Here is a 72,089-nt window from a genome sequence, read left to right as displayed (position 1 = left end):
TAAAGTTTTCAAATAATTGCTGTCATGATGATGACATCAGATGACAAACTCAAGTCATTTCAAGTCATTTTAGATTTCATGAGCTATGAGCTTGTATATCTGCTATTCTTGAATAGCCCAAAGTATAAAAATAATGGTTATAGCTAAAATCTAAAATGACACAGATGCGTTCCCGGATTTAATGGATTAAATAAGTACAGTTTTACAATTTGATAAATACCGTTTACAGTTGATGTAGGCATTGATCTAGCAGACAGACGCTCTTGTCCAGAGAGTCACACTTACAAAGTTCAAGATCAAGAGTTAAATGGCATGAACTTTAGTCAACAAAGTAGAGGATAAAGTTAAAACAAGTGCTATAGAGTAACTATAGGATAGGTCAACATTAAAGGAATGTATCGTTGTGACGTCATAATTTATCAAAATATATTTTTTACATTAAAAACAAAAAGGAAAACTGGCAGAAAAAGACTCACTCACTGCATGTAATATTAAGGAAAATCCTTAGACAGAGACTTAAGAAAATATAATAATATTTCTGCCAGCTTTCCTTTATGTTTTTGAGACCACCAATTAAAACATATAAGAAATTATATAAAGCAAATGTAATTGATAGATATAAAACATCAATGTAATGAACAAGTAAAAACATGAAAGAGTGTATCCATTTATGTGTTTGTGCATATTTTCATATGCACATATACATATACATAATTATGGATGTGTATTTGAATGCATATATCATGTGTAAGAAGATATATTGAGATATGTATATTGATACAAATGTAACCTAGTATTTTGAAAGTAAATAGATAATTGAATTATTAAGTAAATACAAATAGTAATTAATTCAAAATAGCGATAGTAACAACGATACTAGTGATAGAAGATATTGTTATAATTAAATTTGCAAAAGGTACAAATTGTCTGAAAAGATTATGTAAATTCAAATGTTTATTTATTTTTTTATTATTTATTCCTTCATCTTTTTTTGTTTTGTTTCATCTATTCTGAAATGTAATATTTGAAGTTTGTGTTAGTTCATTTTCTTTTGTTTGCGCTTACGTTTTCTTTAAGCTACTATGATAATTTATTTTAAAAGGTAATAAGGTGGGCAAAATAAGCTTCGGCTTCAGCCCATACCTTTTCGGCCAAATAGTCATCATGTTGACTAAGATGTACTGTATGTTCAAATGTTTTGTTGTAAAAAAGAAATCATGACCGAAATAAATAAACTAACTAACTAACCACCGCCGACCAACCCTGAACAAAGAAAGGGCAAAGAAGGGCGCAACAGTTTTCCCTGTTCTACGTTAAAAACAAAAAACTAAACTAAACCCTTACCACGTCTTCCATCACATCGTCTCTGTCGGGTTGAAACCTCATATGTCCCAAACCGTTGCTTTTTAGGATTCAAATTCAAAAGTATCAAAAGTAGCAGATCTACCGACCTTGTAGATCTGCTACTTTTTTTTTTTTTTAAGCAAAATTTATTCAAAGAGACATGACATTGTATTTACATATGCAAAAATTGAAACAACTCTTCGGTTTTATATTTTCTCCCATCCACCCCACCCCAGTCCTCCCCAACCACCCAACATTTTTCCCCATAAGGCTGGACATACAAACAATAATGTACATGTACAAGATCTGAAATAAATACAGTAGGATACAAAGTTAAGAGACAGGACAAAAAAAACGAAAAAACAAAACAAAACACAAAACATTAACAATGATAATAGCAGTGATGTATATGAAAACAAATATAATAATAATTAAAAAAAAGTGAAATATATAAATACAAAAATAATAATAATGATTAATAAAAATAAAACTGTAGCCACAAGTATATAAGTAATGAGCCGGATTAGCTCATTCAATGACCTTCACATGAAATCACCTCCTTATTACCTTAAGTCATGCATCTTGCACCGAATAGAGATCCGCACCACCAAAGCACCCCAGTACCATGTGTTGTCAGTCAGGTGATAGTGATTGTAATCCGCTTACATATGATATTAATGGTTGCCAATGGGTATAGAATTTGTCAGAGGATCCTCGAATTGTGAATTTAATTTTTTCAAGCTTCAGAAAGGACATAACATCAATCAGCCATGATTTAGCCGAGGGAGGGGGCTCTGCTTTCCAATGTAAGAGTATCCTCCTGCGGGCAATTAATGAAGCAAAAGCAATAACATTAAGTTGTTTTCTGGTAAGAACTACATCCTCCTCAGGGATCCCAAAAATCGCTATTTGAGGGCACGGCAGAATGGTTGTCTCCAACACCTCAGACATAACATCAAAAAAGGTTTAGATCTGCTACTTTTGATACTTTTCTGTGACGCTGTAGTATGAACAAGTAAGGCGTTAATTTACAACAACAAAAAACACAGGAAGTTAAAATATGGGGTTAAGAGAGATAAATGAAACATGACTCCAGTCACTTTCACTTTACATTAACACAGAAGAGGGTGTGTGTCTGCCCCCCCTCGGCTACAGCTAAAAGAGTAGTAATAATAATTATAGCTCAGATTCATATATATATAGATCTTTTCTAAGTAAAGTCTCTTTACATAACTAGGCTACCTGATATCTACCCCTAACGTTCAGTTGAATATATTAATAGGTTGACAGTGAATGACGTCTCCTTTACCTCTCTCTGTTGTCAGATCTCCTTCGTTGAGAGAGGCCTGGACGTGGACAAGGTGTGTGGGACCCATGGATTTGACCCGTCGGACGTCACTCACCTGGAGCAATAGTAAGATCACATTACATCATTTACACCGTTGTTGTCGGGCAGAAAAAAAACTCTTATCTCCATAGTTTAACCTTTTGTTTTCTTTCGTAAATTAACGCCCTACTTGAACATACTAGATTTTGGAATTAGTATTTGTCTACAATGACAACAAGCCCAAAATAGGGGGTTAATGAATTGTTAACCACTTATAGGTTTAGGTTTAGGTTAATTTATTTTGGTCCTTTTTAGACAAAGTATACTACAACAGTACACATCAGTAAAAGCACCTTAAAATGGTCCACTTTAAACTCCAGCGTCCGTAACCTTTTGCATTGTGACGTGTTGGGAGCTTGCATATCGGCTGTTTCCAGCTAATTTAATGTTGAGCCGCAAACAGAAAAGTTACTAGTATAGCATAGAGCCCTGAGGGACTCCAGTCAACTCAAGTATATGGGTTTAAAGGTAGGGAAAGTGACAGTTTTGGTTAAGTGATAGTTTTTAGTTAAAAGGTTTAAAGGGATAGTTCACCCCCAAAAAAAAAATTTTTTTCTATCGATTAGTCACCCCGTGGAGACTTGAATTCAGTAACAGGAAACTACATGTCTCTCTAGCTCTTTAATAATCAGAAAATACATTTTCAGATGTGTTGCAAAATGTCAGGAGAAAGTACCCATCTATCAGTTTCATTCGTAGTGTTCCAGTTCCAATTGTGTGTCTGCTCATTTCTTCGTGACACTTCCAATTTCACTTGTGCATTGTGAGCTTGTAGATCGGCTATTTTCAAACGGCCAAAATGTCTATAGGGTTGAAGTGGTTACTGTATGTTTTGTAATGATAAAAGAAAATATACAAAGTAACTAGTAACTAAAGTTTTCAAATAATTGTAGTGGAATAAAAGTATAATATTTGCCTCTGAGATGTAGTGGAGTAGAAGTAAAAGTACTGAAAATTGGTAAAAAAAACACTCCAGTAAAGTGAAAATACCTCAAAATTGAACTTAAGTACAGTACTTGAGTAAATGTACTTAGTTACTTTACACCACTTTACACCGCCGGATTGCCAGTTATCATTATTAGGAAATGTGCCCATGTACTGTAATAGGGTGTGTCTGCTCACTGTATACAGTTACCAATCAGTATATCAGTTAATATGAGTTTAATGGAAGGTTGGATAAAGTAAGAGAACAGAATCGTGGGAAAGGAATAGATCAGTGGTTCTCAACACTTGTTTAGCTCTGGACCACTAGCATATTTTCAGTTAATTAATGTCTGAATATAATTTGTTGCATGTAATATTGTGCAACACATTAAATCAAGCCTTTAACAGTCATTATTTAATTTCAAGCTTTTTTTTTTTACCACACCATGCCTTTTCATTCAAATATGTTCTTACATTTGATGGACTTTTGAAATATTATTTAAACATATTTTAATACATTTAACAAAGGCATTTTATTTGTTTATATTTTTAACATTTCCCCATGGACCACCTGCAGGCCTAATAATGCCATGGACCACTAGTAGTCTCGTGGACCATTGGTTGAGAAATAGTGGGATGTATAAGACATGGGATGCATAGCAAGTGTTACAAAACCACTAACCTTATAGTCCATATCCCCACAGTGGTCCACAGGTTGATTCTTAGTCAGGGTGGTGGTCCCTGGTTCACAATCAGTTGAAACACCCTGCTCTATAGCAATGATTATTATCAGAATATAGAGCTATTTATTAGTGTTGCAGATTTTGTAACTAAATGTACAGTTGATTTAGTCGACTAAAATGTATGTTGGTGGTGCCTTGATGGCGTTGTGATGGCTGATTTTACACTAGGTTGCATGCTGAAAAAAGCCGATCTACAAGCTCACAACGTACGACGCGTTGTGAGCTTGTAGATCTGCTATTTTCAGAGCGCAACACCCGAGCGCAACCAAATATAAAATTACTTGTCTTTTAGTTCTACTGGATCTCTTCTCCACTCGTCCCTCACGAACATTTTAGTCTAGTTTTTATTTGTTGACGACATTGTCAATATATTTAGTCTTAGTTTTAGTCATCATACAGTAGCTTAGTTTTTATTTAGTTTTTGTCAGTGAAAAAAGGCAGTATATTTAAAGTGGTTAATGTTGTGCCTGTCCCGTCCCTGCAGTGAGTTCTTCATGCCAGGCATGGTGGACACCCACATCCACGCGTCTCAGTACAGCTACGCCGGCACGGCCCTGGACGTCCCGCTGCTTCAGTGGCTCAACCTGTACACCTTCCCTGCAGAGGCACGCTTCAAAGACCTCAGCTTCGCCCACAGGGTCTACTCACACGTGGTGGTGAGTGGTGACTGTTCACTGTTTAGGCCCAGGGGTCTTCAACAGGGGGGTCCGGGACCCCTAGGGGGTCCTCGGGGTTACCACAGGCCAAATCATTGTGTGATATGATTTTTTTGGGGCGGTGTAACCGCCCCCTATAAGTGAGGTTTGGACACTGACCAATCCTGCACTGTGATTGGCCAATAGTCTACAACGCAGTCTACAACCCTAACCCTTCCACAGTCAATGCAAATCTATACTTTTGCAAAGTCAGCCAATCACATTACAGCTAGTGTCATCACCACTAGCTGTAATGTGATTGGCTGACTTTGCAAATTCAGGACTGTGATTGATTGGCTAGCGAAACACATGACACATGTGCAGCCCTATGAATAGCAGTATGGACTTAAAAATACACATTTATGTTTTTTTTAAGTGAGTCATGTTGTGATGACCACACACCGCCCACTTCACACTGGGTGTGATTTTTTTTTTACATTAACCACTTGAACCCCAGCATCTTTTTTCTGAGGAGAACGTTAGCAAAAAATAGCCTGCGAAATAGCGCTGCGAGGCGTTTTGAGCTTGTAGATCGGCTATTTTTTGGTAAAGAGGTATAGGTGTAGAGGGAAAAAAGAGCAGACCAAGTAATAAAAAAAAGTTTATTCTGAAACACAATTTCAACATCTCTCTCTCAGCTAGGGGTTCCTTGGCCTGAAAAAAACATTCAAGACCCCTGATTTTAGGCATTTAGCAGATGCTCCTATCCAGAGCGTCTTACTATACAGCAGTAGTTCTCAAACTTTTTTCGCGCCAAGGACCTCCAAATTGTAAAACAGAAGAGAAGATTTCAGTAAATCTAAAATCTAAAATCGTTTTTCAAACACTTTCAAGGTGTTTTTCAAAATGAGGTGACTTAACAGCAGGGCCGTGGGAAGACGTTATAGGTTACGGGTGCTGTATGTGCGTGCATGCGTGCATTTGTGGTTTCTGGGGTTATTTGGTTAATTGAATTCGGTTAATTCGGTTCCAGAACACGTATTGCACTAAATCCCCCCCAAATAACGACCAGCAACAACAGGCACATTATGCAAAAATGTTTTTAAATGTTTTTTTTATAATTTTTTTGAAAAATGTCATACTTTATTTTCAGGGGGTGCTGCAGGCCCCTCAGCACCCCCACTTCCCACGGCTATGCTTAACAGTGTGTAGACGCATCAGGGGAACGTTTTTAATCCTGTAATATGATCCTCTACTGTGTGTTTGTTAGAAACGAACGCTGAGAAATGGAACGACCACCGCCTGTTACTTTGCAACCATCCACACAGAGGCCTCTCTGCTGCTGGGCCAGATCGCAAGTGAGAGAACACACACACACACACACACACACACACACACACACACACACACACACACACGTGCGCGCGCGCGTGCGCACACACGCGCACACACACACATGCACACATGCACGCACACACAAACGCGCGCATGCACACACAAAGTTTGGGTTCACGGGGAGACATAGCATTTCTCTTTTAGGTCTTGAGCTAAAAGTCTGCATTATAGGATGTTCATGTATCATGCATTACAGTATGTTCATGCACAGATGGATAATCATTTTGGTGAAGAGATTTAGTGTAGACAAAAAAAAAGTGGTCCGAGCAAGTAGAGTTTTAGCACATGTCCCTTTCACTAAGACTAGAGGGTTGAAGTGGTTAATTTAACTGTACTGTACTGTATCTGTAACCAAGTTCAGTAACTCAATAGCAAGATGCTCCTCTCTGTGCAGGAGGAAGCATCAATAAATGATAAAACCCTGTCAATGAATTCACAGGAAAGGCAGAGAGAGGGAGATAGTTCAGTGTTTACAAACACTCACATGGGGGTCATGCTCTGGTGCCATGACAGAAGACTTTGGAATTGAACCAAATGTAGGGAGAAGTTCGAGCAGATGAAGGCCAGGCTCAAGTTCAAGCTATTTAACACTTGTTTGTAACCAAAGAAAATCCCGTACTGCACCTTTAAAAGTAGACAGTGTTGTTGACTCAAGCCTCAGGTCCTCTCTGGAAGGCTTGTTTTACAGCCAATTGTGACATAATTACTAAACGCCGCCTCCTCACTTTGAACTTTGTGACAGTGTGGAAGAAGTACGCGTGCGTGTGCACACACACACACACACACACGCGCGCGCGCACACGCATACGCACACGCACACGCACACACACACTAAAAGCTGGGAGCTGACCTGTACAACCACAGCCTTATACTGGTGTTGGCCACTGAACAGCTCCACTGGAGTTCAGTGCCTTGCTCAAAGGCACTTCAGCGGTGTTGGGTGAGGGGTGTGAGTTCTATTCATTCCCCCACAACCTCTGGTCTCGATGTGCAGTGGTGGAAGAAGTACTCAGATCTTTTACTTAAAGGGATAGTTCACCCCCAAAATTACTTATTTTCTATTGATTACTCATGAATTCATGGATATTTTTTCTTTTTTGTCACAATCCTAAGCCAATCATTTGATCACCAGTGGATACTCCGGTAGGAGACTCAATGGAGACTCTTTGAGTCTCCTACCTGAGTCTCTGCCAGTCATCAAATTATTGGCTCAGGAACGCGACAAAAACGAATAAATCTCCTTGAATTCAAGACTTCATGGAGTGAGTAATTGATAGAAAATAAGTATTTTTTTGGGTGAACTATTCCTTTAAGTAAAAGTAGCAATAGCATAATATGAAAATACTCTATAAGGGCACGGTCACACCGCACTTTTATTTTACCTCTGGGGCGGAATCTGACAATGCTTTGTCAATGCAAATATGTGGATTCATGGTCAAAACATCGCAAGACCATGAATCTACGCATTTGCATTGACAAAGCATTGGCAGATTCCGCCCCAGAGGTAAAATAAAAGTGCGGTGTGACCATGCCCTTACAAGTGAAAGGCCTGCTTTACAAAATATACTTGAGTAAAACAGAAAAAGTAAACTAAATCACTGCTCATCTGTAAAAAACTTGGGTGAGGTGCGGGAGGGAGCTGAACAATATCAGGGTGAACCAAGGGAAAAAACTGCAACCGCACACTCTGTGCAAGTGTCCCACAATTCTATTGCTTTTACTTGAAGTACAAAAGTATTGGCTTCAAAACATACTTACTTAATTTATTTATTTTCAAACTTTTTCAAAAATAGCAGATCTACAAGCTCACGATGCGTAACTTTGTGACACGTCGTGACACGTTGTGAGCTTGAAGATCTGCTATTTTTGAATAGCCAAAGTATAAATAGGAGCATGATTGGTTCATGTATGTTTCGTAATAATAATAATAATAATCTAAATCTATAAATTAATTAATTATCTTATTCACCTTTGTCCCGATTTAAACAGTGTGCGCAGAATCTGCAGGCTTTGTGTGTGTGTGTGTGTGTGTGTGTGTGTGTGTGTGTGTGTGTGTGTGTGTCAAGGGGCAAGGCTTGGATATTTACGATAAGGATAAGGATAATTCCTTTTAACAGGTCGTTCATGAAAGTCCTTGCGGTCTTGTTTCCAATGAGAACCTGTGAGCAATTAGGGGTTAAGAGTCTTGCTCAGGGACACATTTCATTTCATCGACACATATGCTGGGATGGCCTGGAATCGAACCTAGGGCAACCAGGGCCTCTGGCTCCCTAGGTGGGCTCTAGGTGGGCTCACTAACCACTCAGCTATGGCCGCCCCGATGAGGCCAACACGGAAGCTTATGAATGGCCAGAGTGGCGCTGTTTTACCCTGCGCCGACCTGAAGTGTCAGAAAGAATTTATTTTAGCGCAAGTGAATGGGTTTTTGACAAACTTTAGACTAGATTTTCTTACCGTAATAAAAATTGTCATAAATTCTATATGCTTCCAGTCGCTAGTTTAAAGTCTCCTTTCAATCATCATGATATGCGTTTTGCTAAATTATGGTCCCATTTATTCTAAAATTGACGATAAAGTAGGCTATGCTCCAGGAGGGGCGGGATGATTTGATTGACAACCTACACAACCAATAGCATTCATTCCCCGCCCCCACTCTTGATTGACAAGCTACCCAACCAATAGCATTTTTGGGGGTGTTTTCCGGTTCGCTGGTCACGTGTCTGGTCTCAACCAATAGCGTTTGAGTTCCGGCGTGGCCAACTGTATATATTAACGATGGAGGAATGCATGTTCCTGAACTATCGGCTTCATTTTCGTTCTGTAGAAAGCAGGGGAGTGGCTTTGTCCATTCTTTTTTACAGTCTATGGTGTGTGTGCGTGCGTGCGTGCGTGCGTGCGTGCGTGCGTGCGTGCGTGCGTGCGTGCGTGCGTGTGTGTGCATTACATAACAACACACACCATGTCATAAATAAAGACTTAAGCCCTATTCACACAGGACCAGTATTACCTGTGGGACCTCTGGTAATCTATGTAATTGTAGAGGTTGTCTGTGATTTTAACCCATTCAGTCCGGGAACGCATACTGTATCATTTTAGATGTCTATAGCTACCATTATTTTATACTTTGGACTATTCAAAAATAGCAGATCTGCAAGCTCATATCCCCGGATTGAATGGGTTAATCCTGTGTGAATCGGCCACATGTCCATAACTTGTAAAGTAAAAAGAATTCCAGTTCAAATGACAATACCTATCATATTTCTGCAAACACAGAGGTTATTTGATAATGACGATAATATTAGTCTTGTGTCAAATGATATCTTAGTTTTTGTTTAGTTTTTTGCTTTGCTTTGCTGTTTTTTTTCTTTTCTTTTAACCTCTCTCCAAGTCGAGAATTATGGAGGCATTAGGAATTATAAATTAACATTTTGACAGCATTTTGGGTGCAGATTTGGCTAATGTTGCTACACAATTTGGGTACATTATGTGGTTCCATTTGGATCATGACATTTTACTTGAGGATTAATAATTGTCATATATGCATAAAACTGTGATTTATCTACTTTTTTCCTAGATGACCTGGGACAGCGCGCCCTGGTGGGGAAGGTGTGCATGGACACCAACAATGCTGTGACCCACTACAAAGAGAGCACCCAGGAGTCACATGAGGAGACCTGCAGGTGGGTTTACCTGAGTCACACATAACAGCAACATCATATTAAAATGTTTTGTTTTTCTCCGTAAATGAACGCCCTACTTTACACATTTTTTTTACATTTACATTTCTGTTTGGCTTTTAGGCTTCATAAACAAAACGCACATTGAATATCTTTTGAATAGGATTTAAGTGGTGGGTGATGGTAGTCTAAATGTTGTGTGTAAAGATATGGCAGATCATGGATTAGACTTAGAGGTTACGGAATATGGGATCATAATGATGTATTTGTTTGTGTCTTCTAGGTTCATCGGAGAGCTGCTGGAGAGGAAGGTAAGAAAACCACCAACCAGCCACAAGTCAACAAGCTGACAACTAGCAACATTATCATTTCATAACCTTGATCTTTTTGGTTTTAAATGTTTTATGTGTAATCATTGAAGATGAGGGGTTCTCCACAGTCATCTAATCCAAGGGTTTTCAACCTTTTCAGGCTGTGACCCCCCAAAAGAATCATATTTTAACTGGGGACCCCCCACCCTGATAAGTACTTGGAATGTAGGAGTTGAGGAATTGCATTTAGTTTGACTTGGTTCCACAGATAAATATTGTGAAAATAGATGATCTATAAGTTCACAACAAGCTTGTGATCTTGCAGATTGGCTATTTTCAAAAAAATAATTCTCTTTCTTAGGTAATATTGGCAATTTGGCCAATGTTTGATTTGTTTTTATAGTACAGTTTGTTGATTACTTTTGACAAAGTAATGATCTTTTTTTAAATTGTCTTTATTATTATTTTAGCACTAGGCCTTAAAAAGGTCTTAAAAGTCATTAAATTGTCACTTTATAAATGTGCAGATACCCTGTATACACTTATACTGTATGTTGGTTTGTTTACTGTTGAGTGAGAAAACAATGTTGCACATTAAGCCAGTCATCTGGGGACCCCCCGAAATAATTAGGGGACCACAAATTATTTACCCCCCTGATCTACTGTATGGTTGGTTCTTTCCTCTCCTCACACCATGATTTAGTTTATATTTCTCCATCTCTCTCCTCTCTCTCTCTCAGTACCCTCTGGTGAAGCCTGTGGTGACCCCTCTCTCTCCTCTCTCTCTCAGTACCCTCTGGTGAAGCCTGTGGTGACCCCTCGCTTCGCTCTGTCCTGCTCGGGGACGTTACTAGGACAGCTGGGAGAAATCGCCAGGAACAACGACCTGCACATCCAGGTGAGCCCCGTTCACCCGCCCCGTTGCTGTGGCAACCCGCCTTAGATACATTATTATGACCCATCCTCCCCCCTATGGGATCGTTGCCACGGAGACGACGACGCATGCAGCATTGAACCTCACGGGGTTTGGAACCAAAGAGAGAGAGAGAAAACATGGAGAGATGCTCCTCAACCAGCGGTGGAAAAAGTACTCAAATGTCTTACTTAAGTAAAAGTATCAATACTGCAATGTACTTTTACATGAAAGTACAAAAGATTTGGTATCAACACGTAGTTAAAGTACCAAAAGTAGAAAGTACTCATTATGTCTTTTCAAATTTTTCGAATGTATTTAAAATGTTTAAAAATCTTTTGAAAATAGCAGCTCTACAAGCTCATAATATACATTGTGATGCGACGCATTGTGAGCTTGTAGATCGGCTATTTTCAAATGGCTGAAATGTATATAGGGCAAAGTGGTTCATGTATGTTTTGTAATAATAATCAAAATCTACAAAGTAACTAAAGTTTTCAAATTATTGTAGTGGAGTAAAAGTACAATATATTCCTCTGAGATGTAGTGGTGATGAAGTTAAATTACAGAAAATGTGAACATTTGTGTTAAAAATATATCTTTAAAAATATATACAAAAATAGCAGATGTAGGCCTACAAGCTCGCAGCGTGTCATGAATCAAGCTGTGAGCTTGTAGATCTGCTATTTTTGAGTCCTTTCAATCGATTAGTCACCCCATGGAGCCTTGAATTCATGGATATTTTTTTGTTTATGTCGCATTCCTATTAAAGCCAATAATTTGATGACTAGCGGAGTCCCCGGTAGGAAAAACCTCCTCTAAAAACCTCCGGTCGGTTCAAGAACAGGCCATTCAGACCATTTCTAGGGGAAAAATTCACTTCATTGCCATAGTCACTGGAGGAAATGGGTAGAATGAGTGTCCTAACTAAGGTAGTGTTCGTCTTTTCGTATATTAGTATATTTGTTCCTCAAAATCAAGAATTTGACAGAAATTGCCACAGACATGAACAACTAATGTCACAGACAGACACGTTCTTCTGCGTACGGACATGTCGATGACCCCCCTGGTCGACACCGGTCAACAGGGAAGCTCCACCTCTTTGCTCCCATTGGATGGAAGTGAACGGGAGAGGGGAGGCTGACACCTTGGTTCTGACGTGTATGTGTGAGCGCTGTGGCCTCCTGAACCTTCATCTATAACTAGTGTATGTGTGAGCGCTGTGGCCTCCTGAACCTTCATCTATAACTAGTGTATGTGTGAACGCTGTGGCCTCCTGAACCTTCATCTATAACTAGTGTATGTGTGAGCGCTGTGGCCTCCTGAACCTTCATCTATAACTAGTGTATGTGTGAGCGCTGTGGCCCCTGAACCTTCATCTATAACTAGTGTATGTGTGAGCGCTGTGGCCCCTGAACCTTCATCTATAACTAGTGTATGTGTGAGCGCTGTGGCCTCCTGAACCTTCATCTATAACTAGTGTATGTGTGAGCGCTGTGGCCTCCTGAACCTTCATCTATAACTAGTGTATGTGTGAGCGCTGTGGCCTCCTGAACCTTCATCTAACTGAACTCTGTTTGTGTCTATTTCCATCAGAGCCACGTCAGTGAGAACCTGGAGGAGGTGAAGCTGGTGAAGGAGTTGTTCCCAGAGTCACAGTCCTACACCGACGTTTACCTCAAACACAACCTGCTCACTGACAAGGTTTGGCTGGAATGAATACACACACACATGCATGCTTTAACACACTAGTTACTAAACAGTGAGTTGGGACCCATTGTTGGGTCGCGGACAGGGCAGGAATTTCACGGCGGCCACGGCGGCCATGGCCGTCGTTGCCCCTCTCATTGGCCGTGTGCCCCTTGAATAATGACATGCCTTCACGGCCACAGTGGCCATGGTGCCCCAGCTGCGCCCAGCAACTGATTTCACAGTTTTTCCTCTGCGCGATTTTCCTGTCAATACGTTTTTTTTTAGACACCAGTCCCTTTGGTTGAGCTGCGCAGCTACAACATGCACAGTGGTAGGTAGGTTTGATTTTGAGCCTCCTATGAACCTTCGGAATCCCGCAACACCGTGTAATAATAGACACAAAAGCATTACCGCGCCAAACCGGAGATAAATCTAACGCAGCCTGTTGAATGGTAGGTTTGATTTCTAGCCTGAGAGAGAGAGAGAGGATTCCGTAGTCCTACAGACCGATGTGCCCCGATGTTTTTTTCAACAGCAAAATATAGATGAATACATCTAATAAAATACAGCGAAATCCCCAAATTATAAGTCTTAATATAAAGCAAGCAACAGAATAACTGCAGACAAATTAAAAGTTTAGGCTATCAATATCATACAAAAGAGTGACCTCACCGCTCTGATGGACAAGAAATATATATTCCTTTTGCAAACCACATCCATAATATCTGTTCGTTTGTCAACAATGTTCTAATTGGGAAGTTTATTTCAACAGCTAAAATGTGACAGTTTTAGTCCGTTTGTTGATGCGCAACACAGCCCTCGTTAAGTGAATTACTTTCACCTGCAGCGCAGTGTGTGGAGTGTGCGCAACAGGGCATATCTCCGCCAAGCCAGGGTGACCTACCCAGGCTCATGAAATTCATATGCAGGCATAGTAGCCAATTAGAATGAAATCTGCAAAAACGGACTCATACAGAACCATATATTGGCTATATGTTATGGCTGTGGGGTGGAAATCTTGTATGTTCCTTTTTATTATTATTTAAAAACAATTTAAAATCGTGAAAATAGCCAATCTACAAGCTGTAATTATTAATAATTAAGAAATACTATATTTTAAAGAGTGAAAAATCAACTAAAGTCATTATTAGTGCAAGTTCAATCACATTTCATTTGAATGAAAATAACTTGTGGGGAAAAGACAAAATCTCTACCAGAGGTCTTCAACAGGGGGTCCGTGAAGGTACTGCAGGGGGTCCACGACCCCTAGGGGGTCTGCGAAGGTACTGCAGGGGGTCCACGAAATTGTTGTTTGATTAAAAAATATTTTTGTTTTTAAAAACTTTCAAAACTTGTTTTCATTATTTTTTTTTCAAAAATGTAAATTTGTCTTTAAACATAATATGACATATTTTAATAGCTTAGTAATGAATGCACAATAACATGGTATGTTTATACATATTTTGTAGAGAAAGATCAGTGGTGTCAGTTCAGCAAAAGCTAAGGTATGGCAAGGTTAGGGTTGCCAACTCCCAGAGATTAAAATAAGGGACATCTATCCTTTTTTTTAGGGGGTCAACCCCCCCAAAACCCCTGAAATGCATAGAAACTATGCATTAGATTATACCTATAACACAAAGCAAACACAATGGTCTTACACCTGCATTAGGCTACTATTCATGATTTTATTTCTCTTTTTTTTCTGGAGCCAAGGTATGGCACCTGCCATGCCTTGCCATACCCAATTGACGCCCCTGAGAAAGGTCCTTTTGCACACCTACTGGGTCAACCTGTGCGTAGGAGCAGGCAATTTTTTCATGTGTATTTATATAAAACACAATTTTATACATAAATATATGATATATATAGTAGCCTACCCCCTACCTACCCTACGAGGTAGGGGGTCCCTGCTCCATCACCCCATCAGTTTGGGGGTCCCTGGCCTGAAAAGGTTGAAGACCCCTAATCTGTGAATCTAATGTGATTAATGTGACCCCTACTTCAGTCAATGAAGTCCAGGGCTGAATGTGACATATTGAGACCTATAACCAAATATTGGTCATTTGCCAACACATTATTTTGTGAAATAAATGGGTTATATTTCACAGATAGTTATACAATTCTTATAATATATTAAAATACGTTCATCCTTAACCTTCAAGTTAAATGCATTATTTCCGTGGACTTAAAAAACTTTTTTGGACTTAAAAAACTTTTTTTTTTTTGGATGGCCTTCCTGCCCTGGCATTTGGCCTTTGTGCCCTCCAAAAAATTACAACACCAAAGGCCAAGTGGCCTTGCCCCTAAAATGATGAAATTCCAGGCCTGGTCGCGGACCCATTTTTATGAGTTAAAAAATGTCCCCTTTTCTTCTACACATTTCTATTGTTGTTGTTATTTCAAATGATTACAAAAATGAAACTAAAAATAAAATCAGACATTTTCAGTACAGTAGAAACGAATTTCAGATATAAATCCATGAATGTAAATTGTAAAAAGTGGTTAATAGGCTCTATGCACAGCAGCCATATTGGAAAGAAATTGGGCCTCTTCTTACTTCCTTCACAGGTTTTGCCAATGATACTAATGAAGGCTTTGTTCCATTTCATGTAACACAGTGGTTCTCAAACTTCTCAAAACTAATTTGAAGGACCCCCATAACTCTGAGAGCGTACAAATGGAACCAAATGGACCCTTACGGGTCCATTTGGTTCCATTTGTACACTATTAGAGTTACACACCTTTTAAAATGCAGTACCCTGACTCTGTTTGACCCGAATGGAATAGAGCCTTCATTAGTATCATTGGTAACACCTGTGAAGGAAGTAAGAAGAGGCCCAATTTCTATCGTGCATAGAGCCTATTGGGTTCCAGGGAGGCACCACATTTATATTTTTGGTTTCAGCTGAAAGGTTTTAAGAACCAAGGCTGTAACATACACTTACATGGACACATGCACGCATGCACACACGCACGCACAGACACACGCACAGACACGCACCGACACACACACAGACAGCATCTGGTGTTTCCTTTTTTTCCCCTTCCATAACGATGATGTTGACACTGATTGGCAGACAGTGATGGCCCACGGCTGCTACCTCAGCGATGAAGAGCTGCTCCTCTTCAGAGAGACAGGAGCGTCCGTGTCCCATTGTCCCAACTCCAACATCTCGTAAGTCTCTGCTCTCCTCAAGGACCCCTAAACCAAGCCCCCAGAACCACGGTAGAACAGTGAAGCTGCCTAGTGGTCAAATCTGGGATAGCAACACTTCCGCATTTACTACTGCACTTGCGTAAACCACTAATGTCCCTTCAGAGGCTCCGTAGAAACCCTAGGACGCCACTGAGCAACTTTCATTGAAATGAATAGCTGGGGGCGGGGCAGTCCGCCCTCTACATATATTATAACTCTATGCCCTAAACCAGTGGTTCTCAAACATTTTCATGTCAAGGACCCCGTACTCTGAAACTGTACAAAAAATAACAACTCTCACTGATTGTCTCTCTCTCATTCTCTCTCTCTCTCAGGCTGTGCAGTGGAATGCTGGACGTCAGAAATGTCCTGAAACATGGAGTGAAGATTGGCCTGGGAACAGGTCAGATTTTAATGACAATAAAGGGCCATTCACTCGCATGCCAAGCACACTAACGTTGACCATGGTTTTTCAGAGTTCATTATTTGGGGTGAAGTCGTCCTTTAAACTTTCTATTTTAAGTAAAACGGACCTAAGTTGTAATTGTACTTTTAGTAACTGTACTTTTACACTTTTCTCTCCGATCCACAGGCTCACATGTGAGCTTGTAGATCGGCTATTTTTAGCAAACATTCACACCCCAGAATTGACATTGTGCTCGGCTGGAGGTTCAAGTGGTTAAAGTTTTAACAAAACACAAAACATGCCACAAGTCAAGGGTGTCAAAAATATAAAATAATGAAAATAATTAGATACCGCGGACAGTTCATAATTGTAATCTAACTTGCATTTAATGTCTGGGTGTGAACTATTTCAGATATGTATCGTTTTAAAGTGCAACAAAGCCACCTGTGTTTGACAAGCATTGCTTAGCAACTATACGTTGTCATGGTTACCACTTGAGAGAGAGGCAGGACCGATCAAATGGACCAGGGGCCATTATGTCCTTTCAGATGACACATTGTGAGCTTGTAGATTGGCTATTTCCACTGTAAAAAAAAGAAAGTGGAAGCATGTACACATTTACTAATAATGATGACTCAACCAGACAATCTGGTACAAACTTCCCCTTCTGGAGATTTACCGTGGAATTTCTAGACCTCCGACTTCCCAGTATTCTGACAACATTGACATCATAGGTCACCACTGTTCTGTGGAAGAAAATATTCCCTTTCACTTTCCATGGTCAGGGACCACATGCAATACCTTCACGGACCACCTGTTGAAAGCCCCTGGTCAGATCTGCTATTTTTGAAAAATCTTGAACATTTTTGCAAATCTTTAAAAAACATATTTTTTAAAGCAAACATTTGTAACTCAAATCTTTGCTTCTGGGGGGGTCCCTGGAACAAAACATTTTGAGATGGGGGTCCGTGGCCAAATATGTATCTAAAAATGTTTTCTAAATAAATCCTAACAGTATGTTGCTATATCAGTGGTGCTCCAACTTTTTCATGTGAAGGACCAAAGAAATCAAAAAATGACACAGATGCTTCCCCGGTCTTATAGGGTTAATCCATGTGTTTGCGATGTTGTTGTTTTCAGACGTGGCAGGAGGATACTCAGCCTCCATGCTGGACGCTGTGAGGAGAACCCTGGACACCTCTAAAGCCCTGACCATCCAGGACCCTGACCACCATACTCTGACCTTTGAGGAGGTCTTCAGACTGGCCACGCTGGGGGGCAGCCAGGGTAGGTTAACCACTACCAGCAACCAACCACTGGCACTCTAATGCAGTGGTTGTCAACCTGTGGGTCAGGACCCCCATTTTTTTTTTTGGGGGGGGGGGGTCCCCAGATGACAGTGAAGTGAAGAAATAAAATGTATGAAATAAAAAAAATAGTATTACTACATCTATAGTAATCAACAAACTATACTATAAAAACTGGTCAAACATTGGCCAAATTGTCAAATAATATAAGAAAGAGGCAAAGATTATGAAAACAGCCGACCTACCACTGGATGTAAGCATGTAGTGTGTGTTGTAAGCATGTAGTGTGTGATGTTTGTATTGTGTGTTTGTGTGACGGTGGCCAGGTTGTCACATGTAACTTGCCACTTCTTTTTAGAATGCTGACACTCTTTACTTTGTCTCAATAATAAATAAATAACAATACACATTAAACTCACAACAATAAAATATCAGTTGCACGGTAAAGTGCGGGGTGCGTAATTACTGTGAGAATAATACTGTTTGTTAGGTACTGCAAGACTACGCCACCTTTTTATTTAAGAGGTAGGGTCCTCTGTAACACTCTTTCTTAGGCTATTCACAGGTTCGAGTTTACCCAGGTAAGTACAATACTTTTAAATGAGAACAACACTTCAACACATATCCCTTGGAGAAAGCTGGACGGAAACAGGTTTGTATAAAAAGGTAATCTATTTTATTAAGCTAATACAGTGGCGTCTATAAGCCATAAAATATTGAAAAGCATAAACAAAATATAACACTAATTCTAAAACCTCAACCTCCTAATGCGCCCACTAACTAACTAAAATACAGGAATACAGACAATCACCAAACACTAAAAACAGACAGGGCTTGTGCAAACTATAGCAAATAAATAATGAATTTAGCGTTAAAGTGCCAACTATTACTGAAGCAGTAAAGTGCCAAGTGCCAATTCAATTGCTATATGTCATATACTCATCACGGTTCAATGCAAAGGGTGGGAATGTCCTTATATGGGGTTTAACTGGAGCGGGGGTTTAGGCCAGGAATCACTGTCTCTTCTTGTCTTCGTGCGTATTGCCTGCAATCATAGAAACTAGAACCAGTTCATCTGTTCAGGTATATTTCACATATGAGGTTTAGGACCGTGGGTTTATAAAGGTAACGTTGCATAGAAGGACACTTACTCGCCCGCCAGACTGTACGTCTGGCTTTGAGGGTGTGAAGCGCGCAACGTTATCGCCACTGGACCTCTCCTCCGTTCCTTGGTTCGTCTGTCTGTCCTCCCCGTCTCTGCTGCTACTGCGCCGTCTGCTCACCGTCCGCTGCTGGTGGCTTGGTACGTGCCGCGATCACTGTATTCCCCACCTCTGCTCCGTGGTATGTCTGCTCCTCCTGTGCACAACCGTCCCTTCTGGCTGTCACTTCCACACTGCCCTGTATGCCTGTCTCTCTGCTGTCCAAGTGGCTCGCGCTCACTTTTGAATAAGGTGGGCCACACCCTACTCCGCCCTCATTCGCTCTGCCACCAGCGTGACCTGGGGACATTGGCCGTCCGCTGTCACAAGGCCAATGTCACACAGCCTATAGGGGAGTCCAATGTCAAGTGGCTCGGGGACCGGGGGGAAATACATTGTCAACCATAAAACATGCAGTGCAGAAATATAGTTAAGAGAATGATGTTTTTAAGTGCGTAATACAGGTTTTTCATCATCAATAAAAAATGTTACAATTTGGTTTCACCCCCCTGCTTTGACCCTGTCACATCCCCCCCCACTTTTCCGTTGCCAGTCCCTGCAACTGTCCCTAATCATGTCCATACCTCTGGGGTGGCTGGCCTATATTTGCTCTTCCCGAGCGCCGTGGCTCATCTGGTGCTCTCGGGACGGAGAGAAACCCATAATACTGCGGCGTTGTTGCTTCTACCTGCTCGGGCTGCACTACAGCTGGGGGGTCCTCGTGGGGCGACCTGGGGGCTACACACACTTTCAACGCATTTCTATGTATGGTCTTTTCTCGCCCCCCCTTCTCGGGTCTGACTCGGTACACCAACCCCGTAGCTCCCACCTGTTCCATCACTGCGTAAGGCTCGGGGTCCCACCACGTACTCAATTTCCCCTGGCCATCTCTCTTCCTATTTCGAATCCACACTCTCTCCCCTGGTAATAGGGGTGTAATACCGGCCCTACGGTCATAAACCTGCTTTCTCCTCTTGGCCGTTTCTCCCATCCTCTCCCCTGCGGTCCTATAAGCTGTCGCCATTCTCTGTTGGTGGTCCTGTACCCAGCCACCCACTCCCATGCGCTCTTGCGCTGACTGCACTCCTAACTGGACATCTATAGGGCGCCTCAAATGTCGGCCAAACATTAAGTAGGCGGGGGCATAACCCGTAGCACTATGGATCGTGTTGTTATAAGCATGAACTAACTCGGGTAAGTGCTCATTCCATCTTCCTTGTTTATCAGTGTCTAGTGATCGCAACATGTTCAGTAATGTCTGATTAAATCGTTCCACTCCACCGTTCCCAGCCGGGTGGTACGGAGTGGTGCGACTTTTTGCAATACCATAAGTCTGACATAAATGGTGCATTAACTCGGACTCGAAGTTGGGGCCTCGATCTGAGTGGAACCGGGCCGGACAGCCGAACGGCTGGATAATATGCGTCCATAACGCACGGACAGTGGTGTGCGCAGTCTGGTCTCGGGTGGCAATAGCCCAACTATAACGGGTGAATAAGTCAGTAGCTACCAGAATGTTTTGCCACGCATCAGCAGGCCTACCTAATGTGAGGAAATCAATGGCTATTACTTCTAGTGGATATGAGACTTCAAAGGGTTGTAAGGGGGCCCGAGGCTCTGACCTGTTCCTCTGCAGGCTGCAGGCGACACAACCCTGTTGTAACTGACGCACCGCTCCCTCCATGCCTGGCCAATAGAACCGACGTCGCAGCTGGGCCAAGGTCCTCTCCAACCCAGCATGCGCCGCGGCCGTGTGGATTCCTCTCCATACCTCCTCTCTGCGTGAACCTGGACAAATGATCTGTGAGTATTGTTCTTTGGTATAAGGATCGGTCACCTTCCTATATAACACATGATTTCGTATAATCAGTTTGTTCCACTGGCGTAACAGTTGCCGCGCTCCCCGAGTCCAATTCTTCCTCTCCACCATATTAGGGGCTCTCCCCCGTTCCACGCACCTCTTCACCACCTGCACATCTGGATCCCGATCCTGCGTCTCTCTCCACTCATCCTCCCGGGCTGCTGGCGTCGATTGTACAGCCGCCACATCTACAGGCTGCACTGGGAACCGCGATAGGGCATCAGCGTTGGCGTTGTTTTTGCCCGGTCGATACTTGATGTCGAAAGTAAACGACGCAAGTTGAGCAGCCCACCGTTGTTCCACAGCTCCCAATCTAGCCGTTTGGAGATGCGCAACAGGGTTATTGTCCGTGAATATTGTGAATCGAGCGCCAGTGAGATAATCTTTAAACTTCTCGGTCACGGCCCATTTAAGGGCCAAAAGCTCCAATTTGAACGAGCTATAATTTGCGTCATTCTGCTCGGTCGGGTGGAGACTGCGGCTTGCATAAGCTATTACACGTTCGTGACCGTCTTGGACCTGGGCTAGAACCGCTCCCAACCCACGGCCACTCGCATCAGTGTAAACCACAAAAGGCTGTGTATAATCCGCATACGCTAACACCGGGGCTTGTGTGAGGGCACTCTTTAACGCATCAAACGCCCGCTGGCACTCCGAAGTCCACTCGACTTTACACTGGTGGGATTTTACGTCATTTGGGATTCCTATCAATAAGTTGTTTAAGGGTCGTGCTATAGCAGCAAAAGAGGACACGAAACGCCTATAGTAACCCGCTAGACCTAGAAACGCGCGGACCTCGCGGACCGTTGAGGGTGGTGTCCAGTCCCGCACTGCCACCACTTTCTCCGGATCGGGCCGCACTCCCTCTTTGTCCACGACATGGCCCAGAAATTGCACTTCCCTCCGCAGAAGTTTGCATTTGTCTAACCGCAGCTTCAGTCCATGTCTCCACAGGCGTTGGAAGACGAGCTCGAGGTGCTGTAGATGAGAGGAGAAGTCAGGTGAATATACTATAATGTCATCAAGATATACCAGCAAGGATTCTGTCACCTGACCACTCAGACACTGCTGCATCAGCCTCTGGAACGTCGCGGGCGCATTACAAAGCCCGAACGGCATGCGTTGAAACTCGAACAGGCCCAGCGGGGTCGTAAAGGCGGTCTTCTCCCGGTCCCGGGGATCCATTCCTACTTGCCAATACCCGCTGGCCAGGTCTAACGTGGAGAACCATTGCGCCTTCGTCAGGCTGGTGAGCGTCTCTTCTATCCTGGGTAGGGGGAAGGCGTCCTTGTGCGTCACGGCGTTAAGTTTCCTGTAGTCGACGCAGAACCTCCAGCTGCCATCTTTCTTCTTGACCAGTACGATAGGTGCCGCCCACGGACTGCAACTCTCCTTGATGACTCCCTTCTCCAGCATCTCATTCAGGAGGGTCTTCATCTCCCGGTACATGGAGGGCGGCAACGGCCGGTGTCGCTCTCGTATGGGTGCCGCGTCTCCGGTCGGTATCTGGTGTTGCACGACGTCCGTCCGTCCGAAATCCTCGTCATGGATGGCGAACACCTTCTTCCACCGACACAACATCTCGTGTAACTCTCTCTTCTGCGCCTCCGGCAGGTCATCACGCTCCGTCAACACTTCCATCTCTTCGGGCAGGGTCTTCAGTGGTCCATCATCTTCCACACTGATTACGGCCACTTCCACCTCTCCGTCGGTCCCCAGGGACAGGCTCAGGTCCCTGCCGCCTCGGACATCCGCTTCTTCCACCGGGTACAGCCTCCCCAGCTTCTGGTGGCGGTCCAGGACCAGACTATATGCGTGTGGGTTGCACACTCGTATGGGAACACGTCCGTGGCGCACCGTGACGAGGGCACGGGCCACTCCCAAATCTTTTCCATCCGGCAAGGCTTCCATCAAGGCCTCGTAGTCCGCTCCATTTGGTCCTCTCCAAGCGCGGCCCCAGATCATCACTTCACTCTGCGCGGGGATTCGAATCTTCCGCCGGCCGACCGGCCACACATAACCGATGGACCCATCTTCGTTCGTCACTGCCTCCACCCTCCTACAGGTGGCGAATGCGTCCTTCCACAGCGTCCTTCCCTGCTGACATGGAAACACAGGCCTCCCAGGCCATTTAAAGAGGGCATGCCATACAGCGTTCACGACATTCATCCCAATAATCAGCGGTTGAGTACAATGTTCATCTTTCACGATTACAACTCCTCTCCCTGGGATCTTCATTCCCTCCAGCTCTAGGTCCAATATGGCATAGCCAGTGTACGGTAAGTCAAGACCATTAGCGGCGCGTAATTTAAAAACAAGGGGCCCATTTCCCAACGTTAGGTGTGAGAATTTTTCCTCAAATAAGCTTTGCTGCATTAATGTGACTTGTGACCCAGTATCCAGTAACCCCCTTAAGTGGACTCCTCCCATAGTGATCCCAATAGTCGGACAGTCCCCAATAAACACTTCATTAGCCCTTGATCTGGCGAGTGCGCGCTGCACCCCTGTCTCCCGGACCTCGGCGACAGGGCGTACTAGTTTAAATGATTGGGGTCAGATTTACAAAAGCGAGCAATGTGCCCAGACTGCCTACAGCTCCTACAGATCGGCCTACCTCCCTCATCCCACTCGTTGCGTTGGTACGGCTCCCGGCGTCGTTCAGATGGAGGCGAACCGCGAGGTCGTGTATCGGTGGTGTTGGGTCGAAGGAGCGGTCTGATCTCTTTCATGAGCTCCTGCGTAAACCCCTGCATTTGCGATTTGACGTCTTCCATAATCTCCTGTTTCAGTTTCTCTCTCCATTCAGATTCCTGTGAGGGTGTTGGGATAGAGACAGGTTTAACAGCATGGCACAAGATTTCAGCAGTCCCTTCTCTTCTATGTTCAGTGTCTAGTAGGAAGGCCTCATTTTTTAGGGCGGCGAAGTCTTCTGTGGGGTTTCGACGGGCATATATTCTTAAGGCTTGACCCAGAGGGCCTTCAGACAGTCCTACAAGTAACTGCTCTCGCAGAATGGCATCGGAGGGAGCGGTGTCTGGGTCGAGCCGCCGCAGCCCGCAGAACAACTCTCTAAGCCTCAAAATATAAGCCTGCACACTTTCGCCTGCGCGTTGCGCACAGCCATAGAACAAGGCACGAGCTTGGGAAGCAGAAACAGATGTTTTATACAACGTGTCTAAACATTTAAAGACTTTGGCCACTGTATTGCGATCTTCCTTGTCAATTACACTAATTTGTCGCTTAGCTTCCTCAGTAAGGGTCTGTACTACAAAAGCAACTTTTTTCTCCTCTGTTAAATCCTGAGTGCCCAATAATCCTTTAATCTGTTCTCTCCATTCCCTGTATTTCTCCTCACCTTCTATGCCCGAAAACTTAGGTAGCCACGGTGCCCCTGGATACACTGGCATCATCATCATTACTTTCTTGATTCAACCAAACAAAACAAAACAAAAAGCAGCAAAACAGCAAAATTTCAATACAGTTTCTCTTAGGGATTTTGTGTTGTTCTCTACCCAGTCCTGCCGCGCTACGCCAAATATGTGACGGTGGCCAGGTTGTCACATGTAACTTGCCACTTCTTTTTAGAATGCTGACACTCTTTACTTTGTCTCAATAATAAATAAATAACAATACACATTAAACTCACAACAATAAAATATCAGTTGCACGGTAAAGTGCGGGGTGCGTAATTACTGTGAGAATAATACTGTTTGTTAGGTACTGCAAGACTACGCCACCTTTTTATTTAAGAGGTAGGGTCCTCTGTAACACTCTTTCTTAGGCTATTCACAGGTTCGAGTTTACCCAGGTAAGTACAATACTTTTAAATGAGAACAACACTTCAACACATATCCCTTGGAGAAAGCTGGACGGAAACAGGTTTGTATAAAAAGGTAATCTATTTTATTAAGCTAATACAGTGGCGTCTATAAGCCATAAAATATTGAAAAGCATAAACAAAATATAACACTAATTCTAAAACCTCAACCTCCTAATGCGCCCACTAACTAACTAAAATACAGGAATACAGACAATCACCAAACACTAAAAACAGACAGGGCTTGTGCAAACTATAGCAAATAAATAATGAATTTAGCGTTAAAGTGCCAACTATTACTGAAGCAGTAAAGTGCCAAGTGCCAATTCAATTGCTATATGTCATATACTCATCACGGTTCAATGCAAAAGGTGGGAATGTCCTTATATGGGGTTTAACTGGAGCGGGGGTTTAGGCCAGGAATCACTGTCTCTTCTTGTCTTCGTGCGTATTGCCTGCAATCATAGAAACTAGAACCAGTTCATCTGTTCAGGTATATTTCACATATGAGGTTTAGGACCGTGGGTTTATAAAGGTAACGTTGCATAGAAGGACACTTACTCGCCCGCCAGACTGTACGTCTGGCTTTGAGGGTGTGAAGCGCGCAACGTTATCGCCACTGGACCTCTCCTCCGTTCCTTGGTTCGTCTGTCTGTCCTCCCCGTCTCTGCTGCTACTGCGCCGTCTGCTCACCGTCCGCTGCTGGTGGCTTGGTACGTGCCGCGATCACTGTATTCCCCACCTCTGCTCCGTGGTATGTCTGCTCCTCCTGTGCACAACCGTCCCTTCTGGCTGTCACTTCCACACTGCCCTGTATGCCTGTCTCTCTGCTGTCCAAGTGGCTCGCGCTCACTTTTGAATAAGGTGGGCCACACCCTACTCCGCCCTCATTCGCTCTGCCACCAGCGTGACCTGGGGACATTGGCCGTCCGCTGTCACAAGGCCAATGTCACACAGCCTATAGGGGAGTCCAATGTCAAGTGGCTCGGGGACCGGGGGGAAATACATTGTCAACCATAAAACATGCAGTGCAGAAATATAGTTAAGAGAATGATGTTTTTAAGTGCGTAATACAGGTTTTTCATCATCAATAAAAAATGTTACAATTTGGTTTCACCCCCCTGCTTTGACCCTGTCACATCTGGAGTCAGCAACTGCAAAGTTCAAGCACTGACATGACAGTGGACATGCAGGGTCACTGCTGGTCATAAAATGCACAGTCCACTGGTTTACTTAACAAGTGGAATAAACAAACATGACACACATCTACACCGCCAAGTACCGTTTAACCTGTTAACAACCCGTGGTTGCTATATACCATTTAAAGGTACAGGTCTGATGATTAAAATGAAAACTATTTCAAGATAGCATCCAAACTGACGATACAAGCAACGCCAAAGTCCGACGTACACAAACAAACATTCACAAAGATGCAGCGACTTATTGAAAGTTGAATTCTACTCCACCAATATGAAATATTTCCAAAGTCCAAACCACTTTTTTCCTTCAAGAACCCCACAGACACCCATAGGGCATAGCAGTGGCAGCCATTGTGTAGTTCCACTCAAACTTTTGTGAAGGAGGCCGACGCACACCTCAAGGGTTGGCGACAGGTGCATAAGTCAAAAATGCACAATTTAGGAGGAGATCTCTGATGGTTAAAACCAAAGAATAGGACCCGCACACCTCACACGTCTGAATCTTGCAAAAAGAAATGTAGCTCTTTATTCGACGTTTCGGTCGTTAGACCTTCATCAGGACAGACTATAGTTCCACTCAAAAAATGTTTATAAAATATTTTTTTCCCATAGGGATTTCCAAAAATATTTATATCATGTAGTTTAAGCCTAGAATCAAGCCATCCAGGCTACTGGTGAATCATGGCCATAAAACATTTTTTTGAAAACCGCAAAAAACATCATTTTTTAAGTTAAATATAGTATATTGTATAATTAATACATATTTATACATTTTTTAAATCACAGAATCAAATGTTTTATGGTCATGGGCTAGGTAAGGCGTCATACTGTGGCCACCTTGTGTTTTCCAGCTCATATACTGTATGATAATAGCAGTGTTATAAAGGCCTTCTATTCTTGTAGGTTCAAACTTGTATAACTCAATGTCAGTTGCATTGAGCATGAGTTAATTATTAAACTTCAAAGTGTTTCCTTCAGAATGAGACCATGCCCATGCATTTATTCCAGATGATTCAAGAACAACAATCAATTTACTTTGGGTTTAGGCATTTTTTTGGCAAATTATACAGGATTGTTAACAGGTCAACACTCTGGATTGTTCAGTGTGTGTGTGTGTGTGTGTGTGTGTGTGTGTGTGTGTGTGTGTGTGTGTGTGTGTGTGTGTGTGTGTGTGTGTGTGTGTGTGTGTGTGTGTGTGTGTGTGTGTGTGTGTGTGTGTGTGTGTGTGTGTGTCAGACCCAGCGTAATGGACCATCTCAGCCCCCCCCCCCCCCCCCCCCCCACACTTGTTAACCTAGTTACTTTGTAGCCCATACTTGTTTTCTTAACAAGCACTTGTTAAGTGTCAAACCACCTGGCATGTTGTTTGTTGACTAGGGTTCAAGACACTGACCTTGAACTTCATGTGTGAGATGAATGTCTCCTAAATGTCTACATTATAACTTTTATTGCTTCCAAACCATTTACATGTTATTAGAGAACACGTCAGTGATTGATTACTGCCTTTGACCATACACCAGTGCATACATACGTACATACAATGGTGGAAAAAGTACTTAATATTGTTTTTTTGCAATAATAATAATGCAAAAACAGAAGTATGTGTTTGCATTTGCTTTCCCCCCCCCCCCCCCCCCCATATATTTTCATAATAAAAAAGTGCCATGTATCGTATCGTATAGATATCGTGAGCCCAATATAGTGTATCGTATCGTATTTTGAAATACCCCTAATACAGGGGTCTTCAACAGGGGGTCCGGGACCCCTAGGGGGTCCTCAGAGTTACTACAGGGGGTCCGCCAAATATTTGCGCGACATGATTTTCTTTTTTTTTACCTTAACCACTTGAACCCTAGCATCCCTTTTCTGAGGAGAACTTTAGCCAAAAATAGCAGATCTACAAGCTCACAACGCCTCGCGCTGCGAGGCGTTGTGAGCTTGTAGATCTGCTATTTTTTGGCAAAGAGGTATAAGTGTAGAGGGGAAAAAAAGCAGACCAAGTAAACAAAAAAGTTAATCTGAAACACAATTTTATACGGTATAGAGGGGGTCCCTGCTTCATCTCTCTCTCAGCTAGGGGGTCCTTGGCCTGAAAACGTTGAAGACCCCTGCCCTAATACATACATACATACACACTTTTGTCCACAAAGCAAATTAAAAGTATCTTTAAATGTCTCTCTCTCTCTACAGCTCTCTCCCTGGACCACCAGATAGGGAACTTTGAGGTGGGCAAGGACTTTGACGCCCTGCGGGTGAACGTGGCCGCGCCTGGGGGTCCCATTGACCTGATCCAACACGAGGAGCCTAAGGTACAGCAGGAGGTCATGATGGGAGCTAGCTCCAACTCCCAACCTCACTTTATTGTCTTTTTTGCAGCTTCCTACGTATTAGAGATAGTTAGAAGAGCAGGGAAAACTAGGATAGATACAATTCAAATAATCACACTCACACTCACACTCACACTCACACTCACACACACACTCACACACACATATATAGCAATAGCAGCAAATATGCATAGAATGTATGAGATTGGGATTGTAGTGATCTTCAGAGTACCAATGCAATGAGAGCATGAAAGACCGACATGGCCACCTAGTGGCCACAGTTGTAAAGTGCAGCAGGCAGACCAGATATACACACTACAGTAGACATGCGGGTAGAAATGTACAGACATGTGTGACAGGGCTCAGCGACCATTTAATTTATTATTTTTACTTAAGTAATACCACCGTGCAGAAATACTCTGTTATAAGTAACAGTCCTGTAATCCAAGGGGGGGCGTATAGTCACTTATTTACTCACGCGCGCACACACACACACACACACACACACACACACACACACACACACACACACACACACACACACACACACACACACACACACACACACACACACACACACACACACACACACACACACACACACACACACACAGAGTCATAAACAGATAGTGAAAAAAACATGAAAAAGCTAGTCTCATTTCAATGTGTTCATTTCTCATTCCAGATTCTTTTAGAGAAGTTCTTGAATTTGGGTGAGTGTGTCTTCCTTATTCTTGATCATATTACACATTAGCTTGTGGGTTGTTTACATTTGGCTTTTTCTTTGTTTCTCATCAACTCACCTGTTGTTCCTCTGTTCCTCCTACAGGTGACGACCGTAACATAGTGGAGGTGTATGTGGCCGGTAGGAGGGTGGTGCCATTATCCGAGATACCAGAAGTCACAGAGTAAACCAGGGACGGCATTTAGTCTCATGGATGGCAATTGCCACCCCCTAGAACAAGGGTTCCCAAACTTTTCCGGCCGCGACCCCCCAAAATAATCATATTCGAACTGGGGTCCCCCCACCCTGACAAGCACTTGGAATTGTAGGCAGCATAAGCATTAGATTTAGTTTGACTCTGTTCCACAGATAAATATTGTGAAAATGGATAATACAAGCTCACAACGCCTCGCACTGTGAGGCGTTGTGAGCTTGTAGATCGGCTATTTTCACAACATTTGCCTTTTTTTTACATAATATTTGACAATTAGAAAACCTGTATACACTTATACTGTATCATCACCTTCTTAAACTAAGAAAATTACTTAGGCCATTAGTTTGAGAAGGTGACGGCATGTTGGTCTGTTTACTGTTGAGTGAGAAAACAATGTTGCACATTAAGCTAATCATCTGTAATCCCCTATATTTGTCCTGAGATGAGATTATCCTCCATGATGAGGATAATTAGACAGAGGGTTTAAAGTCACATAATTATTTATGAATAATCAATTTAACAACATTTAATGTCAACTCTTTGAAAAGAGACGTTTAATTTCAACGAGTCTAACCTGGTTAAATAAATGTTAAATCAAATAGTGTATAATAGTTTATGATGCAGTTTAGTGCAGGTGCACTATTCAGGTCTTTTTTTTCTATTAAGTGAAAATGTAAAAGGGACATTAATTATAACCCTAACCCAGATACCAATTATAGTACTGTTTGTAATAGTCAAACTATATTCCAGGCTGCTCAATATAGAAATATAGATGACAAGGGCCTGATGACTTGTTTTCATCAGGTCAACAACTTTTATTTATTCAGCAACCTGCTTCACACTCATGCAGTTATACAGTAATTATAATAATTAATTACTACCACAATCGGCCGGCCTCTCCCTTAGAGATAAAAGATAGGCTGAGAGGTTTGTTCATCCGCGAGAGACTCGGAGTAGAACCGCTGCTCCTTCACTTGGAAAGGAGCCAGTTTAACCCATTTAGACCGGGGAAAGAATCTGTGTCAATTTTAGATTTATTTGGCTATTCAAAAATAGCAGATCTACAAGCTCATAGCGCGGCACCGAGTGCCGCGCTATGAGCTTGTACATCTGCTATTTTGTGAAAAATTATGAAAATGTGTGCAAATATTTGAATATATATATATTTTTTAAAGCGAACATTTTTGACTCAAATCTTTGCTTCTGGGGATTCTGCAAATGTCTTAAAATCCTAACAGTTTTTCTTTTAAAGTTATGTTGCTATATCAGTGGTTCTCAAGCTTTTTCTCAAGCAGGGACCCCCTCAGAAGCGAAGATTTGAGTCAAAAATGTTCCCTTTAAAAATATATGCATATATATATTCAAAGATTTGCACAAATATTCACGATTTAAAAAAAAAAAGCAGATCTACAAGCTCATAGCACGGTGGCTAATGTTGCTCAGGAAAGGGAAGTCTTGAGCTCTCTGCTGAAACTGTTGCCCCCGTGACCCGAGTCCGGATAAGCGGTTGAAGATGGATGGATGGATTATTAACATATACAACTTATACAACCTGTGTTTAAGTGCCTTGCTCAAGGTGTTCTCAACATTAGTTGATGATGAAGGGAACCTTGTTATTTGTTCAGTTAATTTTTTCGCTGTGAAATAAATCTATTCTGTACTTAAAGGGAAATAAGCAATTAAACCTTTTTGGAGTAAGACATTAAGTGAAATTATCTTAATCTCATGCTAACAATGTTTGTGTTTATAATTCATGGATATATTTATAACATTTCATGGAGCTTTGTATTGAGGAATGATACATTCTACCACTTTTTCTCTCTATGTTGCACATTTTGTACTTGAATCTGTAAAAACAAAAACACAAAGGGAACAGGTGTGTGGATGTGAAGGTAGATTTTAATAAAGAGTAAAGGTGATGTTTATGCCTAAAGATTGTCATTATGTTGTCTTTCTTTTCTACCACCATCTATTTATACTGTAGTATTGTTACATGATCTTAACTTATTGTGTTATGCATATTAACCATTCTCTGAATTGCATGTGAAGGATAGAAGCATAAAGCCGTGCTTCTCAAACTTTTTAAAGTCAAGGACCTCCAAATTGATATTGTGTTTGGCCATGGACCCCCGTCTGAAAATATGTTGTGCCAGGAACCCCCAGAAGAGAAGATTTATGTTTTAAAAAAAAACTAATTATTCAACATTCAACGTTTTCGATATTTTTCTAAATCTTTCCAAAATAGCAGATGTACAAGCTCGCTGTGAGCTTGTAGATTTGCTATTTTTGAATAGCCAAACTTTGGCTACCAAAGTATAAAATATGGAAGTGGTCAAAATTATGGGAATCGCATTCCATTTCGACATCCCGCCACTCCGACTACGTGGCTTCCGCATGCGGTTAGGGTTAGGGTAATTATTGTGATGCTATATTGAATTTTGCTGGGGACCCCCAGGAAACTCCCCAAGGACCCCTGTGGGTACCTGGAACCCACTTTGAGAACCAATTATGGCATAAAGATCTAATCATTAAATGTGAAATAAGAGTATAGTTTATGAGGCAAGCATTTGAAAAGATATGCCAGGGACTCAACCTTTTTAATTTCTTGGGGTCCCCAATCTACACTGTATCATCGTCACCAGTGTTCATTTAACTCTGAGTGTACAAATGGAACCAAATGGACCCGTTAGGGTCCGTCCAGTTGGTTCCATTTGTACACTCTCAGAGTTACAGACACATAAGGGTCAATTTGGTTTCTAACTATTAATTTGGCTGGGGACCCCCTGGAACCCCCTCAAGGACCACTGGTGGTCCCCGGACCACTGGTTGAAAACCACTGATTTAGACTATTAACTCAGAGAATTCCCGTTTCCGGTCTGTACCACAGGGTTATTATTCCGACCATATGTAATCATATTAATCCGGCAAGTTTACTTTTAGTAGTCTCACTTCTTGTAATAATTCGTTAAGCATGTCAAACATGTTTTATTTGAACCCGTAGCGACTATTGATGATAACCAATAGACCCCTTAACAGACGCAGCCAGTATGCGCGCAACGAAACCCATTATATCAGGTCTCGTTAGGACGCGTCTCACTAGCCAACACACACAAGAGGGGGTTGGGGTGTGCTGAAACCAGTGCACCCCGAAACAGGTTGGGAATTGATTGCGTGAAACAATCACCTGTGCGTCCAGGCTCAATGTTAGTAAACAAATAATTGGTCTATGGTTTGGCCGGAAACGGAATCCTTGCTTTGTACTAGTAGGCGGGCTCTAGACCGGATCTTGCTGTTCAATTCGGAATAGCAACTTTCTCCACAGCTAGATGCGGAAAGCCCGCGAGGTTACCGCCCCATTTACCAAACCTCTTAAACACCTATTGGTTCCTTTAAGCGGTCAATCACCGCCCCCTTCCTCCCCGACGACAAGCCCAGAGCAGTGTTGCCATGTCCGCTTATTATACGCGACTTTGGGCTTGTTTTTCTGTCGCTTGTAAATATTGGTAGTTAGTTGCAGTTTTTGGGTCTAGTTTCTAAAATAAAGTGTAGTTGCTTATTTGGCCTTGTTTCTTAAATGTTGTTTAAACCAGTGGTTCTCAAACATTTTCATGTCAAGGACCCCCAAATTAAATATGTCCGCACATCTCCATCTAAAAACATTTTCTGCCAGGGACGTCACCCCCGTACAAGATTTTGTGTCCAAAATATTCCACATTTCCCTTCTTTTGTCCAGATGATTTAAAAAAAAAAATAGCACATGAGCTTGTAGATCGGCTATTTTCAAATAGGATAGTCGCTTCTTTTGGGCTTGTTTTCGTAGACCTGGTTGCTTGTTTCTCTCGCACAATGTGGCAACAGTGTCCCAAAGACACAACATTCTGACAGAAGAGGAAACAGCAGCATGTATGAACCTCTGCTGCTGCATTTAAAGACCAACAGTCTGACAATACATCGGTCGATAGTAACAGCCGATAACATCGTTAATATCGTGCCAAACAGGACCGTATGTTGAGAAAGAGACGAAAGAAAGAGAGAGAAAGAGACGAAACGGCGTTGGTTGTTTTTTTTGGTTCAATTTGTGTGGACCCCCGACCGACCGACCGACCGACCGACCCGAGGAGGAACATCCCCACAGTCAGGCCACTAATGTCGGCTTGACAGACAACACACCACCGCCTGGAAGAGAGAGAGAACCAGAGGATATTAGACTGATGTTAACATTAAACTGATGTTTGTTAACATTAAACTGATGTTAACATTAAACTGATGTTAACCTAATATAATCAGCTGCTTTGCTTTGAGAAGGAATAAGATCATCTCGTCCAGACATCCATAGAAGGCAGAGTAATAACGTCCACCGTCCAGGTCAGTTTATACCAATAATACCAATGTATCTTACATTAATTTAACTCCGAGCTTTCATTTATTTAGTGAATGCAAAGTCCTTATAAGCCAAGCAGTTGTTGTTGCCTCCTGGTCTGCTGTATGGAGGTAGCCAAGATCGAATATGTGTATTATCGATTTTTACTTTTTTTTTTTTTATCTACCAGAGTCTTAGCTACCACCCCCCCAGTTTGTCCTGGAATGTCACCAGTAAAGCCTGTATTTCTCCAAACATGTACAAATGCAATATATAAGGTGCTTACCCGGTTGCCCCAAATGTTAACTAGCGGTCCGGGTTCTTTGTGTAATGTATTAGTCCTTAATTGTCGATAAATAAGTGTTTTAATCCCGCCTGTGGCTGAATCTGTCAGAAGTTTCCAATGGGTGGCAGTGACGGGGCGCATCCGGTGGCGGCCGGAATTACACTCAATGTAAACAGGAAGTAAACGAGGGGGGGAAATGGCGTTCGGCCACAGACGGGATTAAAACACATATTTATTGAAAAGTACGGACCAATACATTGCACAAAGACTCCGGACCTCAAGTTAACATTTGGGGCAACCGGGTAAGCACCTTATATTTTGCATTTGTACATGTACGAAGAAGTACGGGCTTTACTGGTGAAAGTCCAGGGCATTCTGTGGGGGTGGTCACTAAGACTCTCGTGAAAATGTCAAAATCGATAAAAAATACATCTACGATAGTCTTGATCTAAGTCTAGTATGGAGGGTGACTAATCCTCCTTTCAGTCTTTGGAGAGGACAACAGTCAATGATGTTCTCCATAGTTTGCTCCTCTCCACAAGCACACAGTAGTGGGTTTGGGCTCTCCGCCCCATGTGTGAAGGCTGGCCAAACAGGGGCCATGATGTCCAGTCCTGAATCCATTTAACGTAGACTACTGTCTCCTTGGGGAGGTTAGTGCTAGGAACCTGTTGGTTGGGGTCTTCTGACACCATGATGTTTGTTTTGGGACCTCCCTTGGACTCCCATTCCTTTTCCCAAGCTGATTGGATCATGGTGAAGTCAGCTGGTGGTGGGGTGTTCTTCCAAATTGGTCGTCTAGACCAGTGGTTCTCAACCAGTGGTCCGGGGACCACCAGTGGTCCTTGAGGGGGTTCCAGGTGGTCCCCAGCTAAATGATGGAGAGGTGGTAACCAAATGGACCCTTATAGATCTTTAACTCTTGAGAGCGTAAGATGTACGGGTCCATTTGGTTTCATTTTACGCTCTCAAGAGTTAAAGTTAAACATCTGCATTAGGCTACTTAATTTACAAGAAGTCTACACAATTAGACAATGTAGAAGAACTATTCAAAGTTTTGGGTCTGAGAGGCTAAATCTCATCAAACGGTGGTTCGGTGGCTCAAATGCCGATTAAATAGTGGACCTTGATATGAAAAAGGTTGTAAACCACTATAGATGGAAGTGGAGCAGTGGGTGGGTTGATTGATTGATTGATTGATTGATTGAATACCTTATTTAGAAAGACATGGTAACAGTATAGTACATGGAAGTACAATTCACAATACAAGGTCCTCTAAACTGGATCGCTCATAAAAGCACTTGGCTTATTTAAAATGAGATCCCCGTGCACTCAAATCATGATGACATTTAAGAACACATACACATATAAACTACTAGATTGTAGATGGATCTGCATGGATTGGTATCAATCAAATCAAATCAAATCAAACTTTATTTATATAGCACATTTACAACAGCTCAAAGCCGACCAAAGTGCTGAACATGGTTAAAATAGATGGGGAGAGTCTTGTGGCGTCTTGAAGCATCCTTTGAGTGAATGCTGCTCGCTGGATTTGTGGAGGGGCTAGTACTATGTTTGATAGCACAGGGAGCCAGGGGAGTGGTGTTGAGCGAATAATCCCCGGTTATGGTTCTCGTGGTTGTGTTGAGCTGGGTGTCCACGTGGTGTGTGTGTGTATGGGATGACCTAGACCAAACAGGGGCCACAATATTCTGCTGCACCAGTATGCAAGGGGCCAGTGCTGAGGTATGCACCCCATTTTGCACCAGCAAGCTTGCAGAGAGCAGGTTATTTCTGGACTTCACCTTAGCTGCTGCTGTCCCTTTTTTTAGATGTTCCTTGAAGGATAGGGTTCTGTCAAGGGACCGTTCAAAGAGCTGACCCAGCACAGGTCAGGAGAGTAAGTCCTTATAACACCTGGCTGAGTGGACAGTTCCTCTTTTTATTTGGGGTTGTGTATCAGAGCCCAAGGTCATTCCTAGATGCCCAGTCTGAAAGTGCCTCACCATCACTAACCACTACTGTAGTGGTTCCCAACTTTTTCAGGCCGAGACCCCCAAAAAGAATCATATTTGAACTGGGGACCCCCTGACATAATCATATTTGAACTGGGGACCCCCTGACATAATCATATTTGAACTGGGGACCCCCTGACATAATCATATTTGAACTGGGGACCCCCAACATAATCATATTTGAACTGGGGACCCCCCAACATAATCATATTTGAACTGGGGACCCCCCACCCAGACAAGCACTTGGAATTGTAGGAGTTGAAGCATATTTAGTCTGACATGGTTCCACAGATAAATGTTGTGAAAATAGCTGATCTACAAGCTCCCAACTTTTTACATTTTTCACTGTCATCTGGGGACCCCCTGGGGGTCCCGTCCCACAGGTTGAGAACCACTGCACTACTGGCTATCCCCAGTCAGGCTGGTTAAAGCTGTAAAGTCCCCCACATAGATGGTATGGTGGGGTAGGGTGGGGATCCTGCAGATCCCCAGAACTCTGAGCTGAGAGTAATATATACAAATGTAACCAAACGGGTCCATTTGGTTACATTTGTATATCATTACTCTCAGAGAGATACAAATGGATACACTACTAATGCACATGAGGAGGAGTCTTTCTTCTAAATATAGAGCATTTGGTTCTCAATGTATATATAGCATCAAAATCAGTTTCAGCACTTGAACCCTACAATATTGCGGGGGTTATTAATAAAACCAAATAAAAAATCTTGAAATGTGTTATATTTTGGAAATATTATAACGACACAAATCTTATGGGGGTCCCTGGCACAAAAAAGGCTTTGACTTTTTACAGTTCCAAATTGCAGCCACCTGTAAGTGCTCTTTTAGAGCGGTTTTGAAGGAGTAAGGATTCACATGTTTGTATGACTGTTGGTAGGACAATAAGGGCATTCCACATATTTGTGGCACAGCAGTAGAATGAATTTAATCCCCTGTTAGAACCGGTCTAGGAGGACCGGTTGCAAATTGCAGACAGGTGCTCTTTTATGCTAGTGAGTTGTCTTCTTGGCCACAGTCAGCACCTGAAACTGCCGTTACAAGGACGTTTCATTGATGTCTCTACTTGTGAACTATATAACATTCATTATAAGCAGTTTTAACTATATATAACATTCATTATAAACAGTTTATTATAACCCAGCACTGAATTAGCTATTTTTTGTCTACATTCTAAAGGCCAAGAGATTAGATGGAGGATTATGGCTTTTGTGTGAAATAAACGTTTATTTCTTAATTTGCTGCAGACTGCAGTGAACTCTTAAGAGATTATAGACTTCATCTGAGTTGTATGCAGTGTTGCATTGCTGAATTGGAACGTGGTTGCACTCTATTTTAATGACGTGACACACGCACGTCGCTTAACACCTACACTACAGGTCACACAATGCACAATTAATATGCAATCTATGCTCAATCCTATGTTAATCCTATGTTAATTCATGCTGGTGTGACTGACAACCGGCGGTCGGCAGCCTTTGTAAACTTAGTTGAGGTGTGAATTTAAAGTTGTTTTAGATCTATGAGTGTGCCTGCGCGTGCTCCTGTGTTCAAATAGGTTCCTGCACGGCGTGCAAGGCCGTCCCATGAGCAATGCAACCCTGGTTATATGGCTGGCCTCTGGGCAATCTATCATCTTTTCCGATCAGCGATATGTATATTATTAACCCATTAAGACCTGAGGCCGATACTACAAATGCCTTCGAAATCGGTAGTTCTCAAACTTTTTCTTGCCAAGGCACCCCCAAATTGATAATATATTTGGCTGCAGACCCCCATCTGAAACTTTTGTTTTGTGTTAAAAGAACGTTTTTTTCAAGATTTTTCAAAAATGTTCATAAATAGCAGATGTACAAGCTTGCAGCATGGGTTAATGGACAATAATAGGATAAGATCTATACATATAAGCACCGGTGTGTAATTTATACAGATCATTTCCCTCTATATCAGCAGTTATCAGTCACTGGAGTAAGTGTGGTGGTGTTTACCTGCAGACACACACTGCCCTGTCGTATTTTGGTAGGCGGGGATGTTTTTGGGGCGTCTACCAAAACAAACAGTGAAAACACTAAAAGGTCAGTGTGTTTCTGCAGGTAAACACCACCACACTGATGTTCTGCTGATATAGAGAGAACATGATGGGTAAAAAAACAAAGTATATTGTTTTGTTATGTAAACACAGTGGCTCAGGAGGAGGTAGAGCCGCCACCGCTTAGGGACACGGAAGGTTCCCGCCGGTTCAATCCCCGGCCATCCTCCCCCTCTGTTAGTGTCGAAGTGTCCTTGAGCATCAAGACACTGAACCCTTACCTGCTCCCTATATGAGCAGGTTGGTGCCTGTTTGATTGAATACTTTATTAACAGTTTGCAAAGACACAAAGCACAGGGAAGTACAGTTCAATACAAGGTCTGTTTCAGAGGATTTTAAACCCAAGAAAGCACTATGGCTTGTTTCCATTGGGTTCCTTTGTACTCAATTCATCTTGGCTTGCATGGTTTCCTCCGCCGTGTGTGCGTGTGTGTGTGTGTGTGTGTGTGTGTGTGTGTGTGTGTGTGTGTGTGTGTGTGTGTGTGTGTGTGTGTGTGTGTGTGTGTGTGTGTGTGTGTGTGTGTGTGTGTGTGTGTGTGTGTGTGTGTGTGTGTGTGTGTGTGTGTGTGTGTGTGTGTGTGAATGGAATGCTCATTGTAAAGCGCTTTGGATAAAGGCGCTATAGAAATGCACCATTTAACCGTTTAACCATTTACCACAGGCCAACGTTACGTAATTATGCCTTTAACTTAATGCTAGGCATAAAGTGTGATCTCAGTAAACAACACACGTTTCACAGTGCAAGTCAAATCCTAAGACACGTTGAATTGTGTGGTTTAAAACAACGTTTAGAGCAGGGTTCTTCAACGTTTTCAGGCCAAGGACCCCCTAGCTGAGAGAGAGATGAAACAGAGACCCCCTCTATATTGTATAAAATTGTGTTGCAGATTAAACTCTTTTTTTGTTTTACTTGGTCTGCTCTTTTTTCCCTCTACACCTAAACCTCTTTGCCAAAAAAACGTACTAGCGTGCACAGCACACACGCGTGCACATCCGTGCATGTGCGTGCATGCATGTTATGTGGTGTTGCGTGAAGCGACCACAGTGCACCCCTGGTCATGTGACTCAGCCTTGTTGTGACCACACACACTTAACATGACTTTAATGTGTGATTTCATCTGGCTTCTCTGAAAGCCTGGAGATAAAACAAACTTATTTAGCTATTTTTGGCAAAGAGGTTTGGTGTAGAGGGAAAAGAGTAAAGACCAAGTAAAACAAAAAAGAGTTTAATCTGCAATATACAGTAGGGGGTCCCTGCTTCATCTCTCTCTCAGCTAGGGGGTCCTTGGCCTGAAAACGTTGGAAGACCCCTGCTGTAGCTGCTTGAAGGACAAACTGAACCATAACAACATAGGCTGTGTCAAAACAATAGCTATCAGGCATAGTGGAGACAGCTTGGCTCTTACAAGCTGCCAAATATCATAATGTATTATATAATAATTATTAAGTGATGGTAAAATATAAAGGTTAGATATAAGCAGCTACAGTATATCATTTCTTCCGTAGGTCCCTGGCACATTGACATTTTCAAATGCATATGAATCTGGGGGTCCTTGGCACAAAGTCGTTGTTGAGAACTACAGTACTAGTAGAGACCTCATTGCTGCAAGGCAATTAAAAACAAAACCATATCTTAACATCTGAACCATCTAAGAGCCAGACGGGGGCGGGGCCGACTGGAGGAGATGCTTTTATAGTCAATAATGTCTGAGTGGATGAAGGAGCCCAAAGGCAGACTGAACTGAACCACCACAGCCTGAGGGCCTGCTCCAGAAACCTTGTATCTACAATCTCCGTATTTATACTTTTTATGTTTCGTTTTTGTCAATTAACCCATTAAGACCTGAGGCGATTCTTTAAAAAAAATCTAAATCTCAAGTTTTTTGAAAAAAATCTGGAAAATATTTTTTCAATATTTTTCAAAAATAGCAGATCTACAAGCTCATAGCGCGGCACTCGGTGCCGCGCTATGAGCTTGTAGATCTGCTATTTTTGAATAGCCCAAAGAAATCTTAAAATGAGACGCAGATGCGTCCCCGGACTTAATGGGTTAATGGTCTACGTCTTTGCACTGTGTGTCATGCAAAAGTAGCGAAAACAGTAGGTAGATCGGCTATTTTAACTAGTTTAGAAACATTTTGAAAGTGAAAGTCGACCCATTTCCATTCGGGAACGCATCTGTGTCATTTTAGATTTTAGCTATAACCAATATTAACCATTATTTTATACTTTGGCTATCCAAAAATAGCAGATCTACAAGCTCGCGCTTACAAGCCTACCAATGACATCATCGATGTCTACCAATGACATCATCGATAGGGACGCCAAGCTCATCTGATCTAGCAAATAGAAACTACTTGTCTTTCTCTTCCAGGAAAGTCAGCAGCACGCTGAAATACAGTAGAAGCCATTGTTCTTGCATTCATTGCTCCAGTTTTGAAAACCTTATATGTCCAAAACTGTTACTTTTCAGGATTCAAATTCAAAAACAGCAAAAGTAACAGATCTACAAGCTCAAAACACATCGCTTTGCGCCGCGTTTCCAGCTTGTAGATTTGCTAGTTTTTGATGATTTTGTGTGTGACGCTGTAGTAGGATCAAGTAGGGCGTTAATTTAAATATGGAGATAACAGGTTTCTGCCTGGACAGCAATGATATACTGTATGTAGAGAAGGAATCAATGGTCTAAAAAAAAAAAGCAAAAGCATTTCAGGGCCGGGTAGCTTAGGCCCTCGAGGCCTACATTACATTACTGCATCTCTACTTTAGCAAAGATGTTTTAACCCATTAAGACCTGAGGCTGCGTCTAAAAAAATCTAAATCCTAAAAAAAAAAATCGGAAAAAAATATTTAAAAAATAATTTTCATGATTTTTCAAAAATAGCAGATCTACAAGCTCGTAGCGCGGCACTCGGTGCCGCGCTATGAGCTTTTATATCTGCTATTTTTGAATAGCCAAAGACATCTTAAGTGACACAGATGCGTTCCAGGTGTCAATGGGTTTTTAAAGTAGAAACACAAACAGAGAAGCTCTCAGGAGTCCTGCCGCTGCTGAACATATAAATACCTCAGTACAGTATCCTGTGGCTTTACCTTGTGATCAATCATCAGACGATGCAGAACAACCTTAATTTGTGATTCCACTCGGTCTCTTGTTCTTTGTTTCAGGCTATTTTGTGTGTGTGTTTTTTTTTGCTTTGGTAAACTCACTTCAACAAGGTACAACTCTGTAGAGAAAGAACTGAGAGAAAGTTGGGGGTTGAGACAGATGGAGCTAGACATTAAAATCTCTCTGTCTCTCTCTCTCTCTCTTTCTCTCTGACACACACACACACACACACACACACACACACACACACACACACACACACACACACACACAGGTCGATTCCTCCTTGGTCTCAAATGGAATTTCCCAGATCTAATTCATAGTCTGGTAGAGCTGGGCGATATGAACAAACATCAAACATCACTGTATTTTTGACCAGAAAATAAATACATGATTTTTTTACTCAAGTCAATTTTGAATTCCGGACTTTTACTTGTAACAGAGTAATTCTACATTGCAGTATTGATACTTTTACTTAAGTAAAACATTTGAGTGCAGTTGATTTAGTTGACAAAAAAATATCTGGTCGGTGCCTTGATGGCGTCGCAATGCCTGATTTTACACATGCACATGTTGCGTGCTGAAAATAGCCGATAGAAGAGCTCACAACGCGTCGCAGTATGATGTGTTGTGAGCTTGTAGATCTACTATTTTCAGAGTGCAACCAAACATTAAATGACTTGTCTTGTAGTTCTACTGTATCTCTTCTCCAATAGTCCCTCACTAACATTTTGGTCTAGTTTTTATTTGTTGACAAAATTGTCAATATATTTAGTCTTAGTTTTAGTCATCATAGCTTAGTGTTTATGTAGTTTTTATGTAGTTTTGATTTAGTTTTCGTCAGTGAAAAAAGGTAGTCGACGAAAATTTGTCGCCATAGTTTTAGTCGCCGAAATAAACACTGCTGTCTTGAGAGATTCATTTCTCAACAATGACCTGCTCACCATTCATTATCCCTTGCATGTCATCCTTCCCCTTCAGTGCTTCTTCTCCTGAGGATGAACCACCTGTCCCTGAGCGAGCTGTGCTGCCTGTTCTGCTGCCCGCCATGCCCCAGCAAGATCGCCTCCAAGCTGGCCTTCCTGCCCCCCGAGCCCACCTACAGGTCAGGTCACATGTTGTATCACACCTATGCTTTATGCTTCATTACGTTGGCTACCAATTGACTGCAGAATTATTTAAACGAACTTCTGCGCCCCCAAGGTCAACATGTGAGATTACGGTACTTAGGTCTTCAGACAAAGGCCTTTTCCATGTCATACGCATCTTTGGAAGGCATCTGTGTCACTTTAGATTTCTTTGGCTATTTAAAAATAGCAGATCTACAAGCTCATAGCGCGGCACGAGTGCCGAGCTATGAGCTTGTGGATCTGCTATTTTTTTTTTAAATCGTGTCTTCTGGGGGGTTCCCTGGGGGGTTCCCTGGGAAAAAAAACATTTTACAAATGTTCACCTTAAAAAAATATATATTCAAAGATTTGCAAAAATGTCCATGATTTAAAAAAAAAAATAGCAGATCTACAAGCTTCGTGCCGCGCTGTGAGTTTGTACATCTGCTATTTTTTAATAGCCATTGCTAAAATCCATGACACTGATGCTTTCCAGTTTATAATGTTGTTTATTGTTAGGTATTATTTTTGCTGCTCTGTTTGTAACTTGTTTTTATTGTGGCCCTATTTTAATGTGACATTCTTGTTTTATTTTAGTTTATTTATTGTACAGCACCTTGTAAGTTTAGGTTAAGAATGTAACCTCTGTTCTTTGAATATTACTCACTAACTATTTGCTTATGGGGAGAGCGCCCCCTAGTGTGATCACGCCAGGGGGCGCTCTCCCCATAAACGAATATTGAGCGAGTAATATGATAAAAGAACATTTGTTTTTATAAAAACGTTATAAAAAATCTGTACCTTAACCTTTTTTTTTACCTTTACAGCCTGATGAGCGATGACAGCGGCAGCCGCTGGACGCTGCACCTGAGCGAGCGCGCCGACTGGCAGTACTCGGCGCGCGAGCGCGACGCCATCGAGTGCTTCGTGACGCGCACGGCCCGCGGCAACCGCATCGCCTGCATGTTCGTGCGCTGCTCGCCCAGCGCCCGCTACACGCTGCTGTTCTCCCACGGCAACGCGGTGGACCTGGGCCAGATGAGCAGCTTCTACATCGGCCTGGGCTCACGCATCAACTGCAACGTCTTCTCCTACGACTACTCGGGCTACGGGGCCAGCAGCGGGAAGCCGTCCGAGAAGAACCTGTACGCGGACGTGGACGCCGCGTGGCACGCGCTCAGGACACGGTAAGGAACAAGGTTTTTAGTTCGTAATTTCATTGTTGCTGACGACAGACGAGAAAAAAAACCTTATATCCGTTGTTTTAACTTTCTGTGTTTTTTCGTGAATTAACTCATTCAATCCAGGAACCCATCTGTCACTTTAGATTTCTTTGAGCTATTCAAAAATAGCAAATATACAAGCTTGTAGATCTGCTATTTTTGAAAAATCGTGAACATTTTGTGCAAATCTTTGAATATATATGTATTTTTAAAGCAAACATTTGTAACTATAATCTTATTGCTGATTCTACAAATATCTTCTAAATCCTAACAGTTAACACAGATGCTTTCCCTTGTCTTAATGTCTTAAGAACATGCTAATCAGTTGCATTACCATGTTCTAGGTCAGTGATTGATACAGAGAAGGCTGTGTGTTGTAGCAGCAGAGACTGCCTGGTGGGCAATCACAGCCCCATGATGATAAGACAGATACCGTAGAGGGAAGGTGAAGGTTAGAGAGGTGATGAAAGTCCTACATAATGATGGGGGCGTTGTCTGTCTGCCAAGAGCTCAGGACAAGACGTTCCATGACCTTTAGACACAGATAGATAGTCTTTAAAGGTTTCATGACATTCAGTTTTACAACACATTAAAAGTCGTTGTCATGGTCCTTCAAACGTGTATAAAAAGTTGTAACTGAAAATCCCACTCCAGTGAGCCTTTTCAACTGCGATTGCCTGTCAATCATCGCCCCTGCTCCCCGTCCCCCCAAAGGAAAGGATAGGGGAGGGGAGGACAGTGGGCGGGATTAATGGCATGTGACTTCACTCTCCAAGGGGCAATCACAGATTACTTTTCAGCCTAATTATTCAGAAAACCCCAGACCACAGAAAATCCACTGAATGTTCAAATTTCTGTTTTTTTGGGTGTAATTGAGGTCATAAAACCCCCCCAATTTTTTTTTTAAAGTGAAAATGAATGTCATAGAACCTTTAACATAACAAATGATTTGAGAGGGACTTGAATTTATTGCTACATGGGTTTTACAGAAATGTTTTGGTCTTTTCTGCCTTTATGTGGATATTACAGTGTAGAGGGAGAGACTGAGAGGTGACACACAGCAAAAGGTGTGAGGCTAGGGAATCAAGCCTGTGACTCGCTGTCAGGCTGCATTAGAGGTTATATTTATTTTCTTTCTTTTTTTCTTTTTAAAAATGACACAGTTCCAGGTCTTAACACTCTACCCGCCGGGCCCGTAGCCTAGGGGCTGATAAATCCAACTGTAAAGCGCCGGTCCCGTAGCCTACGGGCCGTGGTGCCTTCTCCTTTTTTTCGAAAAAAAACAACCTTTTTCAATTTTCTACACGGACCATTTCATTGTAACACCACCGGAAAGCCCTTATTAGGGATTCCGGTTTTGCCGATGCCCTCAGCCCTCGTTCCAATGACGAAACTGAAACTCAATTTTCTCCTTGTTTTTTTCTTCTCCTCATCGATCACTGTTTAACATAAACCGTTCTAACTACAACATGGAGGCACCGTTTGACACGCGTTCTTCAGTGGTAGAAGCAGGCAGATGTCTGCGATGTTTACAAACAGTACACGGCTCAATTTTAAGGATTTTAACAAGGTCTATGGCGACGTGACAAAAACAAAAAACAACAATAAAACGTTGGCACTGGTGAGTACATTATGAGATTAAACTCTGGCGGTCAATGTGTTAATGGGTTAAACACCAGGCCATCAACATGATATTTATGGCCAAATACCTCACTATGGATATTGTTGATGATGGTGTCGAATGGATGGATGGATGGATGGAAGGAGATGTGAGTAAAAGTAGGCATCATGCCTTAATGAGGTGGTGTTGTAGGAGGTGGATGACGACACGTACAATCTGCTTCCTGCTAAACACACTGGCTTTCTGTAGGCAGGAGCAAAATGTGTGTGTGTGTGTGTGTGTGTGTGTGTGTGTGTGTGTGTGTGTGTGTGTGTGTGTGTGTGTGTGTGTGTGTGTGTGTGTGTGTGTGTGTGTGTGTGTGTGTGTGTGTGTGTGTGTGTGTGTGTGTGTGTGTGTGTGTGTGTGTGTGTGTGTGTTTGGGCTCTCATCTGTTGGCTCTGCAGGGGAGAGAAATCTGCTGCTCCTGCGTTCACACTCACTACACACACACACACACACACACACACACACACACACACACACACACACTCACACTCACACTCACACTCACACTCACACCACATAATGACCTACACACTCCTCCTCCTCCTGCCTTCCTCCTCATCCCACGCTTTTATCCGGCTCTCCCCCCTCCTCTCCTCTGTGTGTCCTTGTCCAGCTGGCTGTGACCTCCATCACTGGGTCCCAGGTGGGTTCACAGATAAACATGTACTGCTGCACACATACTGTAGACATACTGTAGACATAGTGTTTTCAGACGCATGGTTTCAGTGTAAGGACTAAGGACCATTCCTGTGCTTTTTGAGCGGTGTAGCTGCTCCTATAAGTGGGTTTGGGACCCATCCGTAGCGAAGGTTTTTCTTTCCGGTCTTGGACCAATTTTCTTTGGTCTTTGGTCTTGGACGATATATATATATATAGATAAAGAGAGAGAGAGAGAGAGAGAGAGGTTTATATAAAAATATCTCTACATCTAGAGTTCGGGCCGCATAAGGTTAGACAACACACTCCATATTTGGGCGTAGCTGCATCGGGAACTCCTCATATGCTTATGGCTGAGTCAGAGTGACGTCAGAGGTCCGTCCGCCCACCTTCCCATCCACCCTCCCATTAGCCAATATAAAGAGAGAGGGAGAGATAGAAAAAGAGGGAGAGAGCGACAGATATAGATATAGAGATAGAGATAGAGAGAGAGAGTGAGAGAGAGATCAAGCAAACACTAATAAGACAAAGAATGAAGAGAGACAGGAATTGTCCTCCTCAGAAGGAAATGAGAAGGTGTGTGTGTGTGTGTGTGTGTGTGTGTGTGTGTGTGTGTGTGTGTGTGTGTGTGTGTGTGTGTGTGTGTGTGTGTGTGTGTGTGTGTGTGTGTGTGTGTGTGTGTGGGGTTCAGTCTCAGTAACACAGATTAAGATGTGCTGAATGTCACTAGCCTGGTTTCAAACCAATCAGCCATTGCACAAAATAATTGCCCTCATCAGATTATCAGTGATTGATGTTGTCTGGTCACGCGAGGCTAGAATGTCACATGATGTGGTGTCAGTAATACTGCCGCCAAATCTGTGTATGATAGGAACTTTACACTAACCACTTCAACCCTTGCATCCTTATTATGAGGGGAACATTAGCCAAAAAGCTCATGAGCTATGAGCATGTAGATCTGCTATTTTTGAAATTATATTTTTTTAAAGCGAACATTTGTAAAATATTTTGTTCCAGGGACCAGAAGCAAAGATCTGAGTTACAAATGTTTGCTTTAAAATATATATATATATATATTCAAAGATCTGCACACATTTTCAAGATTGTTCAAAAATAGCATAATATCTTTATCTTTTTTGACCAATCACAACACTCGTTTCATTCATGGAGAATGTTAATAGATTCGTAAAGCGTCAACGTCATTTATTGCGGCGGTACTTCCGCCAAATTCCGGTGCTTCCGTTTAGACACTCAACCGGCCAGGTCTTGCCCAGCGTGGCAGGGTTGTCACGATTATGATGCGATGCGACGTGTTTTGAGCTTGTAGATCTGCTATTTCCACAAGTTTTTTTATTATATTTTTTATATAAATTAACATTTTAACATGGAAATTATGCAAAAAAATCATTGAGATTATAAATAATTGCGATTAGGCGATGATGTAATAATTGGGACATGCTTAAATACTGGTCTTTATCACATTATACACAGAGAGACAGAGAGAGACAGACAGACAGACAATGTACATTACATTACTGTGTAATGTAATAATGTAATGTACTCTATTGTCTGCTTGTTTTTATGTTTTTGTGGGGCCTGTGGATGTAAATTAGCAACTGTGTGTGTGTGTGTGTGTGTGTGTGTGTGTGTGTGTGTGTGTGTGTGTGTGTGTGTGTGTGTGTGTGTGTGTGTGTGTGTGTGTGTGTGTGTGTGTGTGTGTGTGTGTGTGTGTGTGTGTGTGTGTGTGTGTGTGTGTGTGTGTGTGACAGAGAGATGGAAGATAAAATGGTCTATAAAATCCCCCATCAGGCCTTTGATCTTCACTAGATAATACCACACTTCACTACTAAAGCTAATTGCGATGATTCTATCCATTAATCAGATCAATCAGAAAGCACGTTTCTTAGTTTCAAATGCCTTAAATGTTCAAAGGGCTGAAGTGGTTAATGTATGTTTTGTAGTAATAATCAAAATCTACGAAGTAACTAGTAACTAAAGTTTTCATATAATTGTAGTGGAGTAAAAGTATAATATTTGCCTCTGATATGTAGTGGAGTAGAAGTAAATGTACAGAAAATTGGAAATACTCAAGTAAAGTACAAATACTTCAGAATTGTAAAACAAAAAAAACAACAAAAAAAAAAGAGTACAGTACTTAAGTAAATGTACTTAGTTACTTTCCACCACCGACCGCATCCTGTTCTAGAAGGCTGGCCCCTCTGGCTCCACAGTGTGAAAATGAGGGCAGAGTGTCTCAGACAAAAAGACTCTTTTCATGGTGAGGCATCATGATCTGACTGAGCAGCAGCACAGCCAAACGCTGGCCTTTTATATTTATAGCTCTGCTATAGCTAGCAGCGGGACTCTTTTTAACACAGACAGGGAACCAAAGTGGCCGTGTCACTATTCTACAGGCTGGAAGATGGCGATGTGATATAATGTAGAGTGTAGACCAGTGGTTCTCAAACTTTTTCATGTCAGGGACCCCCAAATTGACACTAATTAGCCCGCGGACCCCCATTTGAAAAGGTATGCCAGGGACCCCCAAAAGAGAAGATTTTTTACGTCTCTAGCAGTGATTCTCAACCATTTTCATTTCAAGGACCCCCAGTTTGACATGCATTAGAGGCTATGGACCCCCATTTAATGGCATTTCTATCTCTTGGACCCCAATTTATATTATAAAATTAATGTTATTTTAACTCTGAGGGTGTACAAATGGAACCAAATGGACCCGTTAGGGTCCATTTGGTTCCATTTGTACACTCTCAGAGTTACAGACCCATAAGGGTCTATTTGGTTACTATTCTATCATTTAGCTGGGGACCCCCTGGAACTCTGTCAAGGACCCCTGGGGGTCCCCAGACCCCACTTTGAGAACCAATGGTGTAGACAATGGAAAAAGCAAGTGAAAAATCATCGTAAAAAAAGTAAAGAAAAGATAAACTGTAACAGCCGTTGACGAATTGAATTTCCTCCGTGAAATGGACACTTTGGACCGGGTCATATTCCACACATTGCTATAAGCCAGGCCTGGAATCGAACCTGAGGCGGGCTCTCTAACCATTCAGCTGCAAAGTGCAATGGTTCTGCTCAACCCATTAACTCATTCACTGCCTGAATTATTGCTGGCCGCGTTTGCCCACTGCCAGAGATTTTTCATTGAAAAAAAAAAGTACTCAGGAGCCGAGATACAGAATTTTTAAGTTAACAAGGAAGTGGATAGGAGTCTAGATCTTTGAAAAATCATATCTCCTTGGGGTAAAAAAAAAAAAAATGAAAAAAATAAAATTACGTTTTTCACATCAGTGGCAGCATTGGTAAACGGGAATAATTACGTTTATTACGTCAGTGGCAGTGAATGAGTTAAGACCAGGAAAGCATCTGTCATTTTAGATTTTAACCACTTTAACCATTATCTTATACTTGGGCTATTCAAAGAATAGCAGATCTACAAGCTTATAGCGCGGCACCGAGTGCCGTGCTACTCGGTGCTTGTAGATCTGCTATTCTTTTGAAAAATCTTGAAAATGTGTGCAAAACTTTTTATATATATTTTTCAAAGCGAACATTTTCAACTCAAATCTTTGCTTCTGGGGGATTCTACAAAATGTCTTCTAAATCCTAACAGTTTTTTGAAAAAAACGTATGTTGCTATAATCAGTGTTTCTTTTCATGTGAAGGACCACCCAAAAATGATATATATTTGGCCGCCGACCTCCCCATCTCAAAATATGTTGTTCCAGGGACCCCCCCAGAAGCAAAGATTTGAGTTACAAATGTTTGCTTTAAAAAAATATGTATATTCAAAGATTTGCACACATTTTCACGTTTTCCGCGCTATGAGCTTGTATATCTGCTATTTTTGAATAGCCAAAGACATCGAAAAATGCGTTCCCGGATCGAATGGGGTTCAAACGTCTTGCATTTCAGAGGCTACTTAAAGCCGCTGACATGAAGTCATGTATTACTGAGTAAACATACATTAGCGTACAGAGATAATGGTATGTTAGATAGTCATTGCATTCCTCAGATGCTATTATCTGTAATGGGTTTTTCACTCTCCTCTTTGCCTTCTTTCATTACAGCCACTGTTTGCTAGAGACAGTCATTTGATACTAAGAGATACAACCAGCTACAAGATGCTTAATTGCTACATCCTTTTATACAAGAAAAAAAACAAGAGTCAAAGTCTTGGGTTTCGACTCCACTGTGTTTTTAGAAACATGAGAAAATAGCAATAAAATAACAGAAATGCCAGTTTTAAAAGAGTGCCAAGCGTGTAGATCTGCTATTCTACCCCTGCTATTCTACCCCCTTTTGTCACCTAAAAATGTACTGATTTTATTAATATCAATTTAATTTGTTTGATTGATTTTTTAAATGGGTTAGTTTCATTAACCCCCTTAGTTTCACCCCTGATTCAGTGTACCCTCCTCTTTAAGCAAGCCATTCATAGTTCTCAGGAGAAGCCCTCTGTCACATGGACCATATCTAATAACTAGAAGATGAAAGCCTGCAGTCATACTGTTTGTATCAGTAGTGGAAAAAGAGTAGTCCATTTTATTTTATTTTGTTACTTACTGTAAGTAGAGCAATACCACAATACGGAAATACTCTGTTACAAGTAACAGTCATGTATTCAAAAACGAAAACGTACATGATAGGGGAAAAGTACAAAAGTTGACCTGGAATGAACAGTAGCCTACACCTTTTCCTGCTGGGATTAGGTCAATGCTTTGGATAACATTTAGATATTCATTGTATTCAGACCAGAATACATTTGGTTGGATGTTGGGCAATTTTCTTTTTTTTTTTCATGTAAAATTTGTTGTTGTACTACAATGTCACACAAAGGTATCAAAATAAAAAAGGTGAGCTTGTAGATCTGCTATTTTTGCTTATTTAGTTTTAAGTTGAAGTGAAAGTGGTTAAGTGTGTTTGTGCATTTTATAAATATTGAGCCAATGAAAATGCATGAACAAGAGATTTTGACTAAATAACTACATTGGATCCATTTGGAACGCAGGTTTTTTTCTTCCGTTTTTTCATTTCCTGAAAAGTACCAGTTTGGACTTACAAGGTTTCCTCTGGACAGTGAGGATTAGACGGTCTATTTGTGTAACACTATGTGTTAAAGCTTTTATATCGGCCAACCGGTGTATGAGTCCATCTGTAATGAAGTTAAAGTAGCCTCCATCTGTCTCTGTACCCGTTTTATAACCAAGGGACCTGAAACGTTGTTTATCCAGGAGAAAGTTGATTGTCCACCCAGGGAATGGAGCTATGAATACATACTGTAGATCTGGTGGGAAAGTAAAACAATGTTACACTTCCAACAGCAAAGCTATACATGGGCTGGTAGTTACTTCACCCATTCAATCCGGGAACACATATGTGTCGTTTTAGATTTCTTTGGCTCTTCAAAAATAGCAGATCTACAAGCTCATAGCCGTGCTATGAGCTTGTAGATCTGCTATTTTAGAAAAATCGTGAACATTTTTGCAACTCTTTGAATATATATATATATACACATATACATATTTAAAGCAAACAATCACGCGCCGTGTTCATTATTTTAGGCATTTTGTTCAAAACGGAGCACTCCTGCAAACTTTGAAAGCCAATCCTAGCCAATCAGGATGGAATAAGAAAAATCTGAAAGATACGTTTGGTTTAAAGACTATAGGCTAGGGATGTCCGATATTATCGGCCTCCCGATATTATCGGCCGATATTAGCATAAAAATTGATATCGGGAAAATATCGGTATCGGTTTTTGGAAAAAAAACTTTTTTTTTTTTTTGCTTTATAAATAAGTTACAGGAGTTCTTACTGTATATGGTGTGTGTGATATGAAATTTGAGCTTACCCTAATCACAATAATCCCCGCATATATCGGTATCGGTTGATATCGGTATCGGTAATTAAGAGTTGGACAATATCGGTATATCGGTTATCGGTAAAAAAGCCAATATCGGACAACCCTACTATAGGCTATAGCAGAGGTCTTCAACAGGGGGTCCGTGACCCCTAGGGGGTCCTCAGAGCTACTATAGGGCGTCCGGCAAATCTTTGTGTTTTTTTTTATTAAGCACTTGAACCCTGGCATCCTTATTCTGAGGAGAACTTTAGCCAAAAATAGCAGATCTACAAGCTCAACGCCTTGTAGATCGGCTATTTTTGGCAAAGAGGTTTGGTGTAGAAGGAAAAAAGAGCAGACCACGTAAAACAAACCAGAGTTTAATCTGCAACACAATTTTATACAATATAGAGGGGGTCCCTGCTTCATCTCTCTCAGCTAGGGGGTCCTTGGCCTGAAAACGTTGAAGACCCCTGGACTATAGAGATACTGTGTACCGATTTGCGTGATGTTTGGAAATCCCCACAAATGGACCTCCTGGTGGTACTATAACAGGCCGATCTGAACAATTCTGCTCTGGCATCCAGGGAGTGTGTGACACATGGATGGACGGATGGACAGACAGACTGGGTGCAAAACATAGTCTCTTCATGCCTACGGCCTGGCGGAGACAATAAGAGCTTTCTGCCCGACAGTGACAATATGTTCCTTTATTTAACCCATTTAGACCGGGAAAGAATCTGTCATTTTTAGATTTAATTTTCGTAATTTTCTTTTTTTTTTAAGTGAACATTTGTAACTCAAATCTTTGCTTCTGGGGATTATACAAATGTCTTCTGAATCCTAACAGTTGAAACACTTATGATGCTATAATATCAGCGGTTCTCAAACTTTTTCATGTCAAGGACCCCCAAAATGATATGTGTTTGGCTGCGGACCCCCATCTCAAAATATTTAGTTCCAGGGACCCCCAGAACCAAAGATTTGAGTAAAAAAAAAAATGCTTTGAAAAAATATATATTAAAAAAAAGCAGATCTACAAGCTGCTATTTTTGAATAGCCAAAGTATAAAATGGTTGTAGTGGTTAAAATCTAGAATGACACACGGGTGCGTTCCCGGTCTTAATGGGTTAATGTTAAAACAATAAACACTCACTGCATGCCTGCAGCTAATGTAGCAGAAGGCAGAAGTGCCTTCACACACGGCCGTATCATTTACCATACCTGCTGCAGGCTGGACTCATATGACCTGAGGAGAGAAGCTCCACACACACTGACTAGGGTTATTTGCATCTCTGTGTCTGATCAGAGTCTGTAGGGACGTATTATCCAAATTCCTAATGGAGGGTTACAGTATGATAGAAGAACCCAGAACCCGCTTAACTGTTGACTTTGAACTTGAATGAATGCACCGGATTGTGTTCATCACTTCAAACAGCTCTCTCTCTCTCTCTCTCTCTCTCTCTCTCTCTCTCTCTCTCTCTCTCTCTCTCTCTCTCTCTCTCTCTCTCTCTCTCTCTCTCTCTCCCCTGACAGTTAACACTCTAATTTACTTCACATTTCTGCTTTCTTAGTCTCTCTCTTATTTCTTTCATCTCTTAACACTTCAGTGTGTGTGTGTGTGTGTGTGTGTGTGTGTGTGTGTGTGTGTGTGTGTGTGTGTGTGTGTGTGTGTGTGTGTGTGTGTGTGTGTGTGTGTGTGTGTGTGTGTGTGTGTGTGTGTGTGTGTGTGTGTGTGTGTGTGTGTGTGTGTGTGTGTGTGTGTGTGCGTGCACGTGGGGGTTGTCCTACTTGTCTCTCTGGTCATAGGGTCGTTGGTCACACAGTTGGTATTTATCAAGCTACTGGATGTAGCTGCTTGGTAAGAGCCACACACACACACACACACACACACACACACACACACACACACACACACACACACACACACACACACACACACAGCCTTTTGTTCTGGCACTCCTTCCAGCAGTAGTAGTAATCCAGTCAGGTGATTCACTCCTTGTATGAGTCAGCAAGGCGTGAATACACACACAACTGATGGTGACACACACACACACACACACACACACACACACACACACACACACACACACACACACACACACACACACACACACACACACACACACACACAGTTTCTCTTCTAATAACAGTATGTGAGAGAGCCTTACTAGAGCCAATATCCCCCCCCAGTATTATTATTGAGGGCTTGCTGTGTGTGTGTGTGTGTGTGTGTGTGTGTGTGTGTGTGTGTGTGTGTGTGTGTGTGTGTGTGTGTGTGTGTGTGTGTGTGTGTGTGTGTGTGTGTGTGTGTGTGTGTGTGTGTGTGTGTGTGTGTGTGTGTGTGTGTTTGCATGCATGCCTGCACGTGCATTGGGTCTCTATAATTTTCTTCTCATCCTGACTCGGTAGGAGGACATTCAGTCAATCCCACAAGTCTAATATTGACCGGTATCCTAGCAACAGCGTTCCCTCTGCTGCCTGTCCTATAGGAAACAATACTCACTTCCTGATCGGTCAGCGTATTGATCACAGTTATTACACAATCACCTGATCACAACTATTTGCAGGGGGACAGTATTAGTCTGTGATGTAACGTCAAACCGTCCCACGTTTTCCCTTCTTTTCTAGGTCTCTCTATTTAAAGTTTTCTATTGTCTGGGTTCTGACCTACTGTAGCTCTGCAGGTGTTTGAGTCCAGTTATTGGTTGAAAGGAACCACATGCAATATTTATCGTGTCTGTCGGGTGGAAACCAGCTTCTCTATTATTTAATTAATCGAAAGAGTAATCGATAATATATAATTGCTAAGAAACAATTGCTAAGAAAATAATCAATAGTTGCCGCCATACATTTGTCCTGAATTCTGTGAGGGCTGTGCTGTGAGAACGCATGAGGTCTGTCAGATCGGATGCTGGAGGGGGGGGGGGGACGGTGCGGGTAGAGGATGTGATGCATAATAGATTGGTTTGTGTCTGGGGACTAAATTGATGAAGGTTGGGGGAGGGGGAGGGGTCTGGCTGTGTGTGCAGACGGTGAGGTCATAGAGAGCTGACATTGAGGAGCATTAGCTTCACATCCTGTATGTAATGTGGTGGTGAAGGGTTGGGCAAAGCGGCCCTTATCGTAATATCCTTCTTCTGAAGGTACACGGCTATTATGGTGCAAAAAAAATGTGCCTATGGCATACATGGGCAACTGGCGGCCCGGGGGCCACATGCGGCGCCCAACGTCACTTAATGCGGCCCGCAGGTTAATATCAGAATACTGATATATTATTGATTTCAGCTGTTACAATTCTAAACATGACCGGCTTTAATTACTTCAGTCTATATTAGTAGCTTAATGACTAGCATTCAAATTCTATTGTCTTTTTTATGTCCAATGTATTTGTATTTAAATTCATAAAGTTAGTAGTTTGAAATAAAATAAAAATGTTACTTTTCAGAATTCCAATTCAAAAATAGCAAAAACAAATTCTTGTTTCCAATTAAGAAATAGCAAAAATACCCGATCTACAAGCTGCGACGTGTAGATCGGCTATTTTTGCTACTTTTGTGTGACATAGAATGGCGAAAAAAGTTAAAATACGGAGAGACAGTATATGCTATGTGTCCCTCTGGAGTGAGCGTGGTAATATAGTTGCCCTCTGCATCATCAAAGTTGCATCACCCCTGGCCTATGGCTTGATGTCTTTTTCAACAACAAGCCCGCTGCTACCCGACGGCTCGGTCGGCTTTCAACGCTTCCCATTCAATCCGGGAACGCATCCCCATGATTTTAGATTTCTTTGGCTATTCAAAAATAGCAGATATACTGTGAGCTTGTAGATCTGCGCTATTTCTGAATAATCGTGAAAATGTGTGCAAATCTTTGATTATATATATTTTTTTTTATTTTTTTTTACATTTGTAAATCAAATTTTCGCTCTTAAGGGACCCTGGAACAAAACATTTTACAAATAGCTCATATGAGCTTGTATATCTGCTATTTTTGAATAGCCAAAAGAAATCTAAAATGACAGAGATGCGTTCCCGGATTGAATGGGTTAACAGCGTACCCACCGCCCATTCAACAACAGACTTTCAGCAACAGACGCTTTCCAAAAACGTACGGACGTCGGTGGAGAGCTACCTTAACAGTGGTATAGGCCTACTGTAGTTTCAGGCCTGGTTACTGTACATACTCTGTGCAAAGAGCCTAACTTTGTTCAGCTGTTTAGGCAAAAACTACAAAATGACGTCATTCAAAACTTTGGATCATGGATCTCTATGAACTTATTTTGCTCATTCGAATGGTTAACCTTTTAAGACCGGCAACGCATTTGTGTGTCATTTTTAGATTTCTATGGCTATTCAAAAATCGTGAAAATTCATGGCAACATCTTGGATCATATATTTTTTTAAGCAAACATTTGTAAATATTTAGTTCCAGGAACCCCCAGAAACAAAGCTTTGAGTTACAAATGTCCGCCAAAAAAAAAAGGGGGAAAAATCTAATATTTGCACAACTTTTCATGATTTTTCAAAAATAGCAGATCTACAAGCTCAAGCTGGTGCCGTGCTATGAGCTTGTATAACTGCTATTTTTAAATAGCCCAAATCAAGTCAAAATGACACCGATGCGTTCCCGGTCTTAAAGAGTTAAAGGGAACCATTAAGGAATGGGACCTTTTAAAAGGGGATCGTTAAGGATCCAGAATGGTTCAAATCCTAAGAGACACACATGAAGTTGGGTTTTATGACGGGTCATGAGTTATACATTAGCCTCTGGATCACATGAAGCTCTCTCTCTCACACACATAGGACTAGGAGCTCTACATTTGATCAGCCAGCATCACATTAAACTGATGCTCCAATGTGAGCCTATCAGCTGCTTTCAATTAACTGTCGCTGTCGCGTTGAAACCTTGTATGTCCAAAAAACGGTTGGTTTTCAGGAAATGCAACGCGATATAACCCATTAAGACCTGGAACGCATCTGTGTCACTTTAGATTTCTTTGGCTATTCAAAAATAGCAGATCTACAAGCTCATAGCGCGGCACCGAGTGCCTATGAGCTTGTAGATCTGCTATTTTTGAAAAATCTTGATTTATTTTTTTTTCAAAAAACTTTTAGGATTTAGAAAACAATTTTAAGAATCGCCTCAGGTCTTAATGGGATAAACATACTCTGGTTAATTATTTTTTTATTATATATAATATACACTGTGTGTGTGTGTGTGTGTGTGTGTGTGTGTGTGTGTGTGTGTGTGTGTGTGTGTGTGTGTGTGTGTGTGTGTGTGTGTGTGTGTGTGTGTGTGTGTGTGTGTGTGTGTGTGTGTGTGTGTGTGTGTGTGTGTGTGTGTGTGTGTGTGTGTGTGTGCGTGCGTGCGTGCGTGCGTGCGTGCGTGCGTGTGTGTCAGTGGGGATGGGCCAGGCTACAGTGGGCTGACACAGAGGAGTACACCGTTATCTTTTTGGAGATAAAAACTGAATCTAGTTCAAAACGCCACAATAAACAACGAGCAGATAGTCATCATGTCACATGATGGAACCTTTGCCTTCTGCCAGTCTAATAGCCCAGTAACCACCATATGAACCCTAGCGTCATCTATTCTGGGCATAAATGTCATAAATAGGACAACATTTGTGCTTTTTTAGAAAACACTGTTGGAAAGAAAAGTGAAAGTGTAAGTGGGTCCAATGAAGAATATGTGACTAAATAATCACTACATTGGATCCAATGGAACAACAGGTACTTTTGCCAATTTCCTGAACCAATTCTACAAATGTCTTCTAAATCAGTTTCTGAAAAACATATTTTTCTATGTCAGTGGTGCTCAAACTTTTCCATGTCAAGGACCCCCAAAGTGATATGTACATGGCTACTTATTAGTCTGTGAGCCAGAGCCCCAAAATTGACAAATGATTACCGAAAGAGTGGGCAAAACCAAACCTATATAAAATTGTTCATAGGGTCAGTACGACTAAATAAATATATGATAACCTCTCCACAGGAGCAGCTTTTTCATGGTTATCACACATTTTGTGATTTTCCCCGTACGTACATGACAGGTGAAAAAATTACAAAATTTTAAAAAGAGTTATCATAATGAAACTTCCTGAGTTGATTACTTACATGAAGACAATGATTTATAGTATTACAAGTTTTCTGAAATTGTATATTTAAATATGCGAATTAGGCATTCGGAAAATATGCCCGAATTTGCATAACTTTCCAGAATCAACATTGGAACATTGGCCAAAGCCAGAGTCAACATTCTTATTTCATTTTGTTAAGATGTTGGAGTCAAAGGTTTTTAACGAGGGAATATTCAATATCTGGCTCAATTTTGGGGCTCTGGCTCATGGACTAAATGCCCAATTTGCATATTTAAATATACAATTTCAGAAAACTTGTAATACGAAAAATCATTGTCTTCATGTAAGTAATCAACTGGGGAAGTTTCATTATGATAACTCTTTTTTAAATTTTGTCATTTTTTCACCTGCCATGTACGTACGGGGAAAATCACAAAATGTGTGATAACCATGAAAAAGCTGCTCCTGTGGAGAGGTTATCATATATTTATTTAGTCGTACTGACCCTATGAACAATTTTATATAGGTTTGGTTTTGCCCACTCTTTCGGTAATGAAATCTTGTCTGGCTCATGGACTATATGTACTTATATATATTCAAAGATTTGCACACATTTTCACGATTTTTCAAAAATAGCAGATCTACGAGCTCATAGAGCTTGTATATCTGCTATTTTTGTAGCAGGTCTGTAAAAGTAACAGTTTGGCACACATTGTGTCCGGGTATGTCAGTCAGTAGAGCTCTTGCCTTTGTTTGGACCACAAGGTCATGGGTTCGATCCCGGGCACCGCCAACTCAAAGACAAAGACGTTATGAGAGCCACTTGTCTAGCGGATTGTGAAAGGGGGATAGAGTCCCACGCTCTGGCTGATACCGACAATATAAGTCCCTCCGACCTTCTTCTTACTTACTAACTTACAATACAAGGTCTTCCACCCCACAGTGACATCATGTAGTATCAGGAATGTAAAGTACCAATAGCGGCTAAAAGTGTCGAGTCATACAAGAGGTGAAGCTGCTTGTAAGCTGTTGTTTTTTTTTTCCCAAATGTTTTATCCCACGATTTTGTAACCCATTTTTTCGCCCAGTGCCAATTGCCTAAGCGTGTAATCCTGGGCGCTACTCTCCCTCTGCCAGCCTGGGGAGAGCCCAGAACTGAGCTCATGCCTCCCTCAATGCATTGAGGAGTGAGCAGGCAGCTTCTTGTCACCTGACAGGGGGGGGGGGGGGGGTTCCCCGGTAGGACGTAGCGCCTGAAAGGAGCACGTTATTCCAACCAGTTCCTTTCCCCTCTATCAGGCGCCCCGGCTGACCAGGGGGAGGCAGTATAGAGACCAGGATTCTTGTAAGCTGTTGCATGTGATTGAAAACCAAGAGAGAGCCCCCCCCACCCCATCACACACACACACAATATGTTTTAAGGTTAGGGTTCCAAGCTCACAATGCGCTGCAATGCGTTGTGAGCTTGTAGATCGGCTGTTTTTGTGGTCACTCATATCCTACCCTCTAGTTGTTTATGAAATTCCGCCTCTGGTTATAAGTAGTACTGGTGTGGATAATAAAAGCTTGTCTTTCCTCACTCAGTGCCTGACTCACTCACCCAGTGACTTGTGACATGTTTTCACTTCCTCTTGTCAGCAGGCCTCGCTTCAACTTGACACTGTGCTGCTATATTGCATATTTGCAAAGGTTCCCAGGCTGTGACCCCCCCAAAATAATCATATTTGAACTGGGGACCCCCCCAAAATAATCATATTTGAACTGGGGACCCCCCACCCTGATAAGCACTGGGAATTGTAGGCATTACATTTAGTTTGACTCGGTTCCACAGATAAATATTGTGAAAATAAAATAGCAGATCTACAAGTTCAAAACGCGTTTCGAGCTTGTGGATCTGCTACTTTTGATGCTTTTGTGTGGTGCTGTTAGTATGATCAAGTAGGGATGTTAATTTATAAGAAAAAAACACAAGCATTTAGAATAATGGAGATAAGAGGTTTCTTAGTTACTTATGGTCAGCTGACTTCTCCTCCTCGTTCAGTGAAACGGGTCACGTTCTCCCTAATCAGCTGTGGAATGTCTTCTTTACTTCACTTCTCTTCCTCTGTTGTTCTCCTTTTCTCTCTCCTCTTGGTATTTCTCTTACTCCTGTCCTCCTTTTTGTTTCGATGTCTCTCTCTCTCTCTCTGTTTAACCAATTAAGCCATTAAGACCGGGAACGCATCTGTGTCATTTTAAGATTTCTTTGGCTATTCAAAAATAGCAGATATACAAGCTCATAGCGCTGCACAAATGTGTGCAAACCTTTGAATATATATATATATATAGCCTATGTTTTAAAGCGAACATTTTTAACTCTGATCTGTGCTTCTGGGGGTCCCTGGAACAACATATTTTGAGATGGGGGTCCGCGGCCAAATACATACATTTTTGGGGGTCCTTGACATGGAAAAGTTGGAGCACCACTGATATAGCAACATACTGTTAGGATTTAGACAACACTTTTAGCTATGTATTTGGCCGCGGAACCCCATCTCAAAATGTTTTGAGATGGGGGTCCGCTTATGTTGCTTTATACAATATACTGTAGCTAAAAATCTAAAATGATTTCCCAGTTTTAATGGGTTAAAACTATCTCCTAGTTGTGTTCTCTCTCCTTTGTTCTGTTCTGTTCTCTCCTTTCCTAACCCCCACCTCCCCTCCTCTCTTCATCTCTCCATCCTCATCTCCTGTCTTCTTTCTTAGCTCTCAGGAAAGCAACCAAATTCACTGGACCGTGACTATGCTGCATATCTGTGTGTGTGTGTGTGTGTGTGTGTGTGTGTGTGTGTGTGTGTGTGTGTGTGTGTGTGTGTGTGTGTGTGTGTGTGTGTGTGTGTGTGTGTGTGTGTGTGTGTGTGTGTGTGTGTGTGTGTGTGTGTGTGTGTGTGTGTGTGTGTGTGTGTGTGTGTGTGTGTGCAGCATAAAACCAAATTCAGTGGAGCTTGACTCCAGTTTATCATATCTCTGTGTGTGCACAGGCTGTCAGGCTGCCTACAGATTGCCATATTCAGCGGACCGTGACTCTGCTCACAACTGTATTTGGATGTGTGTACAGTACAGTACAGTACAGTACAGTACAGTACAGTACAGTACAGTACAGTACAGTACATGCCTGAGTACACATAAACCAGCACAGTGAGTCCCAGTACGGTGACGTACAGCTAGTAACACTCTGTTAACACACAGGATGGAAGAGGATTGATTGATTGAGTCTGGGTAGCTCAGTGGGTAGTAGACATGTAACGATTTATTGTAAATCGATTCAAACTGGTGACAATTTAAATCGATTTAATAAAACATGTATCGCGATGCAAACAGCAGGAAAATAAAGAAGAAAATACAGGATTTTTGTTAGAGAATAGGTAAGAAATAGTTTTCAGTCATTTGCTACTGTATTGAAAAGAGGAAAGAGAAAACACAGTATTGTAAAAAGAATAAAAGAGAAGAGCATACTGGATTTGTGTAAGATAATAATAAAACAATATTTGTCTGGAAACAAATTTTCTTGTTTATAAAATGTGAACAATTGTATCGTGAACCTAGTATCGTGATTCGAATCGTATTGTACCGTGAGGTGAGTGAATGGTTGCATGCCTAGTCAGTAGAGATCTCGCCTTTGGACCACATGTTTCCTGGGAGTCCAGGGAAGCTGGTTCCCCACTCTGCTCCCTGAGGAACTCCGGTCCACTAAGTATAGGGTTTAATTGGCTAATATCTGATCACCACCTTCAAGGCCCTCAACAACCAGGCTCCCCGCTACCTCTCTGACCACAAGCTCCAAACGTTTTCGAGTTTGTAGATCTGCTACTTTTGATGCTTTTGTGTGACGCTGTAGTATGACCAAGTAGTGGCTTTCATTTGTGAAAAAACACAAAAAGTTAAAATATGGAGATAAGAGTTTTCTGCCCCGACAGCAACCATGTGTTATTATTATTATCATTATTATTAATTCAGTGTGTTTCTTCCCTCCCTCCACCACCATGCAGGTACGGCGTGCGTCCAGAGAACGTGATCGTGTACGGTCAGAGCATCGGCACCGTGCCCTCCGTTGACCTGGCGGCCCGCTACGAGGCGGCGGCCGTGGTGCTGCACTCCCCCCTCACCTCCGGCATGAGGGTGGCCTTCCCCGACACCAAGAAGACATACTGCTTTGATGCCTTCCCTAAGTGAGTGGAGGAACACAGTCCAGTGTTAATTTCGTTGACTAAAAACTGGCAAACTTTTCACTGACAAAAAACAAATAAAAAATAAAGGTATGATGACTAAAACTAAGACTAAATATATTGACAATTTCGTCAACAAATAAAAACTAGTTTGGTTGCACTCGATTGTTGCGCTCTGAATATAGCAGATCTACAAGCTAAACTCCACCATTTCAGTGATAACACAGAAGTATGTGTGGCGAGGAATTCATCAAATTGTACACACGAACACAAACACTTGTCTACTGAATACTTACTGCCATCTCCACACAGTTATTCAAATGATTATTTATTCAAATACAGCCAGTGTGTATTTAAGACACGTGATTTGAATTGCACAAGTGGAAGTGACCACATGTATATGCATGAACACACACACACACACACACACACACACACACACACACACACACACACACACACACACACACACACACACACTTAACCTCTTAAGCTGTATTCAGCATTAAAAAATAGCAGATCATCTAGATCTGCTTTACATATATATATTAGAAAGTCAGAGATGTGTTAAAAAAGATAGAATTTGTTTTCATATTCAATGCATTATTATTATTATTATTATTATTATTATACAAAATAGCACCTCCAGGATGAAAGGGGTTAAATGGACACACATGAGGTTGGGTCACATGCTCAATAGTTCCCTCTGGTGGCCACCCCTCTCAGCATTTTGTTTGTGACAAACAGTAGAACGTCTGTCCTTCTACTTTAAACAAAATTATTACTCTGCCTGACCAACATGTATGTGTGTGTCTTGTGAGTACAAATACCAGTACAAAATGTGTTTCTTTATCTCTCTGACTAACATTCAAAATCCTTTTTTCCCCCAACCATTTTGAACCTTTTTGCACTGTTATGTCTAACCTCATGTACGTACCTGCTATTTGTTTATCGTTGCTGTCAGGCGTTGCTGTTCTCCTTGCCTTTCCTCCCTCTGCCCCCACTTCCTGAAAACTACGAATGAAGCGCACCTGAAAGATTTATTTGAAATGCAATAAAACCACAGGGACTATTACACAATAGCCTAAAGTTACTCTGGCACTTTTCAATCCTTCACCTGACAAACAACCCAAAGTTTAAAACACTAAAACTAATGAAAACTAACTAAAACAATTAGCATTTTCAAAGATAAAAACAAATAAAAACCAGCTAATCTGCTCTAGAAACTAATTAAAACTAACTGAATTAGAAATTAAAATGTCAAAACTAACTAAAACTAAACTAAAATCCAAAACTATTATAACCTTACCTCTCTCTCTCAACCCCATCGCAGCATCGACAAGATCTCCAAGGTGACCAGCCCGGTGCTGGTGATCCACGGCACAGAGGACGAGGTGATCGACTTCTCCCACGGCCTGGCGCTGTACGAGCGCTGCCAGCGGCCCGTGGAGCCGCTGTGGGTGGAGGGGGCGGGGCACAACGACGTGGAGCTCTACGGACAGTACCTGGAGAGACTCAAACAGTTCGTGGCCCACGAGCTGGTCAACTTGTAAAGGAGGGGGGGGGGGGGGGGGGGGTTCGGGGGGGTCCACGAGCTGGTCAACTTGTAAAGAGGAAGGGGGGGGGGGGGTCAGGGGGGTCCACGAGCTGGTCAACTTGTAAAGGAGGGGTGTTCAGGGGGGTCCACGAGCTGGTCAACCTGTAAAAGGCGGGGCCAGGGGGGTCAGAGTGATGGACAGTACCTTGGAGAGACTCAAAAACAGGGTGGGGGGGGTTTAGCTCTGGTCGCTGTGGCTGAATTCCAATACTCATTTTTTCATTTCTGCCTCCTCCCTTCCTCCCTCATCTTTCCTCCAGCATGGCGGTGTTACAGTGAAATTAGTGACCTGCTGAAATATGTGACTGTTGTGTAGACGTGTCCGAACGTGAGCAGAGTTCAACCTAGTGGTATCTAAGCCACTTATTTAAAGACCTCCATGTAAGTTATGTGTGAAGTCCACAAGATGGTCACACATTTCGGCAGGTCACCAATTTCACCGTAACACCGCCCTGCTAGAGGTCATATGACGGAGGAAAGCGAGGAGGCAGAAATGTGAGTGTTGAAATTTGGCTTATGCGTTAATGGAGTTCTCCTTTACCACTTAAAACCCAGCATTGGTATTGTGGGGAAAGCTTTCGCACGAAAATAGTAGATTGAAAAGCTCACAACGTTGACTTTGAAAGTTTCCCCACAATAAACAGAACACAGAAAATACACTAGTATAGAGCCCTGAGGGACTCCGATCAACCATATAGGGTTTAAGCGGTTAAATGCGATTTTTCGTTTTTCTCATTGACCCGGTTGTAACGCTGTCTATACTTCAGTAAAAATATATATATAAGGATATCGTTGTTGTCGGGCAGAAACCTCGTATCTCCAAACTGTTTGTGTTTTTTGTTTTTGTAAATTAACACCCCTACTTGATCATACTACAGCGTCACAAAAAAGCATCAAAAGTAGCAGATCTACAAGCTGGAGCTTGAGGATTTGAATCCTGAAATTTGAATCCTGAAAAGTCACAGTGTTTTTGGACGTATGAGGTTTCCACCCGACAGAGACCATTAGAAAGTACGACCTGGAGTTGCGTAAAAAGCGGTTCAGAACCTGTGGAGATGGAGGATGTAGTTCTTTTATTATTTTTGTTATAAATGTGCTTTACAACGATGTTACATCATGGATGGAGATGGATAGCTATGACTACCTCCAAACAGACCAGGCCTCACGCCCCTCCCCCCCCCCGCCCCCCCTCTGTGATCTTGGGTGCCTCCCAATGGGGGGGGGGGGGGCAGACCCCAGGTTAGGAACCACTGGTTTGGTGTGTGTGTGTGTGTGTGTGTGTGTGTGTGTGTCATTTTGGCTGCCTTTGAGAGGCACGCCGGCCCTCATCATGACTCTTTAGTTGAGGTCCTCTTGACCAAGTCTGAGTTTTTTTTTGGTGAACCAGCGTTTATCTGTAAACTGGACCGATCACTGGACTGGACGGAATGGAACTGGACTGTGTCCTACCCGCATATTATTTAATGGTAACTAGATTCTACCAAGCCCCGCCCTGCCTGCCTTGGGATTGGTTGAATGCAAAAAACGAGGAAACAAGGACCTCGCACCCCAGAAGGGACGGTGGGGGCACATTCTGATGCAGCCCAAAACCCCCCAATCCTGCACGTGGTCCGATGGCGTGCCTCACTGAACATTGGACTGCGGACCCCAACCTCCCATGACCAAATCCCGCTGCCGACACTCTTTTTCCGACAACCGCGGACTATTTCTTTTGGCTGATAAAGTATAGTTTTGGACCGCGACGGAGGCGCGCCGTCTCAAGCAAACTTGAGCCACTAGAGGCACCGGCGAGCAAGCAAGCGAGCGAGTCGCCATGCACCGATACAATGTACCGATAGGGACAGAATCGTAAATCATGTTTTGTGGTGAGGGTTTGCCCCAACTGCCACTCAAAGTGACTACTGGCCAATCACAGCGCGTCTTTTCCGGGACTTGTCAGAATCTAGTTGTATAAAAAATATCACAAGTTCTACCCATCCCAACTCTGAGTGGTCAGTCATGTAAACTGGACCGGATCACTGGACGGACGGAATGGAACTGGACTGTCTCTCGTATAACTTCTGTATTCATCTAGTGCAGCAGTTCCCACGGCCTTTCTTGGGGGGATCAGAGCGGGCCCACTTGAAAATGGGTTCAAGTGTTCACATGTTTATTTTAATGATCAATCGATAGATTGTGTTCCGTCTTGGATCAATGGAATTTAACGTAGTATACTTTAAGTTTCTTATTTATCGGTATCACAATGATAGGTTTCAAGGTTTTTATATATATATTAATATTCTATCATTAGAATCTTAATGTTTTACAAATTATTTTGGGCGCCCACTTGCAATACCCTCATGGCCCACCAGTGGTCCCCAGCCCACAGGTTTGGGAATTGCTGATGTAATACGGTCCACATGTTTTTGTTCCCCCCCCCCCCCTTTTGTTTATGTTTTTTGAAAGGGGTTTTGGCTGGACTTTACACATGACTTTATTACCTTTAGTAAACATTTTCATAAATACTTTATGTTTTCAATCGCTAGTTTAAAGTCTTTTTTCAATCATCATGATATGCTTTTGATAAATTATGGTCCCATTAATTTTATAATTAATGATTAAGTAGGGTATGTTTCTAGATCTTCTGCCTTTCCAGCCAATAGCAGTCGTTTCCGGTTTGCTTTTTCGGGACCGGAAATTCCAAGGTGGTGGATTTGACCAATGGGTGACGTCACCGTTCCCTTCGTCCATATTTTTTACAGTCTATGTGCCACACACACACACACATGCACACACACACGCACACACACACACACACACACGCACACACGTCTTCAAAGCTGTGTTATGCTGTAGCTGCATTTTTATTTTTGTATTATGTTGATTCATTTTTTTTGCTTTGTCTTAAAATAAATAGTAAAGGTACAATTGTCAGTTTGTTCTAATAATGCAAGATGGGGCTCAGAGAGAGACGTCAACACAAGTGTTTTTAATGTACGTTTATAAAGTGACTATAGGTTTCAAAGTTGTCAGATTTGTCTGTGACCGCAGGTTGTGAAGCAGTATGTTTTATGTGTGAGAAAGATCATGGTATGCATGAAGAGTTTAGCTGCGTCTGTTGTTAGATAATGGTCTTGAAAATTAGACAAGATTGAATTTGATTGATCATGTGGGGAAACCCCTGGGGGTCCCGAACAGTGGTGTAAAGTAACTAAGTACATTTACTCAAGTACTGTACCTTTTTAGGTACTTTTACTTTACTAGAGCATTTCCAAGTGTCTATACTTTTACTTCTACTCCACTACATCTCAGAGGCAAATATTGTACTTTTACTCCACTACATTTATTTGAAAACATTAGTTACTAGTTACTTTGCAGGTATGAATTATTACATTATAAAACACATTTTAACCACTTTAGCCCTGTTTTATACCTAGGCTTTTTGAAAATAGACGACCTGCGACGCGTTGTGAGCTTGTAGATCGACTATTTTCAAACATTTTAGAACTTTTTACTTTTGGTACTTGAATTCCGGACTTTTACCTGTAACAGAGTACTTCTACATTGCCGTATTGATACTTTTACTGAAGTGAAACATTTCAGTACTTTTTCCACCCCTGGTCCCAATCCCACAGGTTGAGAACCACTGACTTTACTACACCTTTTAACCATTTCCATCACGGATTCAATTGTAACCTTTTTTTTCTTTTCTTCATGTTTTCTGTTCAGTTTTTGCACATTATTGTTCTTGTTGTCTTATCTCCATGGCGTCTCAATGCGATGCCTGGTATATTCTGGGTCCATTATGGTTCCGTTTGAATTGCCTTTTTAAATGCTGAGTTAAAGTGAAAACAAAGCATTAAGCCACTCATACTCTTTGAACCGCACCGCCTCCATTGAGGCACTTATCAAAGCCCTCCGACAAGCTAAATGTCAAAGTGCTACTGCTGTATGGCCACCTAATGGACTGTTAAAGGATCCCTGGCTAATGAGCCTTATATGGCTTAATATACATTATAATTGCCCTCCCTCTTTGACTAAAATAAAAAAATAAAAACACCTTAAATATTATATTTATTTGTTTTACTCAATTACGACAGTGCACGTTGCAAGTTGATGATGTCATTTGCCCATGTGTGGTCTAGCCCTATGGAATTTATGGAAGGCATGTGCTAATAAAAAACAACTTGATACTCCCTAAGGTTAATATGAACATAAAAACAATATTTTGAATATGTTTTATTTGCACATGTATTCCATACATCGAAGGGCTGGACCACACATGGGATAATGTCATCATCAACCTGCGACGGGCAAGTAAATGTCAAGATTAGCTGTTTCTAAAATAAATACAATGTTTAAGGTGCTTTTAATTTTTTATTTGAGTTATAGAGGGCAATTATAATGCATTAAGGCATACTTGGCTTATTAGCCAGCGATTATTTTAAAAACCACTGTCAGATCAAATCAACACACATCATGTCAATGCTGATGGCTGTCTGTCACAATCATGACATTTTAGTTGAGCTGTAATGATTCAGCTGTAGTTGTACAGTTGCTCTATTAGTCTAAACCACTTGTCCTCAGCCTTTTTAAGTTCACTTTTTTCTATCGATTAGTCACCCCATGGATATATATCTCCCCATGGATATGTTTTTAGTTTTTGTCACATTAAGCCACCTAAGCCAATAATTTGATGACCAGCATCAGACCAACAAAGGAGACTCTTACCGGAACCGCTGCCAGTCATCAAATTATTGGCTCTGATAAACAAAAAAAACATCCATTAATTCAAGTCTCCATGGGGTGACTGATCTATAGAAACAAAGTCATTTTGGGGGTGAGCTACCCCTTTAACTCCCAAGAGCGTACGGATGTAACCAAATGGACCATGTTGGTTACATCCGCATGCTCTCGGAGTTACAGACCAATAAGGGTCCGTTTTGGTTCCTAACTATTTAGCTGGGGACCCCCTTGGAACCCCCCTCCCTCAATGACCACATGGGGGTCCCCAGACCCTCACGTTGAGAACCAGTACTCTAAACGTGTTATGGTATATGAGATTCTGCCAGGTGAGCCCTGGGCATCGTGCCAGTGCTGTGCCCAAACCAGTCATGTGTTGAAGGTCACTCTGGTCACACTAGTCTGTGACACGTCTTATTTTTTATAATGTATTTTTTTTGTTACGTCATCATGTTTCATTACAGAAGGAAATGAAATGTATTAATATAACACAATATTCATTATATAGTTATAATAAAATATGGTTATAGATAATAAAATAAATTGTATTTGAGAAGTAACTCTGTGAGGTCTTGCCTTATTCTGACCATGTTAACTTGATATTTGAACTATAGGGACCCCCCACCATGACAAGCACTTGGAATTATAGGAGTTGAAGCATTACATTTTAGTTCCACAGATAAATATTGATAAAATAGCCGATCTACAAGCTCACAACGCCTCACAAGATGTGACAAGTTGTGAACTTGTGAGGCTGGTTATTTGTGCAAATTATTTAAAGATTTTTTGAAGATTCTTGCAACAAAATAAAAACATTAAATAGACAATAACGGTGAGCCCAGAATAGGGAGGTAAAAGTGCCAGCGTGAAAGTGGTTAAAATGTGAATTTAACAGGAAGCTATAGCATTGCCGACTGTAGGAGTAGTAGAATATTTAGACCCAATAACCGACTTAATGTTGCTCATGTAAGTTAATCGAATACTTGAAAAGTTGTTTTAAAAAATAGATAATTTGTATATTGTTTTATATTTCTCTTATATATCAACAAATCAACACAACATTCTAGCAGATTTTCTTTCTGCTATTTTCACTATTTTCTATAATCTATTGTAATCGAGGCAACAGTTGGAAATAGAATAGTTGTGATATTGATTTGGAGTCAGTGCCCAGCACTATATGGGTCATATCCATATCGCCCAGTGATATGTGTACTGTAGTAGCAACATTGTGTGAAAGAAGATCTTTATAGATTAGATTACTGCCTCTTGTCTCATGTGAGTGAATGGAGAAAGAGAAGAGTGCTTTTACAGCACAATACATGAGGTAATGGAAGACCTTTGTTGAGGGAGTAAAAAACCCGATAAGTATAGACTCCAAACAACATGTACTGTAATGGCTACAAAGATGACATTTACTGTATGCATGCCTGTCGGGCAGAAACCTTGTATCTCTGTATTTCATGTTTTTTTCCCCCCGTAAATGTCTGTTTTATTATACCTTTTTTAATACCCTAATTCAGGGGTCCGGGACCCCTAGGGGGTCCTCAGAGTTACTACAGGGGGTCCGCCAAATCTTTGTGTGATAGGATGGTTTGTTTTACCTCAACCACTTGAACCCTCGCATCCCTTTTCTGAGGAGAACTTTTGCCAAAAATAGCAGATCTACAAGCTCACAACGCCTCGCGCTGCGAGGCGTTGTGATCTTGTAGATCTGCTATTTTTGGCTAAGCGGTGTTTGGTGTAGAGGGGAAAAAAAGAGCAGACCAAGTAAATAAAAAAAGTTGAATCTGAAACACAATTTTATACAATATGGAGGGGGTCCCTGCTTCATCTCTCTCTCAGCTAGGGGGTCCTTGGCCTGAAAACGTTGAAGACCCCTGCCCTACTTCATTATCCTAGAAAACATTTGTTTTTCTTCCATTGTCCTATAACTCAATATAGCAGTGTACTACGTAAGTCATGTCGTTCTGTTGCATAATGATTGTTCTGTAACAATGAAAACGAGACAATAGGCCCTGGAGTGGTGCTGATGGGAGCCCGACCGTTCTTATAACGATGGCAGAGAGATACGCTCGTCCAGCTCCTCCTGACAAACAGAGTGTTCTACTGTTCACTTTGCAAAAAGCTTGGAGTTCAGCCAGAGGAGCGTATAATAGACTAGTATTTACTATCAGCAACCGTGTCATTGCAGTGTGTATACGTCTCTGTCGGAGTGGAAAAACCTCACATGTCAAAAACTCTCGCTTTCCAGGATTTCAATTCAAAAGCATCAAAAGTAGCTGATCGACAAGCTCGCTTCGCAACACGTTTCGAGCTTGTAGATCTGCTACTTTTGATGTTATTGCGTGACGCTGTAGTATACGATCAAGTAGGGGCGTTAATTGACGAAAAAACACAAACAGTTAGAATATCAGACCCACCAGAAAAATGCGTTTATGTAATTATAATTATGCAGGGGTCCCTTTTTTCAAAAAGGGCGCATCACATCGCATCGCAAAATATGCATATCGCACCGCATAATATGCAGAAATATGCGGTGAATATTGTTGCATATTTCGCGACTTCCCGCAATTTCACTGCATAAAATCACATAAAACCCCTGCATATTTCGCAACTTTCTGTATATTTCGCAAATTCCCGCAATTTAACCACATTAAAATCACATAAAACCCTGCATATTTCATCGCATAATCAAGGATTTTAGACCTTATAATCAAGGATTTTAGACCTCATAATCAAGGATTTTTGCCTGCGTTATAAGAGGTTTCTGAGATAAGAGGTTTCTGTACTGTATGTATGTATGTATGCCTCTCTCTCTCCTGACTGTGAGCCAGTCAGAAGCACATGGAGCATGGAGGAGAGAGAGCTAACAGACCTCATGGGGCCTCCGTTCCGTTCCGTCCACCACGGTGGACTCTAACCCTGTGGGTTTGTCATGTGTTTGCTCTCATGTGTAAAGAAAACCTCTACGTTGAAAAAGGACCTTTCATATACAAGTAGGTTGTTGGCTATCTATAAACTCCAGGAATATCTGTATGTACAGCACTGTATATGTATATACTGTGTGTAGCCTATTTATGTACAGGTATGTATAGTGTGTGTGTGTGTGTGTGTGTGCGTGCGTGCGTGCGTGCGTGCGTGTGTGTGTAGGTATGTCTTTATGTATGTCACATGTAGGTATGTATATGTGTGACGGCCCTGCCCCTCTGCCTCACTGTTGGCTAGCTGGCAGCCTTGGTGATTGCCAGAGTGGAGCAGGCCGTCAGGCCAACTTGCTACACCTGGCGTTATGGGTGTGGCAGAGTATTAAGGTCCTCTCCTTCGAACTTTTGGGTCTCTCCATAACCTCTCCAGAGCCCGTCTTGGGTGCCATCTGGCCTGAGTGGGCTCAGCCCCTTTGCTTAGTTTTGCACCTTTCTCTACACAGCACACTCCACACATTCACACACTACATACATACATAACTGACCACTGACTTATTCACACCTCATTCCGTTCCTTTTGTTTATTGCTTTATGTTTTAAGTTGTAGTCAAATAAATATACATTTAAATGTTTGCAACATGTGTGGACTGCCTCCTTTTGCCATGTAACCCGAGTGCATGACAAAAGTGTATGTGTAGATGTCGCATAATTATGTCGAGCACCGCTCCCCCAATTGACTTCACACTTTTTTTTAATACATGTTTTTATTTAGTTTAGCCAGATGTCTTTATTAATTCCTCCCCACACACATTTCTGTGTGTTGTCACTGCTGTTGTATCCTACTAACTCACCTGCCAGTGAGGAGCCCCCACCGAGAGGACGTAG

The 72,089-nt window shown here is 41.9% G+C and overlaps 2 protein-coding genes and 1 long non-coding RNA gene across 3 annotated transcripts in view; 2 read left to right on the top strand and 1 right to left on the bottom strand.

Annotated features, from left to right (window-relative positions):
* Positions 1-29,438, top strand: part of gda (guanine deaminase) — a 30,316-nt gene extending 878 nt beyond the window's left edge. The window contains exons 2-14 of the mRNA XM_084054837.1: positions 2,670-2,758; positions 4,883-5,054; positions 6,304-6,391; positions 10,003-10,108; positions 10,389-10,416; positions 11,207-11,314; positions 12,926-13,033; positions 16,099-16,196; positions 16,553-16,620; positions 17,764-17,910; positions 28,200-28,318; positions 29,022-29,049; positions 29,166-29,438. Of these exons, the coding sequence (XP_083910963.1) occupies positions 2,670-2,758; positions 4,883-5,054; positions 6,304-6,391; positions 10,003-10,108; positions 10,389-10,416; positions 11,207-11,314; positions 12,926-13,033; positions 16,099-16,196; positions 16,553-16,620; positions 17,764-17,910; positions 28,200-28,318; positions 29,022-29,049; positions 29,166-29,248 (1,242 nt within the window). The 3' untranslated portion in view covers positions 29,249-29,438. The remainder of the gene's footprint in view (positions 1-2,669; positions 2,759-4,882; positions 5,055-6,303; positions 6,392-10,002; positions 10,109-10,388; positions 10,417-11,206; positions 11,315-12,925; positions 13,034-16,098; positions 16,197-16,552; positions 16,621-17,763; positions 17,911-28,199; positions 28,319-29,021; positions 29,050-29,165) is intronic.
* Positions 29,439-33,165: 3,727 nt separating this feature from the next.
* Positions 33,166-63,514, top strand: abhd17b (abhydrolase domain containing 17B, depalmitoylase; the record flags this gene model as incomplete). Its single annotated transcript, XM_084054291.1, has 5 exons — positions 33,166-33,639; positions 42,136-42,259; positions 43,091-43,450; positions 61,785-61,964; positions 63,295-63,514. The coding sequence occupies exons 2-5, from the start codon at positions 42,153-42,155 to the stop codon at positions 63,512-63,514; spliced, it is 867 nt and encodes a 288-aa protein (XP_083910417.1). The 5' UTR covers positions 33,166-33,639; positions 42,136-42,152.
* A 770-nt stretch (positions 63,515-64,284) lies between these two features.
* Positions 64,285-66,458, bottom strand: LOC311042981. Its single transcript, XR_014600572.1, has 2 exons — positions 66,336-66,458; positions 64,285-66,300 (listed from the first exon to the last, which is right to left on the bottom strand). It is a non-coding gene; the product is annotated as an uncharacterized lncRNA (long non-coding RNA).
* Positions 66,459-72,089: the final 5,631 nt, after the last annotated feature.

Source organism: Gymnoscopelus microlampas (genome assembly GCF_963454915.1).
Source record: "Gymnoscopelus microlampas genome assembly, chromosome: 4".
Classification (NCBI taxonomy): Eukaryota; Metazoa; Chordata; class Actinopteri; order Myctophiformes; family Myctophidae; genus Gymnoscopelus; species Gymnoscopelus microlampas.
This window is presented reverse-complemented; position numbering and strand designations above follow the sequence as displayed.